At 43.3% G+C, this 72,089-nt stretch overlaps 1 protein-coding gene and 1 long non-coding RNA gene across 2 annotated transcripts in view; both read left to right on the top strand.

The window, feature by feature from the left end:
• The window catches only part of HTR5A (5-hydroxytryptamine receptor 5A), a gene marked incomplete at its 5' end in the record, with an annotated part of 5,209 nt that extends 2,795 nt beyond the window's left edge, over positions 1–2,414 (top strand). Inside the window, 1 exon segment of the mRNA XM_056518379.1 lies at positions 745–2,414. Coding sequence (XP_056374354.1) covers positions 745–1,077 — 333 coding nt within the window. The 3' untranslated portion in view covers positions 1,078–2,414.
• A 33,246-nt stretch (positions 2,415–35,660) lies between these two features.
• Positions 35,661–52,130, top strand: LOC130272529 (uncharacterized). The gene is made up of 4 exons (XR_008843597.1): positions 35,661–35,748; positions 36,841–37,065; positions 43,403–43,538; positions 50,987–52,130. It is a non-coding gene; the product is annotated as an uncharacterized LOC130272529 (long non-coding RNA).
• The last annotated feature ends 19,959 nt before the right edge of the window (positions 52,131–72,089 follow it).

Raw genomic sequence — 72,089 nt, 5'->3', positions numbered from 1 at the left:
TATCTATATGGGGTAAGGCAGGGTGGAGTAAATATGTCCCACATGCTGCATCCTATGTGACATACAGTATATCTATATGGGGGAGGGCAAGGTGGAGTAAATATGTCCCACATGCTGCATCCTATGTGACATACAGTATATCTATATGGGGTATGGCAAGGTGGAGTAAATATGTCCCACATGCTGCATCCTATGTGACATACAGTATATCTATATGGGGTATATGGGGTATGTCAAGGTGGAGTAAATATGTCCCACATGCTGCATCCTATGTGACATACAGTATATCTATATGGGGTAAGGCAGGGTGGAGTAAATATGTCCCACATGCTGCATCCTATGTGACATACAGTATATCTATATGGGGTAAGGCAGGGTGGAGAAAATATGTCCCACATGCTGCATCCTATGTGACATACAGTATATCTATATGGGGTATATGGGGTATGTCAAGGTGGAGTAAATATGTCCCACATGCTGCATCCTATGTGACATATATCTATATGGGGTAAGGCAGGGTGGAGTAACTATGTCCCACATGCTGGATCCCATGTATCCTATGTGTCAGATATTTATATGCATTAAAAAGTGGTAAAAATGGTGTAATATCTCAATACAGTCATAAATTCACTAGCATGGCATGTGCCAATTGTATATAAACATGGGCATCACATACACCTGCATCAATCCATGCAAGCCAATGCCTTTGAGATCTGATCTTAATTCTGTTGTTGCCCCCGACAGGTTAAAGAAGCGTCTCACCAGCCCCAAATGGTCTTCACAGTTCGTCACGCCACAGTCACCTTCCAGACAGATGGAGACACATGGAGAGAACAGAAGGAGAAAAGGGCTGCACTTATGGTGGGCATTCTCATAGGGGTCTTTGTTCTTTGCTGGATCCCGTTCTTTATCACTGAACTGATTAACCCCTTGTGTTCCTGCGACATTCCTCCCATCTGGAAAAGTATATTTTTATGGCTGGGGTACTCGAATTCATTCTTCAACCCTTTGATCTATACAGCCTTTAACAAGAACTATAACAATGCATTCAGAAATCTCTTCTCCAGGCAGCGGTGACGCTTCTCTGTGGTGTGCTGGAATTTACTTGAGCAAGCATGTGTTAACCAACCATCGTGTCTTCATCCAAGAACCTCAGTATTACGACTACTGCCTGTTACTAGGAGGAACTGGAATGCCGGTGTACTTGTATGGATTACAAGAGGAGAATAAAGTCTTTTGGCAATAGATGAGACTATTATGGTGATAAGAATAAGATAAGAATGTGTCTGATCTGTTCCTGATTGTGTATAAAAAGCAATAGATCAGTCAATGGGTTTTCCTCCCACCTATAATAATCATTGTGGTTATTCCCGCTGTAGTCATGCAAGAGGATATGCAGCAGCTAGGTTACAGGATACAAGATCTATGACATTATGAGATATGTTACAAAGTATGAGTCCCTTACATCTTGACCTTAAATCTATAATAAAGATCTTGTGATGCCTCCTTGTTTGGATATTGCCAGACAAGCAGTAACACACCGCTCATTGAATTCGCCATTGGCCATGGTCTCCTGAGACTTAGATGTGAGGGTCAGAGAAGACCAATTAACTTACTACAGGTTCATTCCCAGGAGGATGATGAATTCTAAACGCATGGAGGCGATTTATCGATCAAATATCTATTTGGTTAGTTTTAAAGAAAAAGTAGTAAATATTTCATTTAGATACTTACACTTAAATTCAACAGAAATGAGCTCTTCTGATCTGCTTCCATATCAGATGAATTCTTGTCATAGACTCTTAATCAAGTATCCTTTTCCAGGAGGACATTTTCACAGGTTATAATTGAGGACTATAAAGCAGCTTATAGTTTATATACACATTACACAGGCTGGCTGTGTAATGGATTCAGCATTTGCAAAAACTTTTAGAATTAGCCAATTCAAAAACTAAACTCTAAAGCTTTGTGTCTATGGCGGAGCCATGCTCAGAAGATTGTATGAAAGGAGTTGTCCAGGATTACAAAAACACTGCTTTCCTGCACAAACAGCACCACTCTTGTCCACAGGATGAGTCTGGCAGTGCAGCTTTATTAAAATGAATAGGATAGAGCTACAGTCCTATGCATGACCTGTTGTACAGGAGTGGGGGTCCTAATCCTAGACAACCCCTTTAAGGCTGCGTCAAGATCCACACAGTGCCACTGTGTTGTGTTTGTCAAATCCAAGAGAGAGTGATGGGAATTGCATTGTATGAACCAGGACAGAGAATTACTGCAATGAAGAAGAAGGTTTATCAATCGCTTTTAATATTGCATTTTTTATTAATTTTTTTTTTTTTAAAATCAACAGTATTCCATTTTCGAGCTTCTAGCCGGATATGTATATTTCATTGTTTTGTAATTAAAAATGAAATGGGTTATTATTTTTGGCTGTCTGTGTTTATGGTGCTGGGAGTTAGAGATTCATCACATTAAGCTGTCTCTCGGTTAATCCTATATACAGCAGTCATTTCATATTGCTTGCAGCTAAATTCTTATAATCCTGTGCTTTTCCATAAGTCAAGTAGAGTGACTATACCAGTAATATTTCTTAAAAGGAACTCAGAAACGTATATTGCCTATTTAATTCAGTGGGTATTACTAATTTCCACTTCAAATATGTCCATCTAACCCTAAATAATGAACTTGACCTCTTTCATATAACTCATTTGTGGTCTACCTACAAATATTGCTCTTGGAAACTACCATTTTGGATAGGAAGCAATAGGCACTGAACAGCCCCATACAGTCATTTCTCATGTCACCATATCACAATATTGGCTGCCATTGTTTCTGTAATAACACGTGCAGTAGCTTTTTTTTTACTGCCAATCACTACAAGCCCATCCAGCTCCCCTTTAGTGGTCTCTCTATTCTTACCTCAGCCAAGCAATCTGCAGTGACGCACATTATTGCCTATTTTTAGCCATCGGTTTGCTATGAAGTGATACAGGATTCATATCCGCAACTTACTTAGTTGTTGAGGGGGTCTTTTGTCATTTATTTGGTTTATATACAGATAAAAGGGTTACCCCTATGGGGGAGTATACTAATTTAGAGATACAAGGACTTGTTTGCAGTTTTCTAATATACATTATTTTCAGATTTTCTCTTGAACTACTACCATAGAGCCATGTACAACTTTAGAACAGATGCAGGGAAGTCAAACACCCTTTTGGTTGTCCCTGGAGCACAAGCTAAAACCACAGGCTAGGAGTTCTTGTAAAACAGTTCCTAGTGTATTGCTGGTCTGTAGGAATGTTGTATGAATGTTGTATGAATGTTGTATGACATTTCAAGAGTTATGACTAATAAACGACAAGGAGGAAAAAATAAAAACAGTAAAATGAAAATTGACTTCATCCTCAAGCGGTTAAAGAGACTTTGTCACCCCCAATAACTGGTTCTAAGATCCTTATTCTGCTGAATCTGCATATTTTTTTTTTTGAATCTTTCAACTTATTTGCATTCTTCCACAGTAAGCCTGCAAATATGGCATGCTAATGCATAAAGGGGACAACTAAGCTCAAAAATAGAAAAAAACACAATGCTCAGCTCCCCACCCGATATGGACACAAGATAGCAGGACTCCGACTACAGTAAAGATTCCTGGAGCACAGACTGGGCGGGCCGCTTCCCGTTTGTAAAAGATGAATGAAGGAGGGGGTCCAGCTAACAGGTAGATTGCTGTTAAAACTAAAGATTAATATGATTTAGTAAAAACTATGTTTTAACAGCAATCTACCTGTGAGCTGGACCCGCTCCTTCATTCAACAACTAAGCTTAGTCCTATAAAGGTGGGGACTACTAAGACTCCTGCATTAATTTGTGCATGTGAGTAAAAACCCATACATGGCCACTAGAGTTACTTACAGTAAATTTCTTTGTAACAAACCTTGTGGCTCTGCGGTTCATTACATTAGTCGTCTGCATAAATTAGTTCAGCTTTCCAAATGCTCTGGTAGCCTGGAAAAGGTGGATACAGTCCTAGAAGACCTAAGACTGTCACCCTGGACTTTTCCAGGCCACCAGAGCACTTGGAAAGCTGAATTAATTTATGCAGGCTAAAGTAATGAACAGCCAAGCAGAAAGGTTCATTACAAACCAATTTACTGTAAGTTTGCTCAACTCTAATGGTCACTATGCATTAAAAAATTGGTGAGAGGTTTAAACAAAAACGTGCAACTTTTAATGATAGAAACTGGTGTAAGCACTTAATAAACTCTCCCCCATATGTCCTTGGACAGCTGATTTACCTGAGCCTTGGTCAATGCTGTTGTAAAGAAAAGTAGAAGAATAAGGGCAGGGTCAGATAGAGCGCATGCGCAGCGTATTTCATGCTGTGGATGCTCTGACCACAGTCACAGAGGGACTGCAGAGCGAGCTCCCGGCTGCGGCTGGGTAGTTCTGTGTGTCCGCTCACAGTGGTGGATTTCCTACTTTTTTTCCCGCATATTGTGCAATAATTCTGGTGCATTTTTGTGCCTAACTAATAGGTGATTGAAATTTATAGAATAGGATATTTGTTTATTTGACAATTACTAAATGGACGATGTCAGGCTAATGAATAGTGACAAGTGATTTTTAATTTACAAAATAAGCAAGACAAGAAACCTAAATAAAACAAAAGACAATTAGATGAAATAATGTAGTAAATTATCATTGAGTTAATATAGTAAATAAACAAGTGTGAATTAATGTAATATGTCAAACATCCAAAGTAGCCAGCACGCATGTGTATACATAAAAATAAAGAGTGTGCCTATGTCTGTATATGAAACTAAACATATTCTTCAAAGAACTTCAATAAACCTTGCAATTTAGGGACTGGGAGGGACTAAAGGGGACTGCTAAGACTTATTATGTCACTAGAGTGTGAGAGTGATGCATTATAAATATACCGAAGATGGATGGGCCAAGCGCGGCATACAAGACAGAGGCAGAGAAGTTTGACAAGCCGCCTCCTGCCTATATTGTGCACAAGACTTAAAGGGGTACTCTGAACTAAATGTTCCAAACACTGTTTTGGAAGTTGTAGTTTTGCAACAGCTGGGGGCACCCTGCTTGGGAAACACTGGTCTATGTAGAGGACAGGAGCTTCTTCCAGGTCCTGTACAGTACAGGCAATGTCCTAAAAAGGTAACATGGAGTCGCCTTCACCTGGTGTCCAAAGGAGCAGCTAACCCTGGTACAGGTAAAGTGTACAGAACATGTAATACCTCCCTGTACTGTAGGAGGCGCTACCAGACACCAGTCAGTGCATACGCTTCAGTAATACAGGTAAAGAGTAGAGAACATGTAATACCTCCCTGTACTGTAGGGGGCGCTACCAGACATCAGTCAGTGCATACGCTTCAGTAATACAGGTAAAGAGTACAGAACATGTAATACCTCCCTGTACTGTAGGGGGCGCTACCAAACATCAGTCAGTGCATATGCTTCAGTAATACAGGGGTTTTACCAGTAAAATGCCCATTCTGATTGATCTGTTCTTCCAGCCATTGACACGTTTCACATATCTGGACTGTCTGTACATTGTATGTTGAGTCTGGTTTCAACTTACAATGGTTCAGAAAAGACCATTGTATGTTGAAACTATTGTATGTTGAGGCCATTGTAAGTTGAGGGATCGCTGTATTAATATGCGCATGTGACTGTCTCTCCATTCGAATGGGGTACTCAGGATCTCTGTTATCATGAATGATCGGTGGAGTCCCAGCAGTCAGATCACATAGGTCTACACTGGAGCTGAAGATACAAAATGATACTATATTTTGTTTATTGAAGATTATTTGCGAAATGTCTTATCCTTTTTTATTTTAGATACATTTAGGCTTCACACATACAGTATCCTGTGCACACAGTATTTGATACACAGGATTTGAAGCTGTGTTCAGTCATTTAGTTTACATTGAACTCAAAATAAAATCTGCAGCTTTAAATCCTGCACATCAAATATGCGCAGGATACTGTACGTGTAAATACACCCTTCATTTTTGAAAGGCTGAGGAGGTGAGTAAAATATCACTTTCCACAGATTGGATATCACAAAGTTGAATAGACTGCTGAATTATGAAACAAACAAACAAATGGATACATACATCAATAATAATTTATACTAAACCTACAAACAATATTGCAGCAACACTAGAATGATTTCAGAGGTATTACTTTATTAAATACACATTATAAAATACATGAAGAACATATATAGACTGAGTGGCAACTGGAAAAATGACGTAATGGAATCCCTGTATTTCTTGTAGAATCTTCTCTCATGCAGCAAGGTGCATAAACATCGGCGTATTATAAAGACAAGGTAGGTATCACAGACACTGTGGAGAGGAAAAGCTGACCATAACAACCAATCAGATCGCTTCTTTTATCTTTCAGAGGCCTTGTCAAAAAGGAAAGTAGCGATCTGATAGGTTGCCATGGGCAACTGGTCCATTTTTCCTCTACACATGGTTTGATAAATCTCCCCCATATATCCTAACAGCAAGATACAAAAAAGTGCAAGTGCAAATACAAGTAAATAGTATACACAAAATACAAAATGCATTCCCCAAATCGAGCAACAGAGGCTTGACCATTCATTTCCCCTTACAAATGTTTCAGTGTTAAACACCTTCTTCCTGGCGTTCCATACATTGGGGAAGGTTTTTCATAATGACAGCATGTACAAGGGGACCAATAACTAACCACAAATATTAATGAGTTCATATACCTGTGCCAAGTGTTTGTATGGCACATAGAACCACATCGTCCACCCCGCTCAGCTCCACCCAGCGTCACATGGGTGATGTTAAAATGCCGGCCCAGAAAAAAAAAAGGGCTTGGCCATGCCATGAAATGTATTTTGGTTGGTTCAGCCTTTTGGTGTCACATCTATGTGCACTCCCTATTAGGCATGACCATATCATGTTGCGTTATGCTATATCAATTTTTCTTTATTTGACTAATAATAATCAAAATTGTGTATACATTTCCCATATATGGGCAGGATTGCATTCGAACTTTATTTATTCAAGTGTGGCCATGTATTTTTACACATTTTGTTTTATTTATATACACTACTGTAGGTTGTGTTTTGCACATAGCACTTTTAGTGTTTTCTCACTAGTTTTTGTCATCATTTTTATGATTATATTTATTCACACTTCTTTATCAATTGTCTCTATTCATATCACTATTTTTACTGTAATAATATGCTTTCTCACACATACACTATTGGCATTGCAGTGCATGTTGCCACTTTGCGTGTGTCAGCTGCATTTGTTGTGCGGTTTATGCATACGGACCATACAAAGTGTCTGCAGACAAAATGCACAGTAATCAAATGTACTTCATTTCCTTATTCATTATTTTCATTTACTTCTTATGCATTGGCGGCAGCTCACACTTATCAATTGCACTATATTTGCCATATGTGGGTTCATGTACTGGCTTATATTATTAAATATACTTAATATATACATTTATATAGTTAATATATATTAGACATGCGCAATTCGGTTCGGCACGAATGTCTAATTTACCGAATTTTACCGTTTTCGGGCATTCGGACCAATCCGAATGCATGAAAACATATTTTGAACATTCCCGAATAGCCACGATAATACGAATGGCAAAATAACAAATGCATTCGTTATCCGTAAACTAAAGTAAATAATTCATTCTAATAACAAGAAAATAATAAAAAAGATACAGTAGTGATGGAAAAAATTGTATCTAACGAAATGTATCTTTTTTATTATGAAATGTTTATTAATTTTTAAACAGGGATCAATTTATGTGAGCGGGTAAAGCACTAAAATGTAGCCGATAATAATAAAAATGTATTGTGTGCGTGTTTTTCACTTAAAAAAAAAAAAATTTAGGTAGTACTACTACTCCCAGCATGGATCACACTTTTCCATGATGGGAGTAGTAGTTACCTGTACTAATTGATAGATCGTCGGGGTCCCTTGCGATCCTCTTGTATAATGTATAGATGCGGCGGCAGCTCTTCTATGGTCCCCTGCACTCACATATATATATAAATATACACATATTCACATTTCCCGCAGAGCTATGATTGGCCAGATGGTTACAGCCAATCACAGCTCTCTGTGAGAAATAGGAATATGTGTATATACGGCCGTGCAGGGGTCCATAGGAGAGAGGCCGCCGCATCCATACATCATACAGGAGCATCACAGCGGGCGTCAGGAGTGATACCCCCAGTGATCTTTCCTTTACTACAAGTACTACTACTCCCATCATGGAGTACACTCTGCTCCATGCTGGGAGCTGTAGTACCTGCATTAATAGACAGATCGCAGCGGGTGTCAGAAGTTACACTCGCTGCGATATGTCTATTAATGCAGGTACTACAGCTCCCAGCATGGAGCAGAGTGTGCAGAGTGTGCTCCATATTGGGAGTATTAGTACCTGCAGTGTGGGGCAGATCCCAGGGATGTCACTCCTCCTGACACCCGCTGCGATCCTCCTGATGTGAATGTCGGGATCAGCTGTTCTCAGGGCTACAGAGCCGGGAGAACAGCTGACGCTGAGCCGTAGGTATACATCGTATATCTACTGCCCAGCAAGAACTTACAGTGAGCTTGCAATGTGTATACAGTATACACATTGCTGGCTCACTTAACCCCTTGCTGAGCTGTGCGCTATGCGCAAGCCCAGCAAAGAAAGAGTTAACTTACACTGCTGGACAGTGTAGGTTAACCCTTTGGGCGGTATACACTATATACAGCTATCTATAGATACCTGTATATAGTGTATACAGAAGACGAAGTCCGCTTACTTCCCTCGAGTACCGGGTAGATCCGTGTAGCCCCGCCCCCTAGTGATGATGTAATTAGGGGCAGAGCTACAGAAGGGAACAAGGCTAGTTAATCTGAAGCTCTGTTCACATTGTCCGTTTTGTATAATGTGAACAGACCCTTCTGATAGTGTCTACCGAGACAGGGAGACTCCAGCTGTTGTTTTGCACCAATTGGACAGCGGACAGCGCCAAAAATGTCATAATCAATATTTTGTGCTTTTTTTCTTCTTGTTTCAGATCCGTGTATGCAGAGGATTACTGTGGATTCGATGGATTACGGCAGATTATTATTATTATTTTTTTAATAAAATGGTTAACAAGGGCTGTGGGGGAGTGTTTTTTTAAATAAAATAATTTTGAATAATTGTGCTGAGAATGAAAATATGGGGAACCCTAAACGTTTTTTTTTATTTTTTATTTAAATAAATAAATAAAAAAAATTATAGGGTTCCCCGTATTTTCATTCTCAGCCAGATACCAACCAAACAGCAACAGCCTGATGTTACCAGGGTGGGCGAGGACCATTGTTACTGGCCCTCCCCAGCCTAAATAACGCCAGCCTGTTACCGCCTAGGCCCAGGAGCGCCATTTTTGATGCTCCGGGCCTGTTGGTACCGGGTCTCTCCGGCACCCCTGTGGTAGTGGGTACCGGGGTAATAATTGGGGGTTAGCGCTAGCTGTTTTTGGGGCTAGCACTAAGCCCTGGCCTAGTAATGGATTCAGTCAATAAGACAGCTTCCGCTACTAACCCTGAAAATTCAATAAAAAAAAACCGCAACACATTGGAAAAATTATTTTATTTAAAAAAAACACTCCCCCACAGCCCTCGTTAACCATTTTATTAAAATAAAAAAAATGAATCCGCCGTAATCCATTGAATCCACAGTAATCCTCTGCATACACCGATCTGAAACGAGAAGAAAAAAAAACACAAAAAATTGGTTATGATATTTTTGGCGCTGTCCGCTGGGGAGAGCACTCATGATGCAATGTCTACCCAAACAGGGAGCCACCAATTGGTGCAAAACTACAACTCCCAGCATGCTCAGACAGCCTTTGTCTGTCTGGGCATGCTGTGAGTTGTAGTTTAGCAACAGCTGGAGTCTCCCTGTCTGGGTAGACACGGGCAGAAGGTTCTGTTCACATTATATAAAACGGACAATGTGAACAGAGCTTCAGATTAACTAGCCTTGTTCCCTTCTGTAGCTCCGCCCCTAATTACATCATCACTAGGGGGTGGAGCTACACGGACCTGCCCAGTACTCGAGGGAAGTAAACGGACTTCGTCTTCTGTATACACTGTATACAGCTATCTATAGATAGCTGTATATAGTGTATACCGCCCAAAGGGTTAACCTACACTGTCCAGCAGTGTAAGTTAACTCTTCCCTTGCTGGGCTTGCGCATAGCGCACAGCTCAGCAAGGGGTTAAGTGAGCCAGCAATGTGTATACTGTATACACATTGCAGGCTCACTGTAAGTTCTTGCTGGACAGTAGATATACGATGTATACTGTATACACATTGCACATCAGGACGATCGCAGCGGGTGTCAGGAGGAGTGACATCCGCTGGGATCTGCCCCACACTGCAGGTACTAATACTCCCAACATGGAGCACACTCTGCACACTCTGCTCCATGCTGGGAGCTGTAGTACCTGCATTAATAGACATATAGCAGCGAGTGTAACTTCTGACACCCGCTGCGATCTGTCCTTTAATGTAGGTACTACAGCTCCCAGCATGGAGCAGAGTGTACTCCATGTTGGGAGTAGTAGTACTTGTAGTAAAGGAAAGATCACTGCAGGTATCACTCCTGACGCCCGCTGTGATGCTCCTGTATAATGTATGGATGCGGCGGCCGCTCTCCTATGGTCCCCTGCACGGCCGTATATATATACACATATTCCTATTTCTCACAGAGAGCTGTGATTGGCTGGAACCATCTGGCCAATCACAGCTCTGTGGGAAATATGAATATGTGTATATATACGTGAGTGCAGGGGACCATAGAAGAGCGGCCGCCGCATCTATACATTATACAAGAGGATCCCCGGAGATCTGTCAATTAGTACAGGTAACTACTACTCCCATCATGGAACAGTGTGTTCCATGCTGGGAGTAGTAGTACTACCTATGAAAAAATTTAAAAAAGGAAAAAACACGCACACGGTACATTTTTATTATTGTCGGCTACATTTTTGTGCTTTATCCGCTCACATAAATTGATCCCTGTTTAAAAATTAATAAACATTTCATAATAAAAAAGATACATTTCGTTAGATACAATTTTTTCCATCACTACTGTATCTTTTTTATTATTATTTTTTATGGTACCCTACGAAATTTTTATAAAAAAGGTATCTCCATAATTCTTTAGGATCGCTAATGTCCAAAAAAGAATAAAAAGATTTACCGAATGTACCCGAATACCGAATGTATCCGAAAAAAAATCAAACCAAACACCCGGCGCAAGCCCAGCAAATAAAGAGTTAACTTACACTGCTGGACAGTGTAGGTTAAACCTTTGGGCGGTATACACTATATTCAGCTATCTATAGATAGCTGTATATAGTGTATACAGAAGACGAAGTCCGCTTACTTTCCTCGAGTACCGGGTAGGTCAGTGTAGCTCCACCCCCTAGTGATGACGTCATTAGGGGGCGGAGCTACAGAAGGGAGCAAGGCTAGTTAATCTGAAGCTCTGTTCACATTGTCCGTTTTGTATAATGTGAACAGACCCTTCTGGCAGTGTCTACCCAGACAGGGAGACTCCAGCTGTTGTTTTGCACCAATTGGTGGCTCCCTGTTTGGGTAGACATTGCATCATCGGTGCTCTCTCCAGCTGACAGCGCCAAAAATGTCATAATCAATATTTTGTGTTTTTTTCTCGTTTCAGATCCGTGTATGCAGAGGATTACTGCGGATTTGATGGATTCCGGCAGATTATTATTTTTTCTTTTAATAAAATGGTTAACAAGGGCTGTGGGGGAGTGTTTTTTTAAATAAAATAATTTTGAATAATTGTGCTGAGAATGAAAATATGGGGAACCCTAAACGTTTTTTTATTTTTTTTATTTAAATAAATAAAAATAAAAAACGTATAGGGTTCCCTGTATTTTCATTCTCAGCACAATACCAACCAAACAGCAACAGCCTGACGTTACCAGGGTGGGCGAGGACCATTGTTACCTGCACTTTTTATACCTTGCTGTTAGGATGGAAATTGGGAGATTTATCAATACTTGTGCAAAGACAAATGTGAGTGTTTCTTTAATTTTGAAAAAGGACTCTGAAATAGAATAGAAGCCACTTTTCCTCTGCAAAGGTTTGGATAAGTCTAACTCATATGTGTGTATGTTACCTATCTTGTCTTTATAATATGCAAGTCTTTATGCACCTTACTGGGAGATACCTGATTCTACTAGAAATACTCATGAGCACAGGGATTCTATCGTGTCTCTTTTGCCAGCTGCCGCTTAGTCTGCATATGTTCTTCATGTATATTTTAATGTGTATTTAATAAAGTTGTATTTTTTAATCCCTAAAAGGGGTACTCTGCTGCTAGACTTCTTATCCCCTATCCGAAAAAGTTAAGATGTCTGATCGCAGGGTTCCCGCTGCTGTGGCACACGCGATCTCCCGCAGCGCTCAGCATTCTAAACAAATGCTGTGTTCTGGCAACGGCAGTGGTCGTGATGTCACAGCCACGCCCCTCATGATGTGACACCACGCCCCCTCCATTCATGCGTATGGGACAGGGTTTGACAGCTGACACGCCCCATCCCAAAGACATCTGACATTTTGACTTTGAGGTCACAGCTAATTTTCACTTTTACATTTTTTTCTTCCTCCTAGCCTTTTAAGAGCCATAACAAATTAAGTATGCTTAAAAGTTTCCTCTTCTGACCCCTATAAATTTTATTTTTCTGTAGACAGGGATGATGGACAGGTCATTTTTTGCGCTGTGATCTGTAGTTATTATTGGTACCATTATTGTATTGTTTTGAAAATTTTTGATCACTTTTTATACTTTTTTTCTGATATATGCTGTGACCAAAAATCTGCATTTGTTGCATTTAGTATATTTAGACGCTTTTTATATGCTGTTCACCATGCAGCGACATCGGCAATCCACAGATAAAGCTTAGCTAAGTAAGGGTGCACCAGTGAGTTGGCGGCTGACGGCAGGCAGCAGGAAAGGGGGCCTTCCGCCCCCATCTTAGCTTATTAAGCCCCCGTGATCATGTCACAGGGGTACGATAAGCTCCACTGAGCAAACCGGCATGGTTTATTTTCACTTTAGACACCGTGATCTGCATTGATCACAGCATCTGAAGGGTTAATGATGGGCAGTGGCAGGATTGCTGCTGCCCATCATTAGCAGTGAGTGTCTGGCTACTGACAGTAGTCGACACTAACTTTTCTAAAGCAAGTCCAATTTTTATGTCTGGATAACCCCTTTAACTTCATGCAAATTAATGTTGGTTAAAACAATTCACAAGTAATTATTCTGATTTCTCAAGAAGTGATTTTAGGTAAAAATCTAATTAAGCAACAATGACATATTCTATTGTGTTCCCGCCTTGATATAGTGACAGTAAAGCGTGGGGATAATTACATGTTTTCTCTTAATTATTCCGTTAAAGTTGAAACATGCTTAACTCTTACATATGTATTAGGTTGGATAAAAGGTTTATAATTTCCTTTTTGAGAAGGAAGGAAAGTCAGACGTGAAGGATAAATTTAATGGGGACATCACTGTCTTTGAAGTATTGGATTTTGGCTGGAATCTCTTAGCTGCTCCCTGGGGCTTTTTACTTCATGTTCCTTCACACTTATCCTGCCGTAACTTTCAGCTAAAACATAGTAGACTCGCTCTAACATAGAATATCTTAGAGTGTTTCATTAATCTCCAAAAATAGGTTAAAGGGTGTTGAAGAGGAGTGTCAAACAAAATGTATAAATATAGATGCAGTAAATATACCTCCATACTGATTTTAGCATTTGAATGTAGAAAACCCGTAAGTAAGAGGTATCCAACCATTTTATTATCTTGTAAACTATATTAAACAGAAGGAGTTGACTAGGAGTCACTCCATAATATTTTGAGATTGATAATTTTTCCCCCTCTTACCATCTAAATCAAAAGTAGTACTTATATTTGGTGGCCATTCACCTTCAATAGGTGTCAGCTAAACATTAACTTGACTGACCTCTATCTCTCCTGTACTCCCCATACACATGAATGCTTGGCTTAGCCAAACATTCATGTATTCCCAATGGAGAAAGGAGCAATAAGCTGCGGCCTGGTAGCTCTGATGGTGGCTTATTTCTTAGAAAACAAAAGGGTTGTGCAGTTGGAATCCAACATTCCCGACCCTTCTCTCCTCTGACATCATCATCATCAACCCTCAAGCCACACAGATTGTGACCAGGGGAGTAACTATTCAGGTGGGCCAGACTACACTAGGCACCTGATTCCGCCTAGTGTGTCTGGTGCCCGGGAAAGCACTAGTGTTAACTGTATCGGTGTCCTCCAGACTACATTTTGCTTCTAAGTTAAAAGCGACTCCCCACTGCCCCGATTTCATTGTTTTAAGCCTTGATTTGGATCTATGATAAAATATAAGCAGTAGATGAGGAAACTACATGTACAAGTATAGCAATAGACTCCCTCTCATCCTTTGTTTTTTTTTTGTCAACCATCAATTATCAGGCAAGGGGATGTTACAGCTTGGGGGCCACTGCCCTGAATGTTTCCTTTATTCCCCCATGTTTGTTTGGCCAAGATCTCGGGTACCTTCCACCTTTCCCCAAAGCCAAATGACGACTGGTTTGGCTGCCACAAAATACAGACAGAGTGTCTGGCACTTGTTAGCAGCTGGAATTGTGCTATAAATAAGAAGCTGGAAAATAGATTATAATGACTTTGTATTGCTTGAGACAACTTGTGCAGTAGAATGTGCTAGGTGAAATTCAATTACGTTTAGAATTGCTCTTTATACCTGACAGCACTTTCGTCACTGCCAATGGAGCCCATTTTGTACAAACAACCAAACTGTATCGCTGTGCTATAACACAGATGATTTTGATTTCCAGTAAAAAGGTAAGGAATGGAGTAACGCTATAGTTCTGGATTGTTCCATGCGTTCCCAAATAGTGCACATTATCTGTATGCTACAATAAGATCATTGCAATCTCCTGACATATAGCTTACATAAAGCAAATATATTTAACATACAGTACAGTGAGTACCCATAGTGCCTATTAATACTCTCTCTCTCTCTCTCTCTCTCTATATATATATATATATATATATATATATATATATATATATATATATATATATATATATATATATATAACACTACCTGTAATCTGAAAGTCCTGGATGTACCTAAGCACTAACATAAAGACTAAATTCAATCCAATAGTGTCTGGAAGAGTTCTAGATAACACCTTTCAGTACAGTGATCCCTTGACCTACGATGGCCCTGACATACGATCATTTCAACATACGATCACTCTCAGAGGCCATCGCACGTTGAAGGCAGCATCAACCTACAATGTTTTTGTATGTCGGGGCCATCGCATAAACGGCTATCCGGCAGCGCAGACTGCTTCAGCTGCCACCGGATAGCCATTTACGGTGCCCCGTGTGATCCGCTGACGATCACTTACCTGTCCTCGGGGCTCCGGAGCGTCCTCTTCGAGATCCCCTGCATCGTCGGCGCTCTCCATCGACGTCATCACGTCGCTGCGCACGCCGTCCCGTCATCCAATAGGAGCAGCGTGCGTCGCAACGTGATAGCGGCGACGGAGCGCGCAGATGCCGGGGAAGCAGAGTCCTTGCCGGATCATCGGGGACACCTCAGGGACGCAGCGACAGCGATGGACGGCGACATCCAGGGCAGCGGTGACGAGCTGTGACGGTCTGGAGTGGTGGAGACAGGTGAGTACAACTTCCTCTAACAGTGGTCTTCAACCTGCGGACCTCCAGATGTTGCAAAACTACAACTCCAAGCATGTCCGGACAGCCGTTGGCTGTCCGGGCATGCTGGGTGTTGTAGTTTTGCAACATCTGGAGGTCCGCAGGTTGGAGACCACTGTCCTATACTTTACATTGCACGGATCCCTCAACATGCGATGGTTTCAACAAACGATGGTCCATTTGGAACGGATTACCATCGTATGGTGAGGGACCACTGTTTATCTTACATGCAGGCTGCAGACAAAGCAAATAAAACATGATGTCACCATAAAAATGCTGAGTTTCTTGGCAAGTACCTTCTTAAAGGACACCTGTAAAGTTCCAGCCCATGATCCCTGGAGGACATGGATGTCAGAGCCAGACCATAAAGTATTTTTCCACGGTATTTACTAATGTTCCTCTACGTTTTGCACTTTTCCCTACATTTTGCTTTTTTACACCTGCTCTGATCTGTGGGGTTTTCCAGAGCTCAAATCAACCACATTTTCTGTGGAAACCTAAGTTGTTGGGATTTTTTTGAAGACCAGCCCCTTTTACAATGACCATGCCCCCTTTTTAGACAGATGGGTTTTCTAAGTAAAATGGAGAGTTGGTCAGGTTTTTAAATTTTTTGGCGTAAATTTTGCAGCAGACACAATTTGGGGCCAAAATCTGGCGCACAATCCGACCAAACTGGTTGGGTTTACCATAGTATATCAGGACCATACTATCACTAAATCTGTTTGCTTTAAAGGGGTACTCCACTGGCCAGCATTCGGAACATTTAGTTCCGAATTCTGTGTGCGCGCTGTGGTGGGTTGCCACGCCCCATCGTGACATCAGGCCACACCTCTCAATGCAATTCTATGGGAGGGGGCGTGGTGGAACAGAGGTGGGGGGGGGTGGCCGACCCCCTCAGCATGCACCCAGCATTCGGAACTAAATGTTCCAAACGCTGGCCAGTGAAGTACCCCTTTAAAGAGGTTGTCTAGGGACAGAAAATGTTGGTTGCTGCCTAAAGGTAAATTGACATAACTAATGTGTTATAATTCAAAATCATGCACTGATGTTCTCATTAAAACCTAATATTGTGATCCCAGCACCCGGGGCCATTTGAAGGAATTTGGGGGCCCCAAGCAAAATGGACATGGAGGCCCCCCCCCCCTTTGATGCTCACGCACATCACCCTCTAGGGCCGGCATCAGGACATAGTAACGCCGGCCCTTGAATTCTGGGAGCGCAAGGTGAGCGAACGTCGATACAATGCACATTAGGTGCAGCAGTGTTCCCCCCACATTAGGTGCAGCAGAGTTCCCCCCACATTAGGTAGGCAGTGTTCCCCCCACATTAGGTAGGCAGTGTCCTCCCCACATTAGGTAGGCAGTGTCCTCCCCACATTAGGTGCAGCATAGTTCCCCACACATTAGGTAGGCAGTGTTCCCCCCACATTAGGTGCAGCATAGTTCTCCAAACATTAGGTTGGCAGTGTTCCCCCCACATTAGGTGCAGCATAGTTCCCCCCACATTAGGTTGGCAGTGTTCCCCCTCACATTAGGTACAGCATAGTTCTCCCCACATTAGGGGCAGCAGTGTTCCCTACCCATACCCCCTGTCCAGACCCCCCCCCCCCCCCCCGGGCCATTTTTTTTGGTGAGGGTCTGACTGCTGAGACCCCCACCGATCAACTCGGTTAAAGTAGTTCTCCAGCTGTTTGAAAGCTAAAACTCCCATCATGTCTGAAGAGCCTCTGGCAATGGGAGTTGTAGTTTTGTAACAGCTGAAGAGACACAGATTGGACACAGTTTTACCCATCATCACTGCAGAACGTACAAGTGACTACAGCTCTGATGGGACAGTCAGGAGAACACACAATGATATTAGTGACCTGTGTGACGTCTTCTCTGTTATCTTTTCTTCTTCATCTGGTCCAGAGACCAGGTCTTCCTCCAGCTCCATCTTCTCTGCAGAGTCTGACATCCAGACATCGTTGGCTCCTCACTTTGTCAGCAGCTCCTCATCCTCTGCATGAAGATAGTAATCATTATAACCCTGCCAGAAAGTGTACCCTAAATAAAATACTGCTCCACACTGCACCCTAAATATAATACTGCCACACATTGTACCATGAATATAATACTGCTATACACTGTACCCACTAAATATAATACTGCCCCACACTGTACCCTGAATATAATACTGCCACACACTCTACCCACTAAATATAATACTGCCACACACTGCACCCTGAAAATAATACTGCCACACACTCTACCCACTAAATATAATACTGCCATACACTGTACCCACTAAATATAATACTGCCACTCACTGTACCCCTGAATACTGCCCAACACTGTATCCACTGAATATAATACTGCCCCACACTGTAACCTGAATATAATACTGCCACACACTGTACCAACTAAATATAATACTGCCATACACTGTACCCACTAAATATAATACTGCCACACACTGTACCCTGAATATAATACTGCCACACACTCTACCCACTAAATATAATACTGCCATACACTGTACCCACTAAATATAATACTGCCACTCACTGTACCCCTGAATACTGCCCAACACTGTATCCACTGAATATAATACTGCCCCACACTGTAACCTGAATATAATACTGCCACACACTGTACCAACTAAATATAATACTGCCATACACTGTACCCACTAAATATAATACTGCCACACACTGTACCGTGAATATAATACTGCCTCACACTGTATCCACTGAATATAATACTACCACACACTGTACCCTGAATATAATACTGCCACACACTGTACCCACTAAATATAATACTGCCATACTCTGTACCCACTAAATATAATACTGCCACACACTGTACCCTGAATATAATACTGCCACACACTGTATCCACTGAATATAATACTGCCACACACTGTAACCTGAATACTGCAACATGCTGTACCCACTAAATATAATTCTGCCACACACTGTACCCACTAAATATAATTCTGCCACACACTGTACCCTGAATATAATGCTGCCACACACACACTGTACCCTGAATATAATGCTTCTCCACACTGTATCCACTGAATACACTACTGCCACACATGCATACACATCATGTATACATATACACCCCCTCTTATCCTCTGCGTCCTCATCACGCCCATAACCCCCCGCCAAACCTCTCCTCATCATTACTATAACTCCCCCCACCTCTCCTCATCACTACTATAACCAGGGGGGTTATGGGGGGGGGGTGATGAGGAGAGGTGCAGGGGGGGCACCTCTCATCACCCCCATAACACCCCCCCTGCACCTCTTATCACCCCCATAACACCCCCCTGCACCTCTCATCACCCCCATAACACCCCCCCTTCACCTCTTATCACCCCCATAACACCCCCCTGCACCTCTTATCACCCCCATAACACCCCCTGCACCTCTCATCACCCCCATAACACCCCCCTGCACCTCTCATCACCCCCATAACACGTCCCTGCATCTCTTATCACCCCCATAACACCCCCCCTGCACCTCTTATCACCCCCATAACACCCCCCTGCACCTCTTATCACCCCATAACACCCCTGCACCTCTCATGACCCCCATAACCCCCCCCCCCACACACACACACACATACACCTCATCACCATTGTAGTCCCCTAACCACCATACAATCCCCTCCCCCCTCCCGCCAGTTTACTTACCCTGCTGGGGATCGTTGAAGCAGCGTGAGTCTGCTGATGCTCCTGTCACTGCACGGGGAGGATGCTGGAGGTCCACGTGGGGACGTAGGCAGGGACAGGTCAGGTGATTGGAGTAGACGTGCGTGCCTGCGTGGGGCACGTGACATCTCTACTCCCATCAGCCCCTGACCTGTCCGGTGCCGGCCCTGCTTTGTTTCTTAAGGGGCCCGCGCCCTACAAAAAGGTAATTTAATTGAAATGTGCGGGCCCCCCCGAAGTGCCCCGTCGCTACAGAATGGACAAGCACCAGCTCTGCTCGATGGGCCCCCCAGCCAGCTCGGGGCCCCAACAAATTGCTTGGTTTGCCGGTCCGGTAGCGACGGGCCTGCCAGCACCTAACTTTATTCCAACAAAGGCAGAGCCCACCCAACAATATAGCAGAGAGGTGCCTGAAAGGGGCTGGCTCTGTGGTTTAGTTCAGTAGCTAAGCCTCTTGACTGTCTCTGCATCAGACATGTCATGAAATGGGGTTGGCTTAGATATAGGAATAAACCACACAGCCAGCCCCCTTCAGGCACATTGCTGACACATAGAGGTGGATTAGAAACTCTCTGCTCATAATGGAAGAAACATGAACTTGGAAGTACTGAGCGACCTGGAAGTACTGGACGGGTCTAGAATAGAGACATTGAAGAAGTGTTCAAAATTGTAGTATTTTAGTAGCTTTTATTTATTTTCATTTGGGGAACAATCAAATAACATTTAGAGGAAAATTCACTACAGGTCTCTAGCTATTCTGGAACATTTCTCAGCTCCTAATTTATTAGGAGCAAGCTTCTCAATAAATTGGTCACATGTTTCCTATCTGTGTACCTAGGAGGTGGTGAAGCGCTACCCACTTAAAAAAAATGGTAAGGACAGCATTAAATGGGAATTTGCACATAGATGTATAATTTTTTTGGTAACAAAACACTGGTGTAAGCCTTTTCTAAGCTCTCCCTCTTATGTTCCTTGAAGGCTGATTTAACTAAGCCTTGGTCACTGCTGTTGTAAAGACAAGTAGTAGAATAATAAAGTGTGAAGCTTTATAACAGGCAGCCCACATCATTCCTAATCCAAGCTATGGGTACCTTCATTATTTTGTACATTTTACTCTATATCACAAAGCTGTGCTTTACGTGAATTCATTTTTTTTAAAGCTTTTACTGGGACCTAGTGCAGAATTCATCATTTGCATATGTGGTGTCCCGGTACCGTATCCTATCCGGTACCTGCGTGTGTGGGTCTCCTTAGCAAGAGTCCCTAGGATGTCGGGGTCCCCATTGTCTAGTTCACCCCTGGTCACCTCTCATCTAGAAAGTTATCGTGCTAATGGTTTATTTAGGATGCATGTAAATATGATTGTATAAATGTCTATAAATAGTTAATTACCTGTATACAGCGTAGCAGGACCTGCGGGTCACGTGATCAGGAAAACTCTGATTTTTACTTTAGGACCTTTGGAGGTCCCTGTGACATATTCTACCCATCACTCCTTGTAACGGTGAGTGACAGTTACTGGGACCAATCCAAAACGGCCCTGCCCATATAAGGGAGCGGCGGCCATTGCTCTTCCTCTTTGCTCCTGTGCTCCTAACGAGGAAGGACCTGTACAGCTATCTCCCGCAGTGAGTTAGGCCCGAGCCTTGTGGCAATGGCTGATCGATACTAAATTGAGAGTGTATCAATCCCTAAGCACTCTGCATGATCACCGGACCTTATCTATCCCCTATATCCGGACGGATCTGCAAATATTACCCTAAATTCAGAGACTGTATCTAAAAGTCAAGGTCCGCAACAACTGTCAGTCATTGCACTATATAGAGACTGTATTCCTGAGACTGTTATTGTGCATTGGATGTACCGCAAGCCTTTTCAGTAAAGTTTGTTCAAGTTCAAGTACCTTGTGGACCTTCAGTCATTTTGTATATGCACCTATCGTTACTGGGAAGGGCGGCGATAGGCCGGAGAATTACCTCAGCATACTAGCCCTCAGCCTGGCGTCACGAACTATAGAGTCAACCTTAACCCCTCATTTACCGAAACAACACCCCAACTACCATACACCCCCCAAGGGCTACCACAAAGCCTTTTTGGCATTGCACGAACAGGATACGGGTGTGCGCCTACCATTGCCACTAGTGAAAGTGTACTCCCCCCCAGAAAACAAACTTTATTCATGTGCTGTAAACCGTGTTGCTGTGTACGGGAGTGGTGCTCGTGGTGCACCACACAAAGGGGCCACGAAAAAAGTAAGGGGGAGATGAAGGTTCATCTACAATTGAAATGTGTAAACTGCGCAATGAGTTCATGCTGCGATCCTTTGGTCCTGTCGGCACAGGTGGAGCCGATCTGCTGCCGGAAAAGCTCGCGAAGAAAGCCCGCGCTGCGCCACGCCCCGCTCCTGGGCGTGGCCACCAAGTTGCTGTGTCGCAGCCAAAAGGGAACTCAGAGATACAGGAGTCATTTCTGGAGGGACCGGAAGTCTGGGCTGCACCGATAGCGTCCTTCCTGCCCAGCGCCATTTTGGAGAAGTCCACTTTAAAAGACGCCACGCAGAGCAACCTCTTCAGTCTGCACAGAGAGCCGGAAAGTACAGACATGGCGGAGAGCAGCGTTCCACATGGTGAAGTTGGCAAAATGGCGCCGGAAAAGTGGAAAGTTGTGGCAGTCGCAGCCCGACTTTTCCAAGAACTTGCTGACCGTCTGCAGCGGTTGTCATTAGATGAAGAGGGGGCCTGCAATCTTCCCCCACTGCCTGATGATGACGACGATTGGCCATAGACACCTCCAGCAGAGAGTGCAGGGACACCTGGAGGTGCATCACCGGTGAGATTGTCCCCTCACCACAGAACCTGGGGCTCGTGGGCCAAGATCCCGTCGGAGGAGTCTGCTGTGAGTACCCCGCCTGAGGCGGCCTATTCTTCCTCCTCCAGCCCTGAGGTCATACCTCGATAAAGCTTGCCAAGTGCACGACCGTGCTCACCAAAATTGCCGTAATGGGTGTTCGAAGATGAGCCGGAGCTGATCGAGTACATACACAGAGTACTTCAACCATTACCTGGGAAGCCACTCCCACCTATCCCAACTGCAGAAAAAGAAAGGGCCCGTCAAGAAGCCGAGCTGGCCGAATTGATGGAAAAGCTAAAGGCCTGACAAAAAGAACTATATGCCCCCAAGCACGTGCCATTTGCCTTATGAAGAAAAAGTGCTTTATCAAGAAAATACCAAGGAAATGGAGGCATTGTACATGCGCAAATGGGATCACCCCCGAGAAGGGGAGGGGCCATTAGAAAGAAGAAGAGCAACTGTGGCCAAGTTCGACAAGGTCAGAGGTTATGGGACACTCCTTGACTGCCACACTGGGCAGACCATCCTCGTAAACCGGCGAGCAGTGCAAAGGCCATATCTCCATAAGAAGTTCTACACCTTGGAGGTGGGGGAAATTGTGGAGTACACCCCCGTCCAGAGCCTTCGTGGAGAATGGGCTGCAGTGGTCACCAGACCAACAGCCCCAACACAGCTTCCTTTCAAATATTTCCCGTCAACGGATTGGGAGTCTGATCCCTTCAACTTGAGGCCGAAAAGGTCTGCTCCTAAAGCCTCCATCAGCGTACCCAAGGAGGAGGAGCTTCAAAAGTCAAGTTCATCATCTTCTATGTACAGCAAAGAGCCAAGTTCTTCAAGTCCTGCTCAAGTTCAGGAAAGTAAGCCCAAATTGCGGGCACCAAAGACCGTACCTAGGCCCTCTCGGAGCAATGAGAGTTTGCCTCCTACAAAGGTACCAACGTATGTACCAAGGCCCTCTTCTGACATGGAGAGTTTGCCTGCTTCCAGGGTACCAACAAAAGAGTCATGGGTTCATCCTAGTTTGGAGATGGTACTCAAGCCCTATTGCCCCACTTTGATCCCGGCTAGTAAGCCTATAAACCCTACTAATGCTGCTTTCCACCACTCCATCCTCACCAATGTGGTGTGGCAAAGCTATGTCAATTCCAATCCTGCCCCTGATGTTGGCAGCTATAGAGGAACCAGAAGAGGCACTACAAGAGTAAAGAAGAACATCTTCTAAAGAGACTCTAAAGTAATGTCCTATTGTTTTTCTGTCTAACCATTTTTGTCTTACAGCAACCAAGTTCAAGAATTGTGCCTAGCAGGACTGTGCTAAGATTGTTCCAGTTCAAAGTTCAGCAACTTAACCACTAAGCTTGTGCCTGACTATTAAGTCAAGAGACTCCTAGCCTGTAGGAGATTCATTAAGGACTGTACCCGGCTGAGTTGTGGTTAAGGTCGTGTTTACCTTTCCCTTCCATGAACTCCTAGTGTAGGTGGACTTCTGATCCTTACATGCTAATGTGTATATTTTCTTTGGACTCCTAGTGTAGGTGGACTGCTGATCCTTACACGTCTATTTTATGTGTTTACCAGCAGCTTCATAAGAACTCTTATGCTAAATGTTGCACATATCAGGTGAATGCGCCTGAACCATGTTGGAGTGTTGATAATTGTGTAAGTCTGTATAGTAAATATGTATATGGTTCTGTACACAGGAAGGTATCCTCGTGTCTTTGTACATAAATAGTAAGTAAAGGTCGTACATAGAAAAAATAGTCTAATGCCTATGTACATAAAAAGTGAGTCAGAGCTGTACACAGAAAATATTGACGTGCTGCACGTGTACACTCAACACTAAAAACATAACTAATTCTTGTACATATAAATGTATAGAATGCATGGTATATACATAAAGGTGTTTAGTAGGTAATTTAACAGGTGACACCCCAGCTTCTCCGTGGGTAGTATTATTGCTGTCGCCCATCGCTAGCACCTGTCTCAATAAAAACAATAGGGAACATTGCCTCTTAAAATAGTACTTGCACACATAGTACCCTGGATTACTAACTTAAATGTACTACCTCAAGTTTCTCTAGTACATACACAAAAACAAAATATGTCTCACTTAAGAAAACACTTAGGAATTGTAGCATATTGATACCCAATTCCTGCCACTGTTAGGTACACTTCTTCTTCTTGTTACGCCGAGCGCTCCGGGTCCCCGCTCCTCCCCGGAGCGCTCGCTACACTTCCCTCACTGCAGCGCCCCGGTCGGTTCCACGGACCCGGGGCGCTGCGTTACCACCTCCGGCCGGGATGCGATTCGCGATGCGGGTAGCGCCCGCTCGCGATGCGCACCCCGGCTCCCGTACCTGACTCGCTCCCCGTCAGTTCTGTCCCGGCGCGCGCGGCCCCGCTCCCTAGGGCGCGCGCGCGCCGGGTCTTTGCGATTTAAAGGGCCACTGCACCGCTGATTGGTGCAGTGGTTCCAATTAGTGTTTACACCTGTGCACTTCCCTATATCACCTCACTTCCCCTTCACTCCCTCGCCGGATCTTGTTGCCCTAGTGCCAGTGAAAGCGTTCCTTGTGTGTTCCTTGCCTGTGATTCCAGACCTTCTGCCGTTGCCCCTGACTACGATCCTTGCTGCCTGCCCCGACCTTCTGCTACGTCCGACCTTGCTTCTGTCTACTCCCTTGTACCGCGCCTATCTTCAGTAGCCAGAGAGGTTGAGCCGTTGCTAGGGGATACGACCTGGTCACTACCGCCGCAGCAAGACCATCCCGCTTTGCGGCGGGCTCTGGTGAAAACCAGTAGTGACTTAGAACCGATCCTCTAGCACGGTCCACGCCAATCCCTCTCTGGCACAGAGGATCCACCACCTGCCAGCCGGCATCGTGACAGTAGATCCGGCCATGGATCCCGCTGAAGTTCCTCTGCCAGTTGTCGCTGACCTCACCACGGTGGTCGCCCAGCAGTCACAACAGATTGCGCAACAAGGCCAACAGCTGTCTCAACTGACTGTTATGCTACAACAGTTACTACCACAGCTCCAGCAATCATCTCCTCCGCCAGCTCCTGTACCTCCTCCGCAGCGAGTTGCCGCTTCTGGAATACGACTATCCTTGCCGGATAAATTTGATGGGGACTCTAAGTTTTGCCGTGGCTTTCTTTCCCAATGTTCATTACACTTGGAGATGATGTCGGACCAGTTCCCCACTGAAAGGTCTAAGGTGGCTTTCGTAGTCAGCCTGCTGTCTGGAAAAGCCCTGGCTTGGGCCACACCGCTCTGGGACCGCAATGACCCCGTCACTGCCTCTGTACACTCCTTCTTCTCGGAAATTCGAAGTGTCTTTGAGGAACCTGCCCGAGCCTCTTCTGCTGAGACTGCCCTGTTGAACCTGGTCCAGGGTAATTCTTCCGTTGGCGAGTATGCCGTACAGTTCCGTACCCTTGCTTCAGAATTATCCTGGAATAATGAGGCACTCTGCGCGACCTTTAAAAAAGGCCTATCCAGCAACATTAAAGATGTTCTGGCCGCACGAGAAATCCCTGCTAACCTACATGAACTCATCCATCTTGCCACTCGCATTGACATGCGTTTTTCCGAACGGCGTCAGGAGCTCCGCCAGGATATGGACTCTGTTCGCACGAGGCGTTTCTTCTCCCCGGCTCCTCTCTCCTCTGGTCCCCTGCAACCTGTTCCTGTGCCTCCCGCCGTGGAGGCTATGCAGGTCGACCGGTCTCGCCTGACACCCCAAGAGAGGACACGACGCCGCATGGAGAATCTCTGCCTGTACTGTGCTAGTACCGAACACTTCCTGAAGGATTGTCCTATCCGTCCTCCCCGCCTGGAAAGACGTCCGCTGACTCCGCACAAAGGTGAGACAGTCCTTGATGTCTACTCTGCTTCTCCACGTCTTACTGTGCCTGTGCGGTTGTCTGCCTCTGCCTTCTCCTTCTCTGCTGTGGCCTTCTTGGACTCTGGATCTGCAGGAAATTTTATCCTGGCCTCTCTCGTCAACAGGTTCAACATCCCGGTGACCAGTCTCGCCAGACCCCTCTACATCAATTGTGTAAACAATGAAAGATTGGACTGTACTATACGTTTCCGCACGGAGCCCCTTCTAATGTGCATCGGATCTCATCACGAGAGGATTGAACTGTTGGTCCTCCCCAATTGCACTTCTGAAATCCTTCTTGGACTTCCCTGGCTTCAACTCCATTCCCCAATCCTGGATTGGTCCACTGGGGAGATCAAGAGTTGGGGGCCCTCTTGTTCCAAGGACTGCTTAAAACCGGTTCCCAGTAAACCTTGCCGTGTCCCTGTGCTTCCTCATGTAACCGGTCTCCCTAAGGCCTATATGGACTTTGCGGACGTTTTTTGCAAAAAACAAGCTGAGACTCTACCTCCTCACAGGCCTTATGATTGTCCCATTGACCTCCTCCCGGGCACTACTCCACCCCGGGGCAGAATCTATCCTCTGTCCGTCCCAGAGACTCTTGCCATGTCTGAATACGTCCAAGAAAATTTAAAAAAGGGCTTTATCCGTAAATCCTCCTCTCCTGCCGGAGCCGGATTTTTCTTTGTGTCCAAAAAAGATGGCTCTCTACGTCCTTGCATTGACTACCGAGGTCTTAATAAAATCACGGTTAAGAACCGCTACCCCCTACCCCTTATCTCTGAACTCTTTGATCGTCTCCAAGGTGCCCATATTTTTACCAAACTGGACTTAAGAGGTGCTTATAATCTCATCCGCATCAGAGAGGGGGATGAATGGAAAACGGCATTTAACACCAGAGATGGACACTTTGAGTATCTGGTCATGCCCTTTGGTCTATGCAACGCCCCTGCCGTCTTCCAAGACTTTGTTAATGAAATTTTTCGTGATCTCCTATACTCCTGTGTTGTTGTATATCTGGACGATATCCTGATTTTTTCTGCCAATCTTGAAGAACACCGCCAGCATGTCCGTATGGTTCTTCAGAGACTTCGTGATAATCAACTCTATGCCAAAATAGAGAAATGTCTGTTTGAATGCCAATCTCTTCCTTTTCTAGGATACTTGGTCTCTGGCCAGGGACTACAAATGGACCCAGATAAACTCTCTGCCGTCTTAGATTGGCCACGCCCCTCCGGACTCCGTGCCATCCAACGTTTTTTGGGGTTCGCCAATTATTACAGGCAATTTATTCCACATTTTTCTACTATTGTGGCTCCTATTGTGGCTTTAACAAAAAAAAATGCCGATCCCAAGTCTTGGCCTCCTCAAGCGGAAGACGCCTTTAAACGACTCAAGTCTGCCTTTTCTTCGGCTCCCGTGCTCTCCAGACCTGACCCATCTAAACCCTTCCTATTGGAGGTTGATGCCTCCTCAGTGGGAGCTGGAGCTGTCCTTCTACAAAAAAAACTCTTCCGGGCATGCTGTTACTTGTGGTTTCTTTTCCAGGACCTTCTCTCCGGCGGAGAGGAACTACTCCATCGGGGATCGAGAGCTTCTAGCCATTAAATTAGCACTTGAGGAATGGAGGCATCTGCTGGAGGGATCAAGATTTCCAGTTATTATTTACACCGATCACAAGAACCTCTCCTACCTCCAGTCTGCCCAACGGCTGAATCCTCGTCAGGCCAGGTGGTCTCTGTTCTTTGCCCGATTTAATTTTGAAATTCACTTTCGGCCTGCTGATAAGAACATTAGGGCCGATGCTCTCTCTCGTTCCTCAGATGCCTCTGAAATTGAACTCTCTCCTCAACACATCATTCCTCCTGACTGCCTGATTTCCACTTCTCCAGCCTCCATCAGGCAAACTCCTCCAGGAAAGACCTTTGTTTCTCCACGCCAACGCCTTGGGATCCTCAAATGGGGTCACTCCTCCCATCTCGCAGGTCATGCGGGCATTAAGAAATCTGTGCAACTCATCTCTCGCTTCTATTGGTGGCCGACTCTTGAGACTGATGTGGTGGACTTTGTGCGAGCCTGCACTATCTGTGCCCGGGATAAGACTCCTCGCCAGAAGCCCGCTGGTTTTCTTCATCCTCTTCCTGTCCCCGAACAACCTTGGTCTCTGATTGGTATGGATTTTATTACTGACTTACCCCCATCCCATGGCAACACTGTTATTTGGGTGGTCGTTGATCGATTCTCCAAAATGGCACATTTCATCCCTCTTCCTGGTCTTCCTTCAGCGCCTCAGTTGGCTAAACAATTTTTTGTACACATTTTTCGTCTTCACGGGTTGCCTACACAGATCGTCTCGGATAGAGGCGTCCAATTTGTGTCTAAATTCTGGAGGGCTCTCTGTAAACAACTCAAGATTAAATTAAATTTTTCTTCTGCATACCATCCTCAATCCAATGGACAAGTAGAGAGAATTAACCAGATCTTGGGTGACTATTTACGACATTTTGTTTCCTCCCGCCAGGATGACTGGGCAGATCTTCTACCTTGGGCCGAATTCTCGTATAATTTCAGAATCTCTGAATCTTCCTCCAAATCTCCGTTTTTCGTGGTGTACGGCCGTCACCCTCTTCCCCCCCTCCCTACCCCCTTGCCCTCTGGTCTGCCCGCTGTGGATGAAATTTCTCGTGATCTTTCCACCATATGGAAAGAGACCCAAAATTCTCTCTTACAGGCTTCTTCTCGCATGAAGAGATTCGCAGATAAGAAAAGAAGAGCTCCTCCCATTTTTTCCCCTGGAGACAAGGTATGGCTCTCCGCTAAATATGTCCGTTTCCGTGTCCCGAGCTATAAGTTGGGACCACGCTATCTTGGTCCTTTTAAAGTTTTGTGTCAAATTAATCCTGTCTCTTACAAACTTCTTCTTCCTCCTTCTCTTCGTATCCCTAATGCCTTTCACGTCTCTCTTCTTAAACCTCTCATCCTCAACCGTTTTTCTCCTAAATCTGTTCCTCCCACTCCTGTTTCCGGCTCCTCGGACATCTTCTCTGTCAAAGAGATCTTGGCCTCCAAAAAGGTCAGGGGAAGAACTTTTTTTTTAGTGGATTGGGAGGGTTGTGGTCCAGAAGAGAGGTCCTGGGAACCTGAGGACAATATCCTGGACAAAAGTCTGATCCTCAGGTTCTCAGGCACCAAGAAGAGGGGGAGACCCAAGGGGGGGGGTACTGTTACGCCGAGCGCTCCGGGTCCCCGCTCCTCCCCGGAGCGCTCGCTACACTTCCCTCACTGCAGCGCCCCGGTCGGTTCCACGGACCCGGGGCGCTGCGTTACCACCTCCGGCCGGGATGCGATTCGCGATGCGGGTAGCGCCCGCTCGCGATGCGCACCCCGGCTCCCGTACCTGACTCGCTCCCCGTCAGTTCTGTCCCGGCGCGCGCGGCCCCGCTCCCTAGGGCGCGCGCGCGCCGGGTCTTTGCGATTTAAAGGGCCACTGCACCGCTGATTGGTGCAGTGGTTCCAATTAGTGTTTACACCTGTGCACTTCCCTATATCACCTCACTTCCCCTTCACTCCCTCGCCGGATCTTGTTGCCCTAGTGCCAGTGAAAGCGTTCCTTGTGTGTTCCTTGCCTGTGATTCCAGACCTTCTGCCGTTGCCCCTGACTACGATCCTTGCTGCCTGCCCCGACCTTCTGCTACGTCCGACCTTGCTTCTGTCTACTCCCTTGTACCGCGCCTATCTTCAGTAGCCAGAGAGGTTGAGCCGTTGCTAGGGGATACGACCTGGTCACTACCGCCGCAGCAAGACCATCCCGCTTTGCGGCGGGCTCTGGTGAAAACCAGTAGTGACTTAGAACCGATCCTCTAGCACGGTCCACGCCAATCCCTCTCTGGCACAGAGGATCCACCACCTGCCAGCCGGCATCGTGACACTTCTCCTTCTTTGCGTGTGTGAGATGCTCTGCCTGGCCAGTAGGTGCTCTTGCTAATACAGAATTAAACACGTAATTCTAAGAATAACCTAGTTAGGTTGTTTTGAAAGTGCTCTAGGGGTAAGTAGCGTGTAGCCGATAGACGCTAGCAGCCATCCTTACTGTGACCTAGCTTCCGGCTAGCCAGTATACTTTGTGTACTAACAGGTAACTTGTTGTTGGCGAATAATATGTGTGAGATGATAAAAATTTTAGAAAAAAAAAAATATATATATATAAAATATAAAAATATATAAGACACGTCATTTACTTTATACCTTCACACTCCTGAGGAAGTCACTCTGTGACGGAACGCGTGGAGGTTCTTGGATCCGGGCGGATGGGTGATATCTTGCTCTTACCCCTTTGCGAGCCTTGCCTCTCTCATATCTGGTCTCCACATTTGGCAGCTATTTCTATAGGGTCATTTGCACAGCTGACTGTTTATCCATTCATTTATTGTATGAGCTATGTATGATTTTTTCTGAGATTTTCACTGTGAGACCATTGTCTGCATTTACTATTAGAGATTCTTCATAGCATATTGATATTTTGCAGTTTTTCGACCGGTTTGAGATTTCATGTGCTTGCACATATACATTTATTGTTATTGTCTTCAAGGGTAGAACGCTATATTTATTAGCCCGGATTTTGTATGAGACATACACCATGTCTCATCTGTGTGGTGTGGCCCAGGTTGGGCCTTTTTAAGTGTTTTTAACTTGTGTGTGTCTTTATATTTCCTCATTTGCTTTGTAACATTTTGTGCTGCAATAAAGATTGTTATTTTTGGAATAACTGATTGTTTCAGGTGTGCTTCCATATGCATTTCTTTTCCTTTTTTTTCCTGAGATAATAAAAATGTCTAGTCAGCTTGAAACTAAAAGTATAGAGAGCTGTACTAATGTTTAGTTTAGCCTCATAAAAATGTGCAGAGTGCTAATAAAATGTCTTAGGAGCTAGAAACTACATGCCTAATTGTCTAGTAAGCTTTAAAATGTATAATAAGTTTAATAAAATGCCTGAGAAGCTAGAAACAAAAGGACCGATAGCTTCGTTAATGTCTAGATAGCATTTATGTCTACATAGCACCAATGTCTAGATAGATTTCTTTTGTCTAGTCCAGATACTAATGAGAGTATCAGAGAATATAAATGTGTTCAATGTTTACTTAGGATGTATAGCAAATTTATAGATCATCCTGTCCTAGTCCTAGTCCCTCTGTCTTAGGGGACAGGCATCGAGGTCGACTTATCTTAAGTAAGGGGGTTTGTGGTGTCCCGGTACCGTATTCTATCCGGTACCTGCGTGTGTGGGTCCCCTTAGCCAGAGTCCCTAGGACATCGGGGTCCCCATTGTCTAGTTCACCCCTGGTCACCTCTCATCTAGATAGTTATCGAGCTAATGGTTTATTTAGGATGCATGTAAATATGATTGTATAAATGTCTATAAATAGTTAATTACCTGTATACAGCGTAGCAGGACCTGTGGGTCACGTGATCGGGAAACCTCTATGGTTTTTGCTTTAGGACCTTTGGAGGTCCCTGTGACGTATTCTACCCATCACTCCTTGTAACGGTGAGTTACAGTTACTGGGACCAATCCAGAATGGCCCTGCCCCTGCCCATATAAAGGAGCGGCGGCCATTGCTCTTCCTCTTTGCTCCTGCGCTCTTGACGAGGAAGGACCTGTACAGCTATCTCCCGCAGTGAGTTAGCCCCAAGCCTTGTGGCAACGGTTGATCGATTCTAAATTGAGAGTGTATCAATCCCTAAGCACTCTGCATAATCACTGGACCTTATCTATCCACTAAATCCGGACGGATCTGTAAATATTACCTTAAATTCAGAGACTGTAACTAAAAGTCAAGGTCCGCAACAACTGTCAGTCATTGCACTATATAGAGACTGTATTCCTGAGACTGTTATTGTGCAGTGGATGTACCGCAAGCCTTTTCAGTAAAGTTTGTTCAAGTTCAAGTACCTTGTGGACCTTCAGTCATTTTGTATATGCACCTATCGTTACTGGGAAGGGCGGCGATAGGCCGGAGAATTACCTCAGCATACTAGCCCTCAGCCTGGCGTCACGAACTATAGGGTCAACCTTAACCCCTCATTTATCGAAACAACACCCCAACTACCATACACCCCCCATGGGCTACCACACATCTTTTTCACTTATGCTAATATATCAAATGTGAGAAATCTATGAGGAAATTGGTAAATATTTCAATGCACTTTTATACTTTTTCATTTCTATGTCACCCATTAAAGGGGTACTTCACTGCATACATCTCCAAAGGATAGGGGATAAGATGCTAGATCGCGTGGGTCCCGCCGCTGGGGACCCCCACCATTTCCTGGCTGGTGGCTGTGGTGTCTAGAACATGGAAGCTTGCAGCTTCCGCATTCGTGATGTCACACCACGCCCCCTCCATTCATGCTTATAGGAGGGGGTGTGATGGCTAGTACAGAGCTGTCAGTCCTCCTCCCATTGACTTGAATAGAGGGGGCATGGTGGCCTGCATCGCCAGTCATCAGGCATGGAGCAAAGTCCGCTCTTTGACCCGAATGACAGGGGTGCCGGCCCGGAGATCGTGGGGGTCCTCAGCAGTGGGACCCTTGCAATCTAACATCTTATCCCCTATCTTTTGGATAGGGAATAAGATGTGTGCAGCTGAGGACCCCTTTAAGAGAAGGGGGTGTCTGCAAACAAATTTTGACTTTTTAAAAGTCACAAATTATTATTGCCTCTAAAACTCCAAGACACTAAAACCATGTCCCCTTTTTTACAGAAGCAACTCCCCCTTTATTCAAAGCCATGCCCCTTCCTGTGAGGCTGAAAAGGTGTCTACAATATATAATAAATGTAGTGAACAGAATGAGAGACAGTTGTTTTTTTTAAACACATATTAAGGAAGATTTCTGATGCTTTTTCTAAAGTTAATCTGCCCCCTAGTGTCCAACCCAGAAGTGATTATGCTACCTGACAATTTAAGAACAGGAGACTTAACTTTCTTTGTAAATTACTCAATGGGGCTCCCAGGCTGACAAATAGTGACAAATTATTTTTAATTTATAATATGAGCAAGACAAGAAGCCTAAATGAAGCAAAATGTAATTAGATTGAATAATGTAGTCAATTAACCTTGAGAATGGTAGTAAATAATATAATTGTAAAGTATGTATTAATGTAATTTGACAGTTGTTTTGCCCACTTATTGCGCTTCTACAGATCAATCAGTGCGTGAAACAGCTGTCACCTCACTGCCGTGTGGAGAGTACTGAGTGTCCCAGCCCACGGCATGTGAGGGAGTCTCGCAAAAACCTGTACTGTTGCACCTCTTTTTGGAATAAACATTAAAGGGGTACTCCATTTTTTTTTTTTTAAATCAACTGGTACCAGAAAGTTAAACAGATTTGTAAATTACTTCTATTTAAAAATATTAATCATTCCAGTACTTATCCGCTGCTGTATACTACAAAGAAAGTTCTTTTTTAATTTCTTTTCTGTCTGACAACAGTGCTCTCTGCTGACACTTTTGTCCATATCAGGAACTGTCCAGAGCAGGAGAGGTTTGCTATGGGGATTTGCTTCTGCTCTAGACAGTTCCTGACATGGACAGAGGTGTCAGCAGAGAGCGCTGTGGTCAGACAGAAAAGAAATTAAAAAAGAAAAGAGCTTCCTGTGGAGCATACAGCAGCTGATTAATTTACAAATCAGTTTAACTTTCTGGAACATGTTGATTTAAGAAAAAACATTTTAAGGGGTGCTCCACTGGAAAAGGGGTACTCCACTGGAATTTTTTTTAAATCAACTGGTGCCAGAAAGTTAAACATATATTTGAAAATTACTTCTATTAAAAAAAATCTTAATCCTTCCAGTACTTATCAGCTGCTATATGCTCCACAGGAAGTTCTTTTCTTTTTGAATTTCCTTTCTGTCTGACCACAGTGCTGTCTGCTGACACCTCTGTCCATTTTAGGAACTGTCAAGAGCAGGATAGGTTTGCCATGGGGATTTGCTCCTGCTCTGGACAGTTCCTAAAATGTACAGAGGTGTCAGCAAGAGAGCACTGTGGTCAGACAGAAAGGAAATTCAAAAAGAAAATAACTTTCTGTGGAGCAAATAGCAGCTAATCAGTACTGGAGGGATTAAGATTTTTTAATATAAGTAATTTTCCAATATGTTTCACTTTCTGGCACCAGTTCATTTAAAAAAATGTTTTCCAGTGGAGTACCTCTTTAAGAAAGATGTTCGGTGAGTTGCTACACTTTTTTCTACCTGTACTGGAATTGGCTACAGCAGTTCAATGCAGAGTGTATGGGACGTCATCAGTAAACGAAATCTAGAAAGTATTCAGTTTGCATCCATATCAGTATATCTAAGGCCCATTTAGAGTCTAAATTCAGCATAAATACTGGAAAAAGCTCCTGGTATATAAGTCACATTTGTCCATAGGACTCCACTTACTGCACAGAGACCAAAAGAGTATCATTTTTGCCTCAGGTTTGATCATATACAGTGATCCCTCAACTTACAATGGCCTCAACATACAATAGTTTCAACATACAATGGTCTTTTCTGGACCATTGTAACTTGAAACCAGACTCAACATACAATGCTATGGAAAGTCCAGATGTGTGAAACATGTCCCAACTGGAGGAACTGACCAATCAGAATTGGCATTTTACTGGTAAATCACCTCTATTACTGAAGTGTATGCACTGACTGGTGTCTGGTAGCGCCCCCTACAGTACAGGGAGGAACTACAAGTTCTGTACTACTCCTTACCTGTGCCAGGGTTAGCTGCTCCTTTGGACACCAAGTAAGGGCGGCTCCATTTGGGACACTGTGTGTACTGTATAGGACCCTGAAGAAGCTCCTGTCCTCTACATAAACCCTTGTTTCCCAACCAGGGTGCCTCCAGCTGTTCCAAAACTACAACTCCCAGCATGCCCGGACAGCCGTTGGCTGTCCGGGCATGCTGGGAGTTGTAGTTTTGAAACAGCTGGAGGCTTCCTGCTTGGGAAACACTGACATAGACAGTGATTACAGCTCCCAGCAGATCTTTATTACTTTTATATGTAAGGATTTGCTTTATCTATATTAGTTATCTACTTAGTTTTCTTTAATCCTCACTTTTTCCTATTTTTGGATGACATTTTGGTGGCTTCAGAACCAATTACCAATTACCAGTTATGGGGGGAAATTTATCAAAACCTGTTCAGAGGAAAAGTTGCCCAGTTGCCCATAGCAACCAATCAGATCGCTTCTTTCATTTCTGAATAGGCCTCTCAAAATGAAAGAAGGGATCTGATTGGTTGCTATGGGCAACTGGGCAACTTTTCCTCTACACAAGTTTTAATCAATCTCCCCCATGGTCTCAACATACAATGGTTTCAACAAACAATGGTCGTCCTGGAACCAATTAATATTGTAACTCGAGGGACCACTGTACATCAATATACCTTACCTTTGTGGTATGACATGGCATAGTAGACTAGTATGTACAATTTTCATAATAGGAGCCGACAGGTCACATTTCCCGCTGTATGCCTATACAATAGTATATGTCACAGCTAGAGATGAGCGAACTTACAGTAAATTCGATTCGTCACAAACTTCTCGGCTCGGCAGTTGATGACTTATCCTGCATAAATGAGTTCAGCTTTCAGGTGCTCCGGTGGGCTGGAAAAGGTGGATACAGTCCTAGGAAAGAGTCCACCTTTACCAGCCCACCGGAGCACTGGAAAGCTGAACTAATTTATGCAGGAAAAGTCAGCGACCGCCGAATCAAATCAAATTTACTGTAAGTTCGCTCATCTCTAGTCACAGCCTTCCATTGTAGGTAGATATCTGGAGATCTAGGACTCCAGTCACACACCATATCACAGTCCTTAGCTATGCCCTGAATTGTAACTTGAACAAGAAATATGGACCATAACAAATGGTTAACTCATAGAGATACAAGAAGGAATTGTTACCCTTCAATAAATAATAACTTGTTCAGAAACATCTGTCCAAGCTCAAGGGGATTTGTTACTGTTATAACTAGTGTTGAGCGGCATAGGCCATATTCGAATTCGCGATATTTCACGAACACATGGACGAATATTCATCACATATTCCTTAAATTCGCATATTCGTAATATTTGCGTGTTATTTTCGCACGTGCGAAAAATTCGCGCAAGCAAAAATTTTCATATGCGAAAATTAGCATATGCTAATTTTTGCATATGCGAAAATTCGCACGCCAGTCTCACACAGTCACCACACAAGCTGGAAGCAGAGAGGGATGATCACTGTGATGTGTACTATGGAAGAAAAAAAAAAAAAGAATATTTGTAATTACGAATATATAGTGCTATATTTGCGAATATTTGCGAGCAACACTAGTTATAACTAGTATTATAACCCTGAGCCTATCTATGGGAACACATGGGAACATGAAATCACCAGGACATATCCCTAAAACATTGACAAACTATTTTGTTTTGAGTTTAGAATATTTTTATAATGTTACAATGTATTTCATTGTTCCCCCCCCCCCCCCCCTGTTATTTCTCTTGTAGGATCTTCTATGTAAAATGGCTACAGTTGATCAATAAGTTAAGTGCTGCTCATACCAATCGGGAATGTTTCCACAGAATTCTAATAATAATTCAATACTGACAAATTGCTGATCTACTTTTACTCTTCTTTTGCAGATAATAAGCATTCAATGTACGTATTGACTAATGCTTATGGCCTAACCTTGATCTACACAGCTACACGTATTTTATACTCCTCACAGTAAGGTGAAAATGTAGTCATGATCCCGCAGCAGGATATCTGTTTAAAGGGGTTATTCACCATAAGGTGACTTTAGTACTTACCGTATTTTTCGCCCTATAGGACGCACCGGCGTATAAGACGCACCCTATTTTTAGGTGCAAAATCTAAAAAATTAAAGATTTTGAACCCAATAGTGGTCTTCAACCTGCGGACCTCCAGATGTTGCAAAACTACAACACCCAGCATGCCCGGACAGCCGTTGGCTGTCCAGGCATGCTGGGAGTTGTAGTTTTGCAACATCTGGAGGTCCGCGAATTGAAGACCACTGCATAGGAGGTAATACTCACGTGTCCCCGCCGCTCCGGACCCGTCACAGCTGCCCTGGATGTCGCTCCATCGCTGTCGCCGTGTCCCCGTCGCTCCGGAACGTCTCTGCTGCCAGCTGGGTATCCTCGCTCTCCGTCGCCGCCATCACGTCATTACGCACGCCGACGCACGTACGCGATGACGTGATGACGAGGAAGGAGAGCGCCAGCCATACAGGGGATCCCTGAACGGAGAAGACACCGAGGAGGCAGGTAAGGTCCCTCCCGGTGTCCTGTAAGCACTAACCCGGCTATTCAGTCGGGCTGTTCGGGACGCCGCGGTGAAATCGAGGTGGTCCTGAACAGCCCGACTTAACAGCCGGGTAAGTGTCACTTTCCCTTCAGGCGCGGCGGTCAGCTTTGATCGCCGCTTCTGAATGGTTAATACAGGGCATCATTGCGATCGATGATGTCCTGTATTAGCCGCGGGTCCCGGCCGTTGATGGCCGCAGGGAACGCCGCGATAGGGGTGTATTTGCCGTATAAGACGCACCGACTTTTTCACCCCAGTTTTGGGGAAGAAAAAGTGCGTCTTATATGGCGAAAAATACGGTACCTGCCAGACACTGCCACTTTATTTTTGTTAAATGGCTATTTGTTGTTGGAGTTCCCTCCCTCCCTCCAACTACAAGTCCCAGGATTCCTTGTTTGTAAGCGTGAGGTCACATTTCTCCCTCTCACACATGGGTCAGCCCACCCTTTGCTGCACACCTGTGCTACAATTCCCTGCAGCCATGTAGAGAATGATCTATTTCCCACCCAGCAATTGCTCCACCTATTGAAGCAGACAGGCTTCTTTCAACACCTGACTAGCAATGTAATATCTCGGACCGCACTACAACCTGGGAAAACCTGAGACAACACTAATTTTGTATGCTGCTAAAAATAAACATCGGGGCAAAGATCACATCAGACTTGTGAGACCATCCATCAAACACAGGTACAGACACTATGTTACTAATATTACAGCCTTTGTTACATAGTCAAAAATAAATATCCTGGAATACCCTTTTAAGGTTGTAGTGCGGCCTGAGACATTACATTTTTTAGTTTTGCAACAGCTGGAGGCACGCTGGTCAGAAAACACTGGTCTATTGCTTGAAAGGGATCCCAGGTGTGTTTCAATGGGTGGGAGGGAGGAAAGTGGCCTCACACTTACAAACAAGGGATCATGCAATAAAAGAACAAGAGACGATTCCTTGTGTGATATCCTCCAACAGCTAATAGCAAATTGAAAGGTGAGCCAAGAACTGTTGCACTCCACCAGTCTTGGCTTTTATGCAAATAAGCTTAGTAAAAGATACATGAAAATACCCTGGAGTTAGCAAAAAAAAAAGCCCAAAAAACAGAATAAAGATTATCTGGTGTGTTAGCCCCTTAAAGGGGTACACCGTTAGAAAACAATTTTTTTTCAAATCAACTAGTGCCAGAAAGCTAAACAGATTTGTAAATTGCTTCTATTTAAACATCCTTAATCCTTCCTGTACTTATCAGATGCTATATGCTCCAGAGGAAGTTGAGTAGCTCTTTTCAGTTGGACCACAGTGCTCTCTGCTGACACCACTGTTCCTGTCAGGAACCTTAAGAGTAGGGGCACATCTCCAAAGCAATAATCTCCTGCTCTGGCACCAGTTAAAAAAAAATGTTTTCCACCGGAGTACCCCTTTAAGAACGAAGCCCATTTTGACCATAAGGACCAGACCAATTTTCATTTTTGAAATTTTTGTTTTTTCCTCGTCTCTTTTTAAAATCCATAACTTTTTTATTTTGAAGTTTTCATCTGTATCTGTATTTTTGCTTTGATGTGACTTTTTGATCACTTTTTACCATTTTGTTTCTGATATATGATATGATAAATAATCTGTACTTTTGGTGTTTGATATTGCCTTTACTGTATTATGCTATGCCTATGCTATGTGTGATCGGTGATCCACTGATATAGCCCGGCTAAGCCAGGCTACATCATTGAATCAGCGATTGGGCGGCAGGAGGCCAGAAAGGGGACCCTCCTTTGCCGTTTTAGCTCTTAGAACCCCCACAATCATGTTGTGGGGGTTCTGTGAGCCCCTCTGAGTTACCGGAGATTCTCAGTTTCACTTTAGACACCATGATCAGCATTAAAGGGATACTCCACCCTATCCAAAGGATATGGGAAAAGATGTCTGATCGTGGGGGTCCCGCTGCTGGGCCGCCAGGCTGCCCTCTTTCTAGCTATTCCCTTCTGCATCTGCACCGCTGCCTCAGCAGGACTGACGGACGGCTGCCTCTCGACATTGGAACATTTTCACAAGCGCTAATCAGTGTTGTGCCTGCCTGAAAACACATTAAGGTGAGCATCATTTACCTACATCTTAACTAACATCCCATATCATCTGGGATTAACTGCACTATCAGCGCTTTTCTCCCTCTCTTGGCTACTGCATAGACAGTGATTTAAAGCTTCCAGCTGCTCTTTCGTTCCCTTATATATAAGGACTTGCTTTATTTGTATTAGTTATTTTTCTTTATTCCTTACTTTTTCCCATTTTTGGATCAAATTTTTGGGCTTCAGAACCAATTACCAGGTTTCCATAAAATTATGGGCTCAACATACAATGGCCGTCCTGGAACCAATTAATATTGTAACTTAAGGGACCTCTGTATTAACATGAGCTTTTAAAGTGTAAAGTTGAAGCAGACATGACTGAAAAAATACATAATTAATATAAATGCCTGATGAAAATACTTTTTCCCATGTTAATGTGCGCTTTTACAGTGGAAAACTGAGTAGACATGACATTAATACCTATTATAACGGTCTTCTGAAATGCATAAGCATGTATTAGGAGAATATCTTTGCACAGTACCTATGGGACCTGACATAAAGCATAATAAAGAGTCTCAAGTTGTCGAATTTGCCCACAGTGCCCTTAGGTATTGAGACTAATAGACCGTATCTGTACCATCCTGGTAATTAGGCATAGAAAGTCAACTTTAATGGAACATATTGAGTGACCCATGATTCACGAAGCAGGTTCACACATTTCTCTCTCAGAGAAAAAGTCAAGAAATATAAAGTATTCATTACGAAGTGAAAGTTTCCACATTCTTATCCACCACCTTTTGAAATTGCCTACAGTTTCCTCAGAACTAAAAATGTAACATTTTATGCTGATTTTACATATGAATAATATTGACGTTAAAGTCTTATACTTTGTGGTATATTCTATTCATTATCCAAAATGTTGACAATTTCCGCATAACTGCCAAATATACTTCTGTATTAACTTTTAAAATGCAGAGGATAAATCCTTAAAGGGGTACTCCTCCCCTAGACATCTTATCCCCTATCCAAAGGATATCCCACGATCTCCCTGCTGCACCCAGGATTTGTTTAGAGTGTCGGGTGCAGCACCGGAGTATTGTGATGTCAAGGCCACGCCCCCTCAATGAAAGTCTATGGGAGGGGGCGTGATGGCTGTCATGCCTCCTCCCATAGACTTGCATTGAGGGGGTGTGGCCGTGATGTCACAAACCTCCTCCCCACATCGAAGTTCGCTCCGTACACCGGATGTCTAGGGTGCTGCATCTGAGATCGCGGGGCTCCTTTGGATAGGGGAAAAGATGTCTAGGGGGGTCAAAGAGGGGTCTGCCGCCATAGATATTTATTTCTCACCCACAGTGACTGAACACGGGAGGTCCGACCACTGGTAGTGTACAGATTTGACCACTGCTCCATTCATTGTCTATGGGAGTAGTAAAGATAGCCAACAACAGCGCCAAAGATTGATGATTATTATGACTTTGTGTAAAAGGCCCAGTGATCATCTGACAAACAAGCAAATACTCATTTGTACAGGCCTAGGTATCTTCTTTAGTTGGGTATCACATCTTCCTGTGTGAACAGGAGGTACTGCCGAATCTCCATGAATGATCCAACGATTGGGCCATGTGACCGTAAAGAATCATTCTAATTAGTGCAAATTTACTTTTACAGTACATAGTTGATTGACACTCGTATCCGGCAGCTGTCTGTCTAAGTAAAAGAAACATTTTTCTAATTCAATAAAATACTACTCTTGTGCACTTACCGTATATACTCGAGTATAAGCCGAATTTTTCAGCACCATTTTTTTTTGCCAAAAACATCCCCCTCGGCTTATAACCGAGTGATGGGAAAAACAAAATTGCAAGCATACCAGTGGGGGTGGCGAGGGCCATCGTCGCCCATCTATGCTGCAGGGACCATCCGACTTCCAGTGGGGAGGGTGAGCCGGTCCGTCCATCTTGACCAGGAGGCCCTCTTCTCCGCTCCGTCCCAGCCCTGGACTAGTTATGCTGCATTGACGCTGCCGTGCAGGGACGTCCGTGTGCAGCAGATGTCCGTGACGTCAGGGGCGTCTCTACGCGGCGGCATCAATGCAGCTTCACTAGTTCGGGGCCAGCCCACAGTGGAGAAGAGGGCCTCTCGGTCAAGATGGATGGCCGGAACCGGCTCACCCTCCCCACTAGTAGTCGGACGGTCCCTGCAGCGACGTTGGACGGCTGCAACTGACAGAGCTGCAACTGGGGAGGTGAGTAGAGAACAAGAGAGGGGGGTCTGGATGATGACAGGGGGTATGAGGGGGATCTAGATAATGAAAACTAAAAAATTGGTGCAGTTCACAACCAAAAATCTGAGGATAGTGTGATTAAGTACCGGAACCCACCGGCCAAAATAATATCCAGGTAAAATATAGTATAATCACTCCTCAAAGATTTCACCTACAAAAGGTGCATAATGATAATTCAAGAATGCAATAAAGCAATGGTACGGCCTCACCTGGAATATGCTGTTCAGTTTTGGTCACCTGTTCATAAAAGGGACACTGTGGAGCTGGAAAGGGTGCAGAGACGCGCGACTAAACTAATATGGGGCATGGAACATCTTAGCTATGAGGAGCGATTAAAGGAGTTACAATTGTTTAGTCTTGAGAAGAGACGTTTAAGGCGGGATATGATAAACGTATATAAGTATATTAATGGCCCATACAAAAAATATGGAGAAAAACTGTTCCAGGTTAAACCCCCCCAAAGGACGAGGGGGCACTCCCTCCGTCTGGAGAAGAAAAAGTTTAGTCTCAAGGGGCGACACGCCTTCTTTACCGTGAGGACTGTGAACTTATTGAACAGTCTACCTCAGGAACTGGTCACAGCAGGAAAAATGAATAGCTTTAAAACAGGATTAGATACATTCCTGGAACAAAATAACATTAATGCTTATGAAGAAATATAAAATCCCATCCCTTTCCCAATATCGCGCCACACCCCTACCCTTCAATTCCCTGGTTGAAGTTGATGGACATATGTCTTTTTTCGACCGTACTAACTATAAATTTTTTTATATATTTTTTGTATATTTTTTACATTGTCATTTCAAATAAATCTAAATTTATAATACATTTTGCAATTCTTGAATTATCATGATGCACCTTTTGTAGGTGAAATCTTTGAGGAGTGATTATACTATATTTTACCTGGATCTAGATAATGATATGGGGGCAAGAGGGATCTGTATGATGGGGGGATGAGGGTGGTCTGAATGATGACAGGAGGGATGAGGGGGGGGGGTCTGGATGATGACAGAGGAGGGCTGGATGATGACCGGGGGGGGGGGGGGGGGGATGATGATGGGAGGGATGATGTATTTCCCACCCTAGGCTTATACTTGAGTCAATAGGCTTTCCTAGGTTTTTGGGGTGAAATTAGGGGCCTCAGCTTATATTTGGAATGGCTAATGCTTGAGTATATATGGTATCTCATCTCATATCTTGGTTTTTGTCTCAAATACAATTTATGTAACAACATGACTCAAAATTCTAAAAATCTCCTGTCTTCATTGACTGTGGTGACATAAATAGATGATCATATCCTCATCCATTGCTTTATGTATGTTATCTATGAAAAATTGGAGAAGAATTACATAGCTTATTACCTTCAAAAGAATAAGCCTATTTTATATTATTTTATATTACAGAGCAGGAGAGGTTTGCTGTGGTGATTTGCTTCTACTCCGGACAGTCCCCGATATGGACAGAGGTGTCAGCAGAGAGCACTGCGGTCTGACTAGAAAGGACTACACAAATTCCTCTGGAGCATAAAGCAGCTGATAAGTACTGGAAGGATTTCAATTTTAAAATAGAAGTAATTTACAAATCTGTATAACTTTCTGGCAACAGTTGATTTGAAAACATTTGTTTTCCACTGGAGTACTCTAAATGAATTTGAAAAGCCTTGTATCTTCTAAGGCAAGTAATCAATGTGATGCCTTCTGAGAAAAGACATTATCTTCTGAGAAAGATATTATTAAAAATGTGATGTAGTACTGAGCCAGAAGGTAACAACTCTGACAACTTAACATAGATTCACAGTTCCAGGCTGCATTAGATGTGTATACTAAGACACATGGGTATTTATACTCATGAGGCCTTTGCGCACTTTTCTAATTTAAGGAAGTGTCAACAGTACAATCCTTTATGGCTTGCTTCATGTAAGATATATGTATGTAGTAATAGACCTTTCAGAACAGTATAAAAACAAATATTCATCAATACAATCAAAAGTAATAGTACTGAATATTTATAGATCATTGGGGCCAATTTGTTGTACTTCCTTTTGTTGCCAAGGTTTAGACATTATTGGTGGTGTGTTGAGTTATTCTGAGGGGACACAACATTACACACTTATACAGGTTGTGCACTCACTACTTTACATTGTAGTAGAGGGTCATTTCTCCAGTGTTGTCACATGAAAAGATAGAAAATATTTACAAAAATGTGAAGGATTGACTTACTTATGTGTAGTGTTGCTCGCGAATATTCGCAATTCGAATTTTATTCGCGAATATCGCATATTCGCGAATTTGCGAATATTCACAAATATAGCGCTATATATTCGAAATTACGAATATTCGTTTTTTTTTTGTTTTTTTCACAGTACACATCACAGTGATCATCCCTCTCTGCTTCCAGTTTATGTGGTGTAAGAAGCCTCTAATACTACTGTGTGAGACTGGTGTGCGAATTTTCGCATATACGAAAATTTGCATATGCGGATTTTCGCATATGCAAATTTTCGCTTATGTAAATTTTTGTATATGCAAATTTTCGCATATGTCAATTTTCGCACGCGCGAATATTCGCATATGCGAAAATAAAACAAGAATATTACGAATATGCAAATATTCGCGAATATGACGAATATTCGGCCATATATTCGCGAATATTCGCAAATTCGAATATGGCCTATGCCGCTCAACACTACTTATGTGAGATACTGCATATATAATGTGAGGGGTGGACTCACTTATGGGAAATACTGTATATAATGTGAGGGGTGGACTCACTTATGGGAGATACTGTATATAATGTAAGGGGTGGACTCACTTATGGGAGATACTGTATATATAATGTGAGGGGTGGACTCACTTATAGGAGATACTGTATATATAATGTGAGGGGTGGACTCACTAATGGGATATACTGTATATATAATGTGAGGGGTGGACTCACTTATGGGATATACTGTATATAATGTTAGGGGTGGACTCACTTATGGGAGATACTGTATATAATGTGAGGGGTGGACTCACCTATGTGAAATACTGCATATATAATGTGAAGGATTGACTTACTTATGGGAGATACTGTATATATAATGTGAGGGGTGGACTCACTTATGGGAGATACTGTATATAATGTGAGGGGTGGACTCACTTATGGGAGATACTATATATATAATGTGAGGGGTGGACTCACTTATGGGAGATACTGTATATAATGTGAGGGGTGGACTCACTTATGGGAGATACTGTATATATAATGTGAGGGGTGGAGTCACTTATGGGAGATACTGTATATATAATGTGAGGGGTGGACTCACTTATGGGATATACTGTATATAATGTGAGGGGTGGACTCACTTATGGGAGATACTGTATATATAATGTGAGGGGTGGACTCACTTATGGGAGATACTGCATATATAATGTGAGGGATGGACTCACTTATGGGAGATACTGTATATATAATGTGAGGGATGGACTCACTTATGGGAGATACTGCATATATAATGCGAGGGAAGGACTCACCTATGTGAGATACTGTATATATAATGTGAGGGAAGGACTCACCTATGTGAGGAACTATAAACAGATTCACTATTTGGGAGATGGAATTTAACTTGACAGTTTTAAAGGGATATGGTAAGGAGAACTCTAGTACTTAAAGGAATATTCTGCAATTTTTGGTTCACTAAATGTGAAACTGGGGCAGAAAAGTTATTCTAGTTACTAATATACTTTGCTTACCTGTGTTTATAGAATGATATTAAATTTCCTACAAAATGAGTGCTGTCTCCGAGTGCTTTCCCAGTTTGTGGCTCGAGACAATACATCACAAGTCAGGTGCTGAAAGGGGGCTTGGCTGCTTTATATGTTGCATGTGAAGTCAGCCCCCTGATGATGCTGGGGACATTACCGGCGTACATGTGCGTGCATACATCATTACACAGATTCAAGCTTGTGTGTCAGGTTGTGCTGGGCTGTGCTGCAGTGGGTGGGAAGGAAATAAGTCACTTCCCACTAAGAGAATTTTAGTCTGAGGAAGGCCACAGAAACAGGAAGTAGCCAATTCCCCAAAACAAGCCCGAATCATGATTGGGGACACAGGACAATGTCATTTATTACCAACACAAGCACAAATCCATGGTAAGGATGTCATTACCGTATGACACCTGTGCAGGGGATTTTGGTAGTCAGACCCCCTTGATCTCCTGCATGATGCCCCATTGTTCTCAAGATTTGTTTTCAAAACACTGGTTTGGAGCAGCAGTGGTCGACCATATCATGGAGCAGTTTTCGGCACGACCCCTCTTTGCAATTTTATGAAATTGCACAGTTACAGTGCATGAAGGGAGCGTTAAAACCACTGCTCCATAATATGGTCGACACCGCTCCATGCAGGCAGCGCTTGTTGCTCTGTGAATGTGGTGAGCTGGGGCGCCAGGCAGGACATCACTGGAGGTCCCAGCGGTCACCCTCAAACCCCTCCCCCCAACCGTGATCAGAGAATTATCCCCTATTAACAAAAGTTACTAAGCTAAATGTAACAGAACTCTAAATGTGTGCAACTAAATAAATAAATAGATAAATAAATGAATCCATTTTTTTTCTTATCTTATTCGTTCTGAAGTAGTCCTGGCCTACTTCCAGTATAACAAAATAAGAAAAAAACAACCATACTTACTTCTCCAGCTCTCCTTATTAGGTTTTTAGTGTACAGCCAAAAAAGTCCTCTGCTCTCTGCCTGGGAAACCTCGTACTGCATTAAACATCCTCAGCTTACTGAAGATACTCACTGCTTTAGAAAAAGCAAATCAAACAATGTTCACCTTAGCACCAAAGCGAAAAACTTCCTAAACCCATGTTTTATGGGTTTGGTTTGCCAAACACCAATTATTATCATGTTTAATTTTGTTAAATTACTAAATAAAAGTCAGAATATTTGCTATTGCTGTATGTATTTATGGAGTTAACATATCTAGCTTTATCTAGAAGGGTTAATGAAGCTAAATCTCTGATATTGCTATAAAACATGAAAGCTACTGGGAACATGTTCAAGTCTATAACCTTCATCTATTTCAGTTAACATATATAATGCAGTAGGGAACAATGGTTGAAGAAAACATTAAATGGCATTGAATGTAGATTTCTTCTATCCTTCTATAAATTGAGGTAGAATGTGTTGGTTTTACTTCCTGCAATAAAAAAAAAGAAATATTTTTTTCTCTCAAAATCTTTTTTTTTTTTTTTACAATTTTTGTATACTGTACTGTATACTCTTGCAGTTGTCTTTTCATTATCAGTTACAGGTACATATAGCTACTGTAGAGGTATCACATCCCAGAGAGCTTGCATATGGTCCAAAGGTTGAAGACCTCTGGGATGACTGAGGCTTGCAGTTGACATGCTGGTCAAAGTCTTGATCTCAATGATCCCAGTGGGTAAATGGCTTATCCATAAACTGGTATAGTGACAGGGAGTAGATTCTTCCTCCAAAGTGGAGGCATTAAAAGATCGGACATGACTTTAGACTGGAGCAGGTTTATCCAAGGTGTCTTTTTAGAGCTGGTCTTTCTTTAGTCTAGCTCCTGTCACTAGTCATTTGGCTTTCTTCTTGTAACAGGTAGTAACTGACTCACGGTAGAGCTAAGAGGTAGGAAAACACATCCACTTGTCTCACTTGCACTTCAATTCCAAATGGCTGGTTGCAGATCTGAAGACTTCTTACTTTGCTAGTGGCAAGAAAATGCCTTGGGTAGAAACCTTGGCAGTACAAGCATTGGCTCGAGCTGCTGTTAAAGGGGAACCTGTCATCAGATTTTACCAAATATAACACATGACAACACGTTATATATGGTAACATTCCTCACCATCCCCAGGAGACATTCTTGCTGGCCGAGATGGTCAGCATATATAGTTTAAAAGTCTCCCCACTGGGTAGGGAGCTATACTCACCAAGTCCCGCCTTCTCCGTCTGTAATCATGCCCCTAACGTGATTGACAGCCCTCGTCACTGCTCTGCTCCCTGAGCAGAAGGAGCAGAACGATGACCTAGGTCGTGCCCGAGCTGTCAACTACGCTGAGGGAGCATGATTACAGCTGAAGCAGCGGGATTAGGGGAGTATAGATCCCCGCCCAGGAGACTACTTACGAGGATGGCGGGAGACACTTTTAAACTATATATCCTTACCATCCCTGCCAGCAGGAATGTCTTCCTGGGGGTGGTGACGACACATTATGTATGTTAAAATCTTCTTTCTTATCATCCCAGGAAGAAGTCACCAAAACCTGATGATGGGTTCTTTTTAATCTGGGTTCTTAGGTTAGGATTCATCCTAACCTGTCCTTAGCTATTCTCCTTTGACATCTCCTCAGCAGAGAGGCTGCTCTAGGCCTTCTCTCCTCTGAGAGGATGTCTTAAAGCAATAACAACTTCTCCCCCTTTCAGTAGACAAGCTGGGCCAGGGAAAACTCTTTTCTCCTTTCTAGAAGGTTCTAAGCAATGTTTCTAGGTTAACCCTTAATGTTCCCATTCTTACCTGGTACATCACAGTTACAATAGTTTCAAATATTGTAAAACATGGTATAATATATTCTGAAATATGTCAAGTGAAATTATTCACTTAGAGCAGAACACCCAACCACAACACCGCAGGGATCCCAGTGAGACCTTGCAGAGGCAGCTCTGCAGCTACTATTAGTAAAGGGGCATCAGACCAAATTGGAACTATAACCTTTTCACAGAGTTTTTCACTTGCACATGGATTGCCTCTCTCAAGGCACCAGAACACCAGCAAATTAGAACAACTGGTCTTCAAGCTCAAACAATAGGCATGATGTTTTCACTAGTAATATTAAATATTCCATTTTGTTTAAGAACAGACACCTTGAATTAGAACCGACTTCCCTGGATTGTCATTCAGTAGGATCAGAAATAACTAACATGGTATTATAGTTTTACCCAGTGTTTCCCAACCTTTTTTCTGGCTCAGCTAAAAAGGGAAAGAAGAGCGCTCCATAGCGTAATACCACAAGGTAAGGGGTCCACAAATACAATGGGAAATGTCCTTACCATAAGCGGTTGTGTAAGCTCACACACAACAGTGGTCAGAGTGGGTGAGAGACAGGTCCAGTCTGCAGCCTTCCCATCCGAGCAGGACAATGGCAAGAAGGGACTTCTAGGTGTGATGGGATTCAATGGCGCTGAACAGGAGCAGACACATCAGGTGGGACGGAGAATGGCTTTATTAAAACAATGCAACGCATTTCACCGCAGTTGCGGCTTTACCTGATGAAGCCGCACCTGCGGTGAAACGCGTTGCATTGTTTTAATAAAGCCATTCTCCGTCCCACCTGATGTGTCTGCTCCTGTTCAGCGCCATTGAATCCCATCACACCTAGAAGTCCATTCTTGCCATTTTTTTTGGCTCAGGGCACCCCTACCAAAGTTGGCGAGCAAAAAGGGAAAAATAAAAAAGCATCAATGCACAATATCTATTTCTCTGTGGCTATGTAGATTACAGTGCTGCTTTATACAGCAACTCACAAATGACATCTTCTCTAATCACCGTTATTCCCTTTTCTTCTCCATCTGGTCTGGGCCATCATGATGATTTTTCCAGCCACAATTCCTCACCGTTAAACCTGCAAAACAAACCTATTAGGCTCTACACTTTTCCAGCATCAGCCTCCAGATTCCCCTTTTACAAGTGAAGAGGAATACAGGGGCACATAAGTGTAAAGGGGTAACAGAGGGGTGTAGAAAAGTGTACATGGGCGACAGGTGTTTAGAGGAGTGTACATGGGTGACAGAGGGGTGTAGAGCAGTGTACATGGGTGACAGGGGGTATAGGGGTGACAGAGGGGTTTTGGGGGTGATAGAGGGGAGTAAATGGGTGACAGAGGGGTTTTGGGGGTGTAGAGGAGTGTACATGGGTAACAGAGGGGTGTAGAGGGGTGTACATGGGTGACAGAGGGGTGTAGAGGAGTGTACATGGGTAACAGAGGGGTGTAGAGGGGTGTACATGGGTGACAGAAGGGAGTAGAGAGGTGTACATGGGTGACAGAGGGGTGTAGAGGAGTGTACATGGGTGACAGAGGGGTGTAGAGGGGTGTACATGGGTAACAGAGGGGTGTGGAGGGGTGTACATGGGTGACAGAAGGGAGTAGAGAGGTGTACACGGGTGACAGAGGGGTGTAGAGGAGTGTACATGGGTGACAGAGGGGTGTAGAGGAGTGTACATGGGTAACAGAGGGGTGTAGAGGGGTGTACATGGGTGACAGAGGGGTGTAGAGGAGTGTACATGGGTAACAGAGGGGTGTAGAGGGGTGTACATGGGTGACAGAAGGGAGTAGAGAGGTGTACATGGGTGACAGAGGGGTTTAGAGGAGTGTACATGGGTAACAGAGGTGTAGAGGGGTGTACATGGGTGACAGAAGGGAGTAGAGAGGTGTACATGGGTGACAGATGGGTGTAGAAGAGTGTACATGAGTGGCAGAGGGGTGCAGAGGAGTTTACATTGTCGTGCGGTAATAACTCAATTATGAATTATGGTCATACAAATATTAATTATGAAAAATTAATTATGACCTGGTGAATTGTATACAAATTTAAAAAAAAAAAAAAAAAAAAGGGAAAAAAGATTACCAACCCCTCAAGGATAGTATCAGGCAGCCTGATACATGAATGAATAGATAGATATACAGGGTGGGTCATTTATATGGATACACCTTAATAAAGGGGGAATGGTTGGTGATATTAACTTGCTGTTTGTGGCACATTAGTATATGTGAGAGGGGAAACTTTTCAAGATGGGTGGTGACCATGGCGGCCATTTTGAAGTTGGCCATTTTGAATCTAACTTTTGTTTTTTCAATAGGAAGAGGGTCATGTGACACATCAAACTTATTGGGAATTTCACAAGAAAAACACTGGCGTGCTTGGTTTTAACGTAACTTTATTCTTTCATGAGTTATTTACAAGTTTCTCTTTGTTTACAGCCATTGACATGTCGTCGAGGTTAACACGTGTGGAGAGGATAGAAATTGTGTTGATGTCTGGTGAACGCAGTAACCGGGTCATTGCAGCAGATTTCAATGCAAGACACCCTACGAGACCACCCATCTCCCATGCTACAGTTAGCAAACTGCTTGCTAAGTTTTGGGAAACTGGTTCAGTGTTGGATTTGCCAAAATGTGAACACATGAAATCTGTCACTAATGAAGAAACATAAGTGGCTGTCCTAGCTTCATTCAGCAAGAGGCCACAGCGTAGCACTCACCGCATGTCACTGGAGAGTGGCATTAGTCCAATATCCCTTCGGCAGATATTAGCTACTCACAAATGGCACCCTTACAAACTCCAATTACTGCAGCATGTCAACGAGGATGACCCAGATCGGCGCACTGAATTTGCAGAATGGGCAAAACAAAAATTTAAACAGGACCCTCAGTTTATGCAGAAGATTTTCTTCAGTGATGAGGCAAACTTTTATGTGAATGGTGAAGTTAACAAACAAAACCACCATCTGACACTAACCCACATTGCATAGATCCCTCCGAGACTGTTGGAACACAAACATTGATGGTATGGTGTGGTATATGGGGTACAAAGATAGTGGGGCCATTCTTCATCTTCATGGAAACCTCAAGGCCACTGGATATGTGAAATAGCTACATGATGATGTGTTTCCCTCTTTATGCACTGAAGATGGCACGTTCCCTGAGTTTTTCCAGCAAGATGGTGACCACCACATTATGGGTGTCAGGTCCGAGCATTTCTAGATGAACAGTTTCCTGGAAAGTGGATTGGTCGTCGTGGGCCAGTTGAATGGCCCCCAAGGTCACCCGATCTGACCCCCTTAGACTTTTATCTTTGGGGTCATCTGAAGGCAATTGTCTATGCTGTGAAGATACGAGATGTGCAGCACCTGAAACTACGGATACTGGAAGCCTGTGCTAGCCTGTGCCTCCAGGAGGCCGGAAGAAGCGCACCTGTATGCGTGAAACCGCCGGCAGTCGCCTCTGAGCACCCCACGCCACTCTTGTCTTCCTTGCCGGATTGAGCAGCCCGAGATGGGAGCCAAAATCTCAATATCTGGACGGTGAGTGCAGGATGCCGGTTTTTCTTTGCTGCATATGTGTAGATGCTCTATGCACTATGGGAACCATTGATTCGTCCCATCAATAGTATACAATTAGGCTCACACATGGATGAACATACATACCCAATAAAAGAAACAGTGGTAAATATGGAGGTCTGCTGGAGCAGACCTCCATATTTAACACTGTTTCTTTTATTGGGTATGTATGTGCATCCATGTGTGAGCCTAATTGTATACTATTGATGGGAGGAATCCATAGTTCCCATAGTGCATAGAGCATCTACACATATGGATACTTACCAATACATGTTCATATTCATTAATGTGGGTCTGTACTGGAGTGACGCCTAATCACTCTCCATTTGGTTGAAATTTTTGCATTCCCCTTATATACATATATACTTTTAAAACAGATTTTAATGTATACCAATAAAATAGTATTTTATTTTTGCAACAAGTGTCTCCAATCTTGTTCCTTATTAGTTAGTTTTGTGAAGGAGTACACAGTAGGTCTTTATGCTATTATGCACATGTTGATATAAATATTCATTATATAGCTATTTCCGCCTTATTTTTTTTTTTTTTGCTGTGGTAGTAATAGGGATGACAAAGGGACAGATGGTTGAACAGGGGGTGGACATGGGTGACAGAGGGGTAGACTGGGGGGGGGGGGGGTCCAAGGGCTGGACAAAGGGGTTGAACATGGGTGACAGACAGGGGATGGACAGGGGTGACAAAGGGATGGCTAAGGTGGACATGGATGAGAGGAGGGTGGACATGGGAGGCAGGGGGTGGATATGGGAGACGGGGAGGGGGTTGTACAGGGGTGGCAGGGGGTATGGACAAGGATGACAAGGGAGATAAAAGAGTGGTGTTAGGGGTGACAAAGAGGCAGAGGGGTGAATAGGGGGGTGGACATGGGTGACAGGGGTAGACTGGGAGGTGGACAGGGCGGGTGAACATGGGTGACAGGGGGTGGACATGGGTGATGGGGGTGGACAGGGTTGAGAAGGGGTAACGGGGGGGGGGGTTAGAAAGGGTACAGTACCTTAAGCAAGCAGGCACGGGAATATGGCACAGCTTCCACGGTGAGTTCTTCCCTTCTCCGGTGTAGCAGGGCAAAGCGCACACAGGCTGCCCTTCCCCCATGCGACGCTGTGAATCTCTCGGAAAAGACCTTCTCCTTAGCCAGACCAGATGTTGTGTGACAATTTTTAGTTCATCATGCATTCTGCAAAGAGGTTTTGCAAAGACCACCCCTGTAGAAGACCACTTTTCCATGCAATGTTGCGTTTTCATGCCAATTGGACAATTAATTGAATTTCCAAACACAAATGTGTCTGCAGCCAAATTTCTGTCTTGAAAGAGTTGAACAAAATATATTTTGTGGCTACTCGCATTAAGTGCAATAGAAGTTTGCTCTCAAAACCTCAAATTTACTAAACTCTTATACTTTAAATTGACCTGCAGCATTCTGTAACACATAGAGAGTTCTTCAGTAGATGTTTGTTTTCTAAGATGGGACATATGAGGCAGACTGGTTGTAGAAGCTTTTATCGTCTGTAGCCCTAGTGTTCGCCTTCTCCCCACATAGTATGTTGCAAAAATACAATTCTCAAAACCCCTTGCCTTTTAGTCTTTTTCATTCATGCAATATCGAGCCGCAACTTTTCTAGTTCCCTGAAGCTGTAACACAGACTAAGCCAAATCAAAGCATGAGTGTCATCTGATAATAAAAACACAGACAAGATCTGGGCACCGCTAAGTGAATCATTCAATTTGATGGGGCCTGGGTTAATGACAGCTCCTGAGGTCATGTTCTCAAGTCTGAACACATGACAAGATAAAATCGCTCTGAACATCCAGAGGAGAATGTACCTGGAGACATACAGTATAAAAGAAGGCAAGTGAAATGTGTTAAAGTAGCAGTTAAGGCAATAAAATTGAAGGGATGTGGATTATGCAGCTAAATCTAGCAGGAAATGAAAGTAATGGAGAAAGAGATTGACGTCTAGAGCTAGAATGCTCAATACTGGATAAAATTTAATTTAAGTAACATATGGACAATGAAACTCCTTTAACCTCTTAGTGACTGATGATTAATATCGATCTTGTGAGTGGGTGTAGTTTCTGTATCCTGGCACATGTATTCTTGATGATGATCTTGTGGGTACTGCCCAGTGCATCCTCAGTAATACACAGCCGGGCTCCTGCTTCAAGTGTTGGGATCAGAGCTTAACTCCTTAATTGCTCTGGTCAATAGCAACTGAAATATCTTAAGCATTTGGCAGATGGGGGTGCTTCCTTTGTCTGGCAATTGCAGGGTGCTGTTGGTTACCATGACAGCCGGATAACTAACAAAAGCAAAAGTCTGCTATTGGTATTTGCCCTGTAGGCTATGGCCTAATGGGATGCCAACATTAAAGTAAAGCAGTAATGCTTTGGAATACTATGTCTATACTGCATGACACATAGTAATAGGGCATTATTACATATACCAGGCAATCTGGCCCAGTGACTGTCCACATCATCTGATGCCGCAACTGAATTGCATCAGTGGTCTATGGGTTCAGTTATTTCTACATGTCGGGTGGCGAAATGCTTCAAGACGTTTTCCACCTTCTGGCAATCCAGCGTCCTGATTGAGGTGCAGGATAAATCTGAACAGTACCATTCAGATTCAGTCATTAGTCTCTCTCCAGCATTTTTCTACTGCATTGGAGAAAAACTGAGCCGGATCTGTCTATTTTCCATAAAAATAAATATATATATATACTCATAAAAAGGAGTCAGTTATAATTATCCCCCCATAAAATAATCACATGGATTAAATGTTAGAGCTCTGTGGCAACGGAAAAAAAAAATATTTTTTTCCAAAGAAAAAGTATTTATTATGCAAAGCTACAGAAAAAAAAAATTAAGATAAAAAAAGATTGAAGAATTAATAAAATATAACCAGGTAAATGTTACAGAAAGTTATTTTAAATGGTCCATTGAAAAATGCAACTCTTAATGCAAAAACATTGTCCCTCAGTCCCTCCTATGGCTAAATTGATGTGAATGAAGTAGTAAATGTTATGGCTCTTTGAATGTTTAAATGAAAAAAATTTGAAAAAAAAAAAAATATATATATATATATATATATATATATATATATATATATATATATATTCTTAAGAATTAAAGGGATATTCCATGGAGGCCCTTTTTTTTTAATATGTTCATAAGAAGAAAGAAAGCTGGCCAAATATACTCACATATTCAATGGGGGAGAGGGTTGAAGAAGCAGGAGGTACAAAAAGGCAACAAGCTCCGTTTTGCACTTAGCAAGTGCTTCCTCCGGCCATACAACCTTCTCTGAAACTGTGCTACAGATATACAAGTAGGTATACCAGGTAACTATTCACCTGTGATTATACACACACATGTGATGTCTCAGATGGGTGTTACCTAAAGTCAAAAGCATACTGCTAGGTCTGTGCGATCATTTAACCCTAAAGGGCCCGTAGCATTGGATCGAATGATCCATTGCGTTTCCCTTTGAAGAAGTCTGAGGTCTGTACGTTCCCCTGCTTTAGCTTCAACTTTTTCTAGTCCCGCAAATTGCAGGACTTCAGGGTTATTACCATGCTTTTCCCTTATGTGAGACATTAAACGAGGAACTCCATTCTTACCCGTGCGAATGGAGTAAAAATGCCCTCTTATTCGAACAAATAATTGATGTCTCGTTTTTCCTGCGTAAAAGAAACCGCATGGACAGAACAGAGCATATACTACATTTTTTGACCGGCATGTAATTAGATAATTAATTGTATGAAAAATAGGACCTATTCTCAGATTTCTAGTTGCCATATTATATTTACAGAAGTTTCAATTCTTGCAGCTAAAATTCCTTTTTGGTATAAGATCACCCAACCATGTTGTTTTATAGTTTTTCTGTTCTTTCCTTTTTACATTGTCCCCTATCATTTTATTTTGCTTGTAAGTGACCAGAGGTTTTCTGTTAGCGATGTTTCTTAAATCTTCATCTGCCTCTATCACATACCAATTGCTTCTAATCGCTGTCTCTATGACTCGATTCATAGGTGAGTTTTCAAACACAAATGTGAATCGTTTTTCTTGTTTGTGTCTTGGTTTCGGCTGTATGAGATCCGGTCTCTTTTTCTCTCTGTCTATTTTTTTTTTTGATCAGTGTTCCTGGGTGTGATCTCTGTTTTAATCTTGCTTTCTAGCTCGACCGCTTGCTTATGGTAAAATTCCTCAGTGGTATTGTTCCATTTCAGCCTAATAAATTGCCCATATGAAATACCCTTTTTGACTGTATACTGATGTGAACTGTTGTAATGAAGTAGAGTGTTTCTAGCAACTGTTTTCCTGTAACCTTCTGTAATGAGGGTGTTATTACTAATCAATCATCTTATGTCCAGAAATTCCAGTGTATCCCCCCCCCCCCCATACTGATGTGTAAAAGTCATGTACACCATGTTAATGTTATTGAGATGGGTGGCAACATCATTAAATTGTTGTTCGGATCTTGACCATATGACTAGGATGTCATCCACATACCTAGCATAGGTCTTGATATACTGTAAATGCGGATTGTTGGAAGTGTATATGTACCTGTCTTCAAACATGGCTAAAAATAAGTTTGCATAGGTGCATGAGACTGAGGTCCCCATAGGGGTCCCCGTTTCTAGCCTATACTATTGTTTGGAGAACTTGAATGTGTTATGAAGAGTACAAACTGAAGTCCCTCAGTTACAAAATCTCTTAGCATATTATACACATCTGTGAGTTGTAGGAATTCTCTTACAGCCTGTACACCCGCATCATGTAGGATGCGGGTGTACAGGCTGACCACATCTGTCGAGCAGAGTTTAAAATCCTCCTCCCATTGGACATCTTTGACTATGTTCAGCAAATGATTTGTGTCTTTTATGTATGATGGAATTGAGGGTAAGAGGGAGTTTAACAGCCAATTTATATACTGAGATATGTGCTCTGTCACTGAGCCGATTCCCGACACTATGAGCCAGCCCAGTGACTTGTGCACTTTTGGAAGGTGATACCATCTAGAAGGCTTCGAAGAATCCGGAATTAGTTTTTCTACTGTTTTCCTAGATAGAACTCATTTCTCTACTTGGGCATGGAGGAATGATCGCAAATTATTCATAATCTTGTGGGTAGGATCCGTGGTTAGGGTGGTGTATGTCATTCTGTCAGCTAACTGCCTTTCAGCTTCCTCATTATACTGCTCTCTTTCTTCGATGACTACACTTCAACCCTTATCCGCTCTAATAACCACAAGACAATCTCTATTTTTTAGAGCCTTCATGGCTTGAAGCTAAGCTGGAGTAAGATTTGGCTCTGGTTGTGGATATAGGATGGACTTCACATCCTTTATTACAGCTCTAGTAAAGAGATCAAGGGGGAGAAATTGGAGGGGAAAATTTTGATTCTTTCCCTTTTGTAAATCTCCTAAATACCTGGGTCCCTGCTTCTCCTTCAGGCTGACAATCCCCCAAATATGTGGCTAAGGCTGGGTCCACACTACGTTTTGTCCCATACGGGAGCGCATACGGCAGGAGGGAGCTAAAAGCTCGCGCTCCCGTATGTAACCGTATGCGCTCCCGTATGCCATTCACTTCAATGAGCCGACCGGAGTGAAACGTTCGGTCCGGTCGGCTCATTTTTGCGCCGTATGCGCTTTTACAACCGGACCTAAAACCGTGGTTGACCACAGTTTTAGGTCCGGTTGTAAAAGCGCATACGGCGCAAAAATGAGCTTTTAGCTCCCCCCTGCCGTATGCGCTCCCGTATGGGACAAAACGTAGTGTGGACCCAGCCTTACATGGCCACACATTTCCTTTCCAAGGCATAAAATTCACATGGAAAAAAGCCCAAAGGACCTATCACAATGGGCTGTTCACCCTCTAATATATTATGCTCAGAGGTGAGTTTATTAGAAAAAAATTTATACAAATTAATGTCTCTCATAGATCTTGCCAAGTCAATTTCGAACTGGACTTCATTAAATTTCACTTCGAGACAGTAATTAAGTCCTTTGGACAATAAGGATAGTGTTGCTTCATCTAGGGGGTCACTGGTAAGATTAATCACATTCGTTTCTAGTTCAGCGGTTTCCAGGTTGTTGCTTCTCTTTTCTTCGGTTCGTGTATATCAAGACCTATGCTAAGTATTTGGATGACATCCTAGTCATATGGTCAGGATCCAAACAACAATATATTGATTTTTTTCACCCCTCTCAATAACATTAACACGGTGAACATGACTTTTACACATCAGTAAGGGGGGGGGATACACTGGAATTTCTGGACATAAGATGATTGATTAGTAATAACACCCTCATTACAGAAGGTTACAGGAAAACAGTTGCTAGAAACACTCTACTTCATTACAACAGTTCACATCAGTATACAGTCAAAAAAGGTATTCCATATGGGCAATTTATTAGGCTGAAACGGAACAATACCACTGAGGAATTTTACCATAAGCAAGCGGTCGAGCTAGAAGCAAGATTAAAACAGAGATCACACCCAGAAACACTGATCAAAAAAAATAGACAGAGAGCTAATATAAAAAGAGACCGGATCACATACAGCCGAAACCAAGACACAAACAAACAAAACGATTCACATTTGTGTTTGAAAACTCACCTATGAATCGAGTCATAGAGACAGCGATTAGACGCAATTGGTATGTGATAGAGGCAGATGAAGATTTAAGAAACATCGCTAACAGAAAACCTCTGGTCACTTACAAGCAAAATAAAACGATAGGGCACAATGTAAAAAGGAAAGAACAGAAAAACTATAAAACAACATGGTTGGGTAATCTTATAACAAAAGGAAATTTTAACCTCATATCCTGTTCTCATATCTTATCCTCATAGCTAATCCTTGTATCCAGTCCTTATATCCCATCCTCATATGCCGTCCTCATATCCGTCTTTATATCCTGACCTCATATCCTGTCCTCATAGCGCAAACTCGTATTCTGATCTCATATCCCGCCCTAATATCTTACCTTATTTTGGGGCTGAGTTGTGATGAAGAGATTGTAGGTAGAAAATAGAAAGAGGCAGGGTGTTGTGGGAGTGGGCATGACTTGCAAGCCAGACTGACACATTCACCAGGAGATGCAGACCGGAGCTTGTGGAGTAAGGTACTGGAAGACCCATATATTTGCTTGGGACTTGGGACGACAAAAACTCCATCCTTCACATAAGGGGTAAGGGTTAATTTAACCCCTTCACGACGAGCCACGTACATGTACGGCGCCGCGAAGTGTCACTTGGCGAGCGGCGACGTACATGTACGTCGCGGGGTTCCGGGAGCGCCGCGTCAGCGGTAGCGGTGATCGGGCCGGGATGACTGCTGTTATCTAACAGCAAGCATCCCGGCACATCGCCGAGGGGGGTCCTGTGACCCCCCCATGACTGCGATGCGCGCAAATCGCAGGTCAATTCAATTCAGATGGTGACCCGGTGACCCGGAAAATAAGAGGGATCGTAGGTGTCCGAGACACCCTCGATCCCCCTAAAGGGATAGGAGTTTGGTGGCAGGGGTGCCACCCCTCCTATCCCTGCTATTGGTCGGACGAGCGACCGACCGATAGCAGACCGGGGGAGGGGGGGTTAAAGTTCGGTTCCCCCGCTTTGCCCACCTATCGGTGTCCGGGCAAAACGGGGGAACCGTCCAGGGAAGGTCGGCGCCGAAGGTCCATACCTGGATCCCGGATCCCGGAGCGCGATCCTCCATGCGGGGATCCCCCACGTGCGGCGGCTTCCGGGTCCTGCTAGGTGAGTTGTTGCCTAGCAACATCCGGAGGGCCACAGTTTGCAGTGGTCTCTAAACCGTGGCCCTCCAGATGTTGCAAAACTACAACACCCAGCATGCCCAGACAGCTGTTTGCTGTGTGGGCATGCTGGGACTTGTAGTTTTGCAATATTTAGAGGGGTTCAGGTTGTAGATCACTAAGTGGTCTCAAACTGTAGCCCTCCAGATGTTGCAAAACTACAACTCTCAGCATGCCCAGACAGCAGTTTGCTGTCTGGGCATGCTGCGAGTTGTAGTTTTGCAACATCTGGAGGGCCACAGTTTTGAGACCACTGGGCAGTGATTTACAACTTGAACCCCTCTAAATCTTGCAAAACTACAACTCCCAGCATTCAGGAACAGCATAAGGCTGTCTTGGCATGCTGGGAGTTGTACTTGTGTGCCTCCAGCCATTGCATAACTACATCTCCCAGCATGCCCTTCCGCAATCAGTACATGCTGGGAGTTGCAGTTTTGCAACAGCTGGAGGCACACTGGTTGGAAAATACTGAGTTAGGTCATAGAACCTAACTCAAGGTTTTCCAGCCAGTGTGCCTCCAGCTGTTGCAAAACTACAACTCCCAGCATGCATGGTCTGTCAGTGCATGCTGGGAGTTGTAGTTTTGACCCCCCTACCGTGTGAATTCACATGTTCACACTGGTGGCAGATTACAGTGAGTTCCCCGCTACAAATTTGAGCTGCGGCAAATTTTCCGCCGCAGCTCAAACTCCTAGCGGGAGACTCAGTTTAATCTGCCGCCAGTGTGAATGTAACCTAAAAACACTACACTACACTAACATAAAATAAATAGTAAAACACTACATATACACACTTACACTGCCCCCCCACCACCCCCCTCCCCAATCAAAATGTATTGTATGGCAGTGTTTCTAAGATGGAGCCTCCAGCTGTTGCAAAACAAAAACTCCCAGCATTTCTGGACAGCAATTGACTGTCCAAGCATGCTGGGAGTTTAGCAACAGCTGTAGGCACCCTGTTTGGGAATCACTGGCATAGAATATCCCTATGTCCACCCCTATGCAAGTCCCTAATTCAGGCCTCAAATGCGCATGGCGCTCTCACTTTGGAGCCCTGTCGTATTTCAAGGCAATAGAATAGGGTCACTTATGGGGTACCTCCATACTCAGAAGAGATGGGGTTACAAATTTTGGGGGGTCTTTTCTGCTATTAACCATTTAAAAAATGTGAATTTTTTTTTTTTTACATATGCAAAAGTCGTGAAACACCTGTGGGGTATTAAGGCTCACTTTATTCCTTGTTATGTTCCTCAAGGGGTCTAGTTTCCAAAATGGTATGCCATGTGTTTTTTTTTTTTTTTTGCTGTTCTGGCACCATAGGGGCTTCCTAAATGCGACAAGCCCCCAAAAACCATTTCAGAAAAACGTACTCTCTAAAATCCCCTTGTCGCTCCTTCGCTTCTGAGCCCTCTACTGCGCCCGCCGAACACTTTACATAGACATATGAGGTATGTGCTTACTCGAGAGAAATTGGGCTACAAATATAAGTATACATTTTCTCCTTTTACCCCTTGTAAAAATTAAAAAATTGGGTCTACAAGAACATGCGAGTGTAAAAAATGAAGACTTTGAATTTTCTCCTTCACTTTGCTGCTTTTCCTGTGAAACACCTAAAGGGTTAAAACATTTACTGAATGTCATTTTGAATACTTTGGGGGGTGCAGTTTTTATAATGGGGTCATTTATGGGGTATTTCTAATATGAAGACCCTTCAAATCCACTTCAAACCTGAACTGGTCCCTGATCAGTCAGGCTGATCAGGACCATTGCGGTGAATTCCTGATCATGCACGGCAATGATCTGTGTAGCAGATCAGTGTGTGCAGTGTAATAGCCACTAAGGGAGCTATAACACTGCAAAAAAGAAGTGTGAAAAAAAGTGAATAAAGATTATTTAACCCATTCCCTAATAAAAGCTTGAATCACCCCCCTTTTCTCATAAAAAAAAAAAAAAAAAAACTGTGTAAACAAAAATAAACATATGTGGTGTCGCCAAGTGTGGAAATGTCTCATCTATAAAAATATATCATTAATTAAACCGCTCGATCAATGGCGTATGCGCAAAAATATTTCATAAGTCCAAAATAGCCTATTTTTGGTCACTTTTTATATCATGAAAAAATCAAAAAGTCTGATCAATATAAAAATTGCACAGAAAAAAACTTCAGATCACGGCACAAAAAATTAGCCCTCATACCGGGCCGTACGTGAAAAAATAAAAAAGTTATAGGGGTCAGAAGGTGATGTAATACAAAATCAAACCTATAAAAGTAGGGTATCTTTTTAACCGTATGGACCTACAAAATAAAGATAAGATGTCATTTTTACGAACAATGCACTGCGTAGAAGCGGAAGCCTCCAATAATTACAAAATTGCATTTTTTTCTTCAATTATGTTGCACAATTAATTTTTTTTCCGCTTCGCCATGGATATTTTGGTAAAATGACTAATGTCACTGCAAAGTAGAATTGGTGGCACAAAAAATAAGCCCTAATATGGCATTTTTGGTGCAAAATTGAAAGCGTTATGATTTTTAGAAGGTGATAAAAAAATGAAAATGCAAAAAAACTGAAAAACCCTGCATCCTTAACCCCTTAAGGACCAAGGGCGTACCGGTACGTCCTTGGTCCTGCTCTCCTGATATAACGCGGGGTTACACAGTAACCCCGCGTCATATCACGGCGGGCCCGGCGTCATAGTGAAGCCGGGACCCGCCTCTAATAGCGCGCAGCGCCGATCGCGGCGCCGCGCGCTATTAACCCTTTAGCCGCGCGCTCAGAGCTGAGCCGCGCGGCTAAAAGCGAAAGTGAAAGTTGCCGGCTAGCTCAGTCGGGCTGTTCAGGATAGCCATGGCTAATCGCGGCATCCCGAACAGCTTACAGGACAGCGGGAGGGCTCTTACCTGCCTCCTCGCTGTCCGATCGCCGAATGACTGCTCAGTGCCTGAGATCCAGGCATGAGCAGTCATGCGTCAGAATCGTCCTATGAGAAACCAGTGATCAATGATAAAGATCAGTGTGTGCAGTGTTATAGGTCCCTATGGGACCTATAACACTGCAAAAAAAAAGTGAAAAAAAAAAGGGAATAAAGATCATTTAACTCCTCCCCTATTAAAAGTTTGAATCACCCCCCTTTTCCAATAAAAAAAAAACACAGTGTAAATAAAAATAAACATATATGGTATCACCGCGTGCGTAAATGTCCGAATTATAAAAATATATCATTAATTAAACCGCTTGGTCAATGGCATGCGCGCAAAAAAATTCCAAGGTCCAAAGAGTGCATTTTTTGGTCACTTTTTATATCATTTAAAAATGAATAAAACGATCAATAAGTCCTATCAATGCAAAAATGGTACCGTTAAAAACTTCAGATCACGGCGCAAAAAATGAGCCCTCATACTGCCCCACACACAGAAAAATAAAAAAGTTATAGGGGTCAGAAGATGACAATTTTAAACGTATTAATTTTCCTGCATGTAGTTATGATTTTTTCCAGAAGTCCGACAAAATCAAACCTATATAAGTAGGGTATCATTTTAATCGTATGGATCTACAGAATAAAGATAAGGTGTCATTTTTACCGAAAAATGTACTACGTAGAAACAGAAGCCCCCAAAAGTTACAAAACGGCGTTTTTTTTTCAATTTTGTCGCACAATGATTTTTTTTTCCATTTCACCATAGATTTTTGGGCAAAATGACTGATGTCATTACAAAGTAGAATTGGTGGTGCAAAAAATAAGCCATCATATGGATTTTTAGGTGCAAAATTGAAAGAGTTATGATTTTTTAAAGGCAAGGAGCAAAAAACGAAAAAGCAAAAACGGAAAAAACCCCGGTCCTTAAAGGGGTTAAAAAAAAAAAAAAAAAAAAACGTTTTTCACCAGAGTACCCCTTTAAGGAGAAACTTTATCCCTTTTGTCCCTTGATAACAGGCCTCTGCTCTGTACTTATGAAAAGCAACCCCCTCCCCTCCCTTTTTTCTTTCCTTTTGCAGAGATCTCTAGTTTGGCATTCATTCCCAGTCTTTTTCCAAGACCCATAGTTGGAGTGAAACCCTGACTAGAAAGCTACTTGGAAAAAGTGGTTTGAGAGCTGCTTTGCATATCCTTTCTTCCCAAAATAGTCTCAACCCAGTAGGTCAGGGCCACTTGAAACTTACAGATAGAGTTTTAAGAGGGGCAAACGGGTGAAAAGTGCCAAATAAAAGTTATGTTGGGGCCAGAAATAGTGTTATGCCACACACAGAGAAAAGCTTGTTCTGAAAAGTCACTTAAAAAAACAAACAAAAAAATACTAAAAAAAAAACATAATAAAATTGCATTGAAACAACTGTGCTGCACAGAGCTAGAATAGGCAACATAGTAAAAAGGAACATTCTTCTGAGATATGATGGTATCATCTGTAAGAATTTAAAAGTAGATTTTTTTGGATTTTTTTTTTTTATACCTTTCGAATATAGTGTTATTTGAAAAAAATTATGTAATTTGAAGAGGTTAGCACATTTCTTAGTAGAGGTAATCTGCACTCAATGGTTTACTTTGTAGAGAGGAGGGATCTATGGTCTGTTAGCTCCATAAGTTGCCCCAATAAACAGCACACACATTGCTCAGAGTGCTTTACACTGCTTAGTGCATACAGACCCCAGACAGCAGCCAGATTCCACACAAACTGCAGTCAAGATGCATGACAGCAGGCTGCGGCACCGCAAACCTTGATCTGTCTAAAATATACGATAATGTAAACACCAATATGTTAATTTGATGCTTATTTTGCTGTTTTGTTCTTGTCTCTAGTGGTAGCTGAAACTTGATGTTTCAAAGCTTTTTATCCCTATAAGAATATTCCTAGAATTAATCATCTTGGTCCAATCTGAGAATATGCCAGAAGCAATCCATGTTATACACAGAATACTGCAATGTCCTCTAAAAGATCTTAGGATACGGCAAACAGAAGAAAAGATATCGCACTCACCGATACTGCAAACTTCTTTTATTTTCGTTACTCACATGCAAGGAACAGGCTTAGACATACAGTGGCGGGGTAGGATATAAAGGAGGCCTCCTTTCTATATACCTATATAAAAACTCATGCGAGAGGTAAAAATTCCTTCCCGACTCAAAATATGGCAGTCAGAATAAATCCCTGGATCAACGTTCTGTCTCTATAAATCTAGTATACATAACCAGCAATATTATTATTCTCCAAAAATGCATCCAGACCCTTTTTTTAATTATTTTACAGAGTTCCCCATGACCACCTCCTCTGGCAGAGAATTCCACAGTCTCACTGCTCTTACAGTAAAGAACCCCCATCTGTGCTGGTGTAGAAACCTTCTACCCCTTTAACTGTCCTCTATTGTGTTAAAGGGGTATTCTGGGCAAAAACAACTTATCCCCTATTGAAAGGATAGGGGATAAGATGTCTGATCGTGGGGGGGGGGGCTGCCGCTGGGACCCCCCGCGATCTCCCTGCAGTAGCCCGCATTCTATGCGTAGCTGCCTCTGCAGTTTCGGAAACCGCCGGGCTTCCAATATGGGGACGTGACACCATGCCCCCTCCATTCATTTCTATGGGAGGGGGCATAACGGCCGCAATGCCCCCTCCCATAGACATGAATGGAGGGGGCGTGGTGTCACGTCCCTGTCCCATTTTCCGAAACTGCAGACCCAGCTATACATAGAATGCGGGCTACTGCAGGGAGATCGCGGGGGGTCCCAGCGGCAGCCCCCCCCACGATCAGACATCTTATCCCCTATCTTTTTGATAGGGGATAAGATGTTTTTGCCCGGAATACCCCTTTAACCACTTTACAGAGTTTAGTATCATCTGCCAAGATTGCTACTTTACTATTCAACCCCTCTGCAAGGTCATTAATGAATATATTAAATAGAACAGGACCCAAGACTGACCCCTGTGGTCCCCACTAGTAACAGTCACCCAATCAGAATAAGTACCATTAATAACCACCCTCTGTTTCCTATCACTGAGCCAGTTATTTAGCCACTTACACACATTCCCCCCAGCCCAATCCTTCTCCTTTTATGCACCAACCTTTTTAAGTGGCACCGTATCAAATGCTTTGGAAAAATCCAGATATACGACATCCAGCGATTCCCCCTGGTCCAGTCTGGAGCTCACCTCCTCATAAAAGCTGATCAGGTTAGTTTGACAGGACCGATCCCTCATAAAGTTATGCTGATATGGGGTCATACATAGATTTTTATCAAGATACTTCAAAATAGCATCTCTTAGAAAACCCTCAAACAATTTACATACAACCGAGATTAAACTAAAAGTTCTATAATTCCCGGGGTCACCTTTTGACCCCTTTTTACATATTGGCACCACATTTGCCATGTGCCAGTCCTGGAGAAAAGTCCCTGAATATTAAAAATAGGGGTCTGTCTATTACATTACTTAATTCTTTTAGAACACGGGGGTGAATGCCATCTGGACCTGGTGATTTGTCTTTTTTGATTTTTTGTAGGCAGCACTGTACTTCTTCCTGGGTTAGACAGGTGACCTGTACTGGGGAGTTTACCTTATCTCTCTGTAATTCACCTGGCATTTAATTTTCCTTGGTGAATACAGTGAATTTGTTTAATATATTTGCTTTTTCCTGATCCTCGTCTATAATTTCTTCCTCATCATCTTTTAAAGGGCCTACTCTTTTAAGTTTGACCTTTTTGCTATTTATATAGTTAAAGAACATTTTGGGGTTAGTTTTACTCTCTTTGGCAATGAGTCTTTCTTTTTTTTATCTGTTTTTTACATATTTTAAATTTTTCTCTGTAGCTTTTTAATGCTTCCTCACTGCCGTCCTCTTTTCGTAGTCTGTATGCTTTATTTTTGTCATTTATTGCCCCCTTAACATTTTTATTCATCCATCTTGGTTTTCTTTTATTCCTGACCCTCTTATTCCCATAAGGTTTATACATCTTACAGTGAGAATTTTAAATGTTCTTAAAAGTCTCCCATTTAGTGACAGCATTCTTGTTTTTGAGGACATTATCACATTTTATATTGTTAAGGGCTTCTCTGAGTTGATCGAACTTTGCCTTCTTAAAGTTAATTGTTTTTGTGGCCCCTCGCGAGGTTCCCTTTTTGAAGAACAAGTTATAATGTATTATATTATGATCACTATTTCCTAGGTATTCTTCTACTTGCACATTAGTTACTCTTCAGCTCTGTTGGTTAACATTAAGTCCAGTAGGGTGCCCCCTCTGGTCGGGCCCTGCACCATTTGGGACAGAATATTGTCTTTAGCTATAGTCAGAAACCTATCTCCTTTATGAGATTCACAGGTCTTATAAAGGAAAGTCTGTTCCTTGCAAATCAAAAAAGAAGTTTGCAGTACCTGTGAGTGCAATATCCTTTCTTCTGTTTGCCGTATCCTATGGACTTGCTAGATTACATGCCAGCACCACGCTACACTGCAGGATTAGGATACTATATCAGTGGAGGGAAGTGTTGAGATACACCTGAGTAAAGCAGTGCCAGACTACATCTCACCTGTGTTGGATTTGTTTGCTCTAGAAGATCTTCCCTACAACAAACGGTAGATAATAAAATAGTAGAGAGCATGGAATTTGACAAGCTATGTGTAATTTCCCCCTTCATGGGAAAAGGGGGAATTTCTAAGGAATTTGTGCCAAGGTTTTTTAATTTATAGCATGGTGATGACATTATAAAAGGTAATTTAGCCTTTAAGTAAAGAGCACCAAATCCTGTTCCTGACTATTCTCCTGCCTAACACCAGACACATAGGGGATCCTGCATACTTGTGGCAGCATCAAATTCTCCTGTGGTAAGGAAAGGGCCAATGGACTCCCATGGCTTAGGGGCCTGGTCACAACTGTGACCTCTGCAATCTGTACAGCTATGTTACTGACTGACACTTCTTTTTCTGTTAAAAAAAAAAAAAAAAAAACTTTTCAGCATTCTCCTCTCAAATAAGATATGGTGATGTCTATTTTTAGAGAAGAGAGGGATGTACCATTCACAGTAGGCAATGGTAACAACCTCCTTCCCCCCTTTCCCTGTATGATGAGGCTGCACTTCCAAAGCATGCCTAGAAAACTCTAAAGTCTATGAGCCAGTTCCAGCTTATTCCTTACTATGTGTATATGGCTGCTATGAAGCATATCTCTAAATGCTGGTATAAAGGTTGTCCCACCTCGCTTTCTCACCTTTCCTTCCAGTCCATGTCTGGCTATGGTTGCAGGAAGGAGTCGGGAAAGCCTGAAGCAGCTGAAGCGAGGAAGTTAGGTAAACTGTGGGCTATGCTATTTATGTAACTACGGTTGTTATGTAAACAGCATAGCTAGTGGGGCTTTTCTGTTTGTGCAATCCCTATTAAAGTCAATAGAAGTTATGCAAATAGCTTAACTACCCAGCTTTGGCTGTTTTGGGCCTATCTTACCACTTCCTGTGGCAACAGACAGGCAAGGGCTGGGCAGAAAACGGAAACAGCGAGGTGGGACAACCCCTTTAACAGGGCAGAAGCCTAGAAAGTATGGCCAACTTTATGACAATGTTTTAAACTGAAATAAAAGTTAACATTAAAATTAGAAAATATAAATAAGTTAGTGAAAAAATTATCACTTTAAAGGGGTACTCCGGTGCTAAGACATCCATCCAAAGGATAGGGGATAAGATGCCTGATTGCGGGGGTCCCCAGCGTCATGCCCCCTCCATAGGCTTGCATTGAGGGGCGGAGCGTGACATCACACGGGGGGCGGAGCCGTGACGTCACTATGCTCTGTCCCCGTGATCGCCAGTAATCAGACCCAGGGCGAGCACGCTCCGGGGGCTGATTCTAACTGGGCACAGTGTGGAAGATCACGGGGGTCCCCAGTGGCGGGACCCCCGCGATCAGGCATCTTATCCCCTATCCTTTGGATAGGGGATAAGATGTCTTAACGCAGGAGTACCCCTTTAATATCTTTCTCTAATCAGTAAAACACATTACATTTTAAATGTCTTACAGCACAGTTCATAATGCCCTGAGATTATGAATTAAGCAGCATGCAGGCAACATACCTGTCAGATCCCCCCCCAAAAAAAGAATTATTATGCTACTCAGTACCTACTCCTGACCATGTTCATCTATTTTTTTAGGCCTCTTTCACTTATATTTATTATAAAAATCCCTCTTTTCATCAGTTCACAGTGTTAGAAATCCCCTCAGGGGAAGGGGCATGTCCCTCCCTTGTGGTGGGAGGTGATTGGTATGTCTGCTCATGCAGCCTTGTCCATGACTCATCTTTTGTTCATGACTCATGGACAAGTCTGATGCTGCTGCAGAAATGGATAGTGTCCCAGTAGGTATGGGGACCCCTAGTGGTGGGGTTTTCAGGGGCCGTTTTCTTTATTAAATATTAAAAAAAATGTAAACAACCATATTACAAAAGGACTTTAATTTTCATCAGTAACAACATACAAAAAGTTTTTTGATCTGACAGTACCCATTTAAAACCAAAGCAACTTATTACAGGTTTATCAGAATGAGACCTAATTGACTGCAACATATATATATATATATATATATATATATATATATTATAACGTTTCTGCATTTTCTAGACTTGTCACTACTCTCTTTCTATGGATAGAGCAGGGCCAGAATTCCTTTATACAGCAGTCTTTGTTGGAAGCTGTGATGAATTAATTACCTGCAAGCTGTCTCCTTAGGATGAAAATAGAATTTAGAAGTAAAATGCAAAGGTACAGAATTACCTATAAAAAGAAGAATAAGACATGAAGGGACACAAGTCAGATGCTCACAATGAAGTCTGGATAATTAGAAGTAAGATGTATTGGTGCCATGTATTGTAGTGATACAATGACGTTAGTTGTGAAGAATTGTATTTATGTCAGTCACAAGAAGGGCAATTCTTACCATTGCTGACCTACACTTTGAAAGATGGTTATAGAATTAAAAGCTCATACATGGTAACAGGCCATAATAATCAATAGTACCTCAAGTCCTCAAGCTTACAACAGAGCTGGTTTGTATACATGTGTATGTCTTATATTTTCCCAACAATCTACTTTACTTTCACGACTGGGCAGGGAAGGAGTGCACACTAATCTCGCCCACTCCCCCTATCCCTTCCTACTTGCGCACCGGTCCCAAAAAACAGGTCCACAACCACGGAGACAGTCCCTTCCTAAATAAGTGAGGGACAGTCAAAAAGTTAAAACAATAAACTACAATAATACAGACTCAGGTCAACGAACAGTAGGAAACAGAGAGACTAACAAAGCAAAACTAACACACTCACACAACAAGGCAAAGTCCACTATCCGCGTTAAGCCAGGAGTTGTAGGAGTACAAAATCACTAATAACAAAATAAAACAAAAATGTAGCCAGCACCTAAACCCAATACACGGGTGCACGCTGCTGTGGCAAGTACAAGACATGTAAAAAAAGAAAATGGCAGCAGCACACTTGTTCAACAAAATGGAGGCTCTTAGCGCACTTTTTGATGAAAATGTGTCCCCCCATCCACCACGTGGAGGTGGCCTCATAAAGGATGGGCCCCCAAGATTCACTCACCTCAGGCTGGGTGACATGCTGGATCCACTAACAACCTAAAACCACCTCCTGTGAAAAGGGGGGAGGGGATGCACGGCTACAGAGGGAGCCACTCCCCCCGCATTGCACAGCAATAACAAAATAAAACAAAAATTTAGCCAGCACCTAAACCCAATACATGGTTGCATGCTGCTGTGGCAAGTACAAGACATGTAAAAAAAGAAAATGGCAGCAGCACACTTGGTCAACATGAGGAGAACATATAGTGGCTGAATGAAACAAGAGAGGGAGAAGTTCCTGTGTGGGGCCACCCATTTTAGCTAGGCTGCCACAAAGCAGGTGGTCTACCCCGGGCACGTTTGGCTCCACACTTTCCACTTCGACCACCATGCTGACTGCCAACCATGCTACTACCTTGCTTGCTCAGCTGCTGCCTCACAGGTAACCTGCAACCCTCTTCTTCTGATGATGATGAAGCCCCTTCTGCACCCGGCTCCCAAGTGTGATCGGCTTCATCATCATCATCGAGTTGTGCCGGCACGACACTGATGTCCTTCTCAGGTTCCTCAACAGTGTCTGCTTCAGGAGCCTGAATGCTCGCAACACCACCTCCCACGCCACTCTCCTCATCACTACTTGCCCACCAAGCGTAGGAAGCGGCGGATGTCTCCTCCATGGCTCGACCACACAGGTAGCTGGGCAAGACAAGGTACCAGAGCATGAGGCAGAAGCGTAGTTAAATCTATAAAATGTGCCGCGATCATGCCCTAAGAGGCGGGGGGGTGTGCGCGAGGAAGCATAGAGCCGGGCAGAAGAAGGTAAGCCATGGGCCGGGATTCGCATGCGACCGTGTGTCGGGATGCGAATTGCATTCCCAGTGGGAGCAGGAGATGGCGGGCGCTCACGGTCGGGGTGTGGGACAGGATCGCTCGCCGTGACAATGTTGCATATGATTCAGGGTCATCCCACCTTCCCAGGATTCCTTGCCCCATGTCCTCAAACATAGGCGTGCGCAGCCTATTGCATTAGGGTGTGCGCCCTAAAGCACAAACTCACGCCGCACGCATGCGTATATATATATATATATATATATATATATATATATATATATATCACAAAAGAAAACATCCGGCAACCGGGGGTTGCAGGTGAAACTTATAGATGGCTTTATTCAGACGCTGTTAGGCAGGACACAATCAAAACTATAATTAAAATTAAAACTAAAACTAAAATCGCAGTACATGCGCCTATGTGGGAACTCTCCCCTAGACGTAATATGTAACAAGGATTCCCAGTTCCATGTTTTGTAACTAACAGTTTTAATTAAGATCCATGTGGTCATTTGACCAAACTCATGTGTATTTTAACTCATACTTTTGAATGTATGTCTATCTACGACTAAGCACCTGAGCGTGCGAAACGCGTCAGATTGTGTCCTGCCTAACAGCGTCTGAATAAAGCCATCTACAAGTTTTACCTGCAACCCCCCTGAGTGCCGGACGTTTTCTTTTGTGATTTCTACTGAGCCGGGAGCGGTACTGGTGTCCGCAACATGAGGACGTGCAGTAGACGCAGGAG

The sequence above is a fragment of the Hyla sarda genome, chromosome 5, assembly GCF_029499605.1.
Source record: "Hyla sarda isolate aHylSar1 chromosome 5, aHylSar1.hap1, whole genome shotgun sequence".
Lineage (NCBI taxonomy): Eukaryota > Metazoa > Chordata > Amphibia > Anura > Hylidae > Hyla > Hyla sarda.
Note: the sequence above shows the minus strand (reverse complement) of the source record. Positions and strands in the feature narration are given on the sequence as shown.